Genomic DNA, 72089 nt, shown 5'->3' with positions numbered 1-72089 from the left:
TTCAGCTAGAGAAAAGTAGTGTACTTTTAGCTCTAGTGTCACTAAGAGTTCACACCGTAAGGTCCATGCAGGGCTTTGGGCCGTGCATAAGAGTGGACTTCCTTCGAAGAGTGTTTGCATGAATCAATATCAAGGTGAATAGGGGAAGTAGTTCATAGTAATTGGGTGAGGGATATGTGACAAAACATCCCACAGTCTCTTCCATTGGGTTGCATCGTGAGATTCTTATAATGTGCCTGCTTGTCTGCCTTGGAGTGACGTTCCCTTTGGGGGTCTGTATTATACAATTCAGAACACCTTAAACTCCATACATGGACAGGGTCTCTTAGATCAGTTTTTATACTATCTTTCCACTTTCAAAAACATAATGATTTTTATCTTTGAGATCTGAAAATGGAGGGTTACACTTACGAGAATAACTAAGTTGTTAGTATATTCTCGACTGAACTAGCGGTAACTAAGTGCTATGCGAATATGAGATTTTTAGAAGTTAGCATTTGGTCAAGATTGTTTTAGTTCAAAGGAGGAGTAATCGACTACCCTTCGGTACAGTTCTGAACCTTTGAAATATCGTTGCAAAACATAATAATATTGGGTACGTTATTAATATTTGCTAAATTAATTGGTTCTTAAAGGATTATATTTTTTCACTAAATAGAATATGTTTGATTTTTCAGCATGAACAACTCAATAGTACAACTCTTAGCTTCCGAAAAACTTAACGACGACAACTATGCAACTTGAAAATTAAATCTAAATAAAATACTAGTCGTAGATGATTTAAGGTTTGTCTTAACTAAGGAACGTCCTCAACCCCAGCCTCAAATACTAACTAAAATGTTTGGAAAGCATATGATCGATGGGATAAGGCTAATGAAAAGGCCCGTGTCTATATTTTTGCTAGCATGTCTGATGTTTTGGCGAAGAAACATGAATTATTAGCCACGGCCAAAGAGATCATGGATTCATTGAGGAGATATTTGGTCAACCTTCATGGACCCTTAGACATGAAGCAAATAAATACATTTACACCAAGCAAATGAAGGAATGGACCTCAGTTAGAGAACATGTCCTGGACATGATGATGCACTTCAATATTGCTGAAGTAAATGACGGTCCCATCAATGAGGTAAATCAGGTAAGCTTTATTTTACAATCTCTTCTGAAGAGTTTTGTACCATTTCAGACGAACGCATCTCTGAGCAAAATAGAGTTCACCTTGACCACTCTTCTTAATCAACTCCAGCGATTCCAGAACCTTACCCCGGTAAAGGGAAGGAAGTGGAAGCAAATGTTGCTACCACAAAGAAAAAGTTAGTAGGAGGATCGTCCTCTAAGACTAGAGTTGGACCTTGATAAATGAAGAAGAAGGGAAAAGGGAAGACTCCCAAGATTAGTAGGGGAAAGAAAGTTGCTAAAGGCCTTTATGTTTAAGTGTGATTTAAATGTTAAAAATATGAATATGGATTCATATTCGGAAGCTCGAAATTGATGGAAATGGTCAAAGTTGTCAAAATTCAAAAAAGTCAAAATGTTGACTTTTGACTTTAAAAGGTCAAACTTTGACTAGTTTTATATTCAACTGTGATTTGAATTTTAGAAAAATGAATATGGATTGATGCCCGAGAGGTCAAAATTAGTTAAGATGGATAAAATGGTAAAAAGTCAAAATGTTGACTTTTGACTTGAAAAGTTAAAGTTTGACTTTGACTAGAATGATCAAATGACAATTTTGCCCTTTGACCAAGGTTAGTGAAAAAATTCAATATTTAATTGGATAATTCCAGTAACTCTTAGTGGGCTATGTGGAAGCTCATGGTGATGACACCAAGCCTACTAAAAGAAAATGGAATGGTGAATCAATCCACTAATGGTTAGTGGATTGTGACGTGTTGGGCTTTGATGATTTAATTACATGCAAATTTTGCATGTAACTAGTCTATTTAAGGAGCAATTTTCATTTTGAAGAAGATTTTTTGTCATTTTTGTAATATTGAATTACAAAATAAACTTATTTCTCTCCCAAATCTCACACCAAAGTCCACCTCCAAATTCAATCTCTTTCTCAAATTTCCTACTTTGAACGGGTCCCACAACCCGGTTCCAAGTCTGGAGTATAGCGGGTCAACTCTAGTGGTGGTCCTAGGTTCGTGATCTTGAAAAGATTTAGAGCTTCGAAAAGCTACATAGGTAAGTATTTTATCTTAACCCTATTTAGTGTAATTAGGGTTGTGTTTAATGCGTGTTAATCACTAAATTAAGTTTAGTTGCAATTAGGGTAAAAATCTGATCCTGTTTCCATTACGTTTGTATGCTTTCCATCAATACATACATACCTCTGTGGTCCGATGAATGTAAAAGTTAAAGGAGGTTTTGAGTATTTCATCTCTTTCATAAATGATTATTCAAGGTATGGTTATTTATACTTAATGCAGCATAAGTCTAAAGTTCTTAAAAAAAGTTCGAGTATAAGGTTGAAGTCGAAAATATATTAAGTAAAAATATTAAAATATTTTGATCTGATCGAGGTGGAGAGTACATGGATTTGAGATCTCAGGACTATATGATAGAACATGGAATCCAATTCCAACTCTCAACACCTAGTACACCTCAACAAAATGGTGTATCAGAAAGGAGAAATATAACCCTGTTAGACATGATTCATTCAATGATGAGTTATGCTCAATTGCCTACCTCGTTTTAGGGGTATGCAGTAGAGACTGCAGTTCATATCTTAAATAATCCCAAGAAGTTGGAACCTTGTTCAAGGCTATGACAATTTGTTGGTTATCCTATAAAAACGAGAGGTGGTCTATTCTTCGATTCACAAGAAAACAGAGTGTTTATATCAAAAAATGCTACTTTCTTGGAAGAATACCACATGAGAGATCATAAACTACAAAGTAAATTAGTATTAAATGAAGCTACTGATGAATCAACAAGAGTTGTTGATGAAGCTGGTATACCTCATCAAGAGTTGATGAAACGAACACGTCAAGTCAGTTTCGTCCTTCTTAATCATTGAGAATGCCTTAAAGTAGTGGAAGGATTGTATCACAACCTAATCGTTACTTGGGTTTAATTAAAACTCAAGTCGTCATACCAGATGATGGCCTTGAGGATCAATTGTTCTATAAACAGCCAATGAATGATGTAGACAAGGACCAATGGGTCAAAGCCATAGACCTTGAAAATGGGTTTACGTACTTCAATTCAGTGTGGAAGCTTGTAGATCTACCTGAAGGGGTGAAACCTATAGGGTGCAAATGGATCTATAAGAGAAAGAGAGATTCAGCTAGGAAGATACTGATCTTCGAAGCTAGAATTTAGTAAAAGGGTATACCTAAAGGGAAGGAGTTGACTATGAGGAAACTTTTTACCTTCTTGTTGTGTTAAAGTCTATAAGGACTCTCTTGTCCATAGCCGCATTATGAAATATGGAAAATGAACTTCCAGACTACTTTTCTGAATGACAACCTTGAAGATAGTATCTTTTTGTCTCAGCTCGAGGGGTTCATAACCCAAGGTCAGGAGCAAAACATTTGTAAGCTAAATCGATCCATTTATGGGTTGAAACAAGCATCCATATCTTGGAACATTAGGTTTGATACTTCGATCAAATCTTACGGTTTTAATCAAAACGTTGATGAACCTTGTTTATACAAGAAAATCAACAAAGGTAAAGTAGCTTTCTTATTACTTTATGTGAACCGTATCCTCCTCATTGGAAATGATGTAAGATACCTAACTGACATTGCTGACATTAAAACTTGGCTAGCAGCCTAATTCCACATAAAAGTTTTGGGAGAGGCACATTATATTCTTGGGATCCAAATCATAAGGTATCGTAAGAATAAAATGTTAGCATTGTCTCAAGTAACCTATATCGACAAAATATTGGTTCGATATTCAATGCAGAACTCTAAGAATGATTTATTATCTTTTAGGCACGGAGTTCACTTGTCTAAGAAATAGTGTTCTAAGACACCTCAAGAAGTTAAGGATATGAGACGTATCCCCTATGCCTCAATTGTGGGTAGCTTATTAATGTATGTTATGCTCTATACTAAGCCAAACAATAGATATCAGCCCAACCCATGGTTAGACCACTGGACGACAGTTAAAATTATTCTCAAGTATCTTAAGAGAACGAAAGACTACATCTTGTGTATGGAGTTAAGAATTTGATCCTTACAGGATACACTGACTCTGATTTCCAAATTGATATGGATTCTAGAAAAAATCCACGTCAAGATCAGTGTTTACTCTAAACAGGGGAGCTGCGATATGGTATAAAATCAAGCAAGGATGCATTGTAGACTCCACCATAGAAGCTAAATACATCGTTGCTTGTGAAGCAGCAAAAGAAGCAGTTTGGCCCAAAAAGTTTCTACATGATTTGGAAATTGTTCTAAACATCATGAACTTGCTCATTACTCTATATTGTGATAATAGTGGGGCAATAGCCAACTTTACAGAAGCTCGCAGCCACAGATGAGGGAAACACGTAAAAAGGAAATATCACCTGATACGGAAGATTGTTCAACAAGAAGATGTTATTGTCACCACGATCGCTTTAGAGCACAACATTGCTAATCCATTTATGAAGACTCTCACGGTTGAAGTAGTTGAGAGTCATCTAGCAAGTCTTGGTTTTTAAGATACGTAAATTAGGTAATCTAGGACAAGTGGGAGATATGTAATGGGCATGAACATGCCTTAGTTTATTGTATTTGTATATATACATTTTATGTAATATATTTGTACATTTTACCATTTCCAATGTTTAAGGATTACTTTATTGTGTACATCCCAGAGACTAGTGTTTTAGTCGAAGTGGGAGTTTGTTGGTTTTATGTTCTAAACTCGTAATAGTAAATATAATCCATTGACCGTTATTAATAAATTATTATTGATTATATCATTAGTTTTTTCTTAATAACCTAAATCCAATAAACTAACATCCTAAGCTATTTGATGAGTCTTGAACAGTATGTAGAGACATACAGGGATCAATGTTCGAGATCAACTTAAAGGGTTTATAATATAGGGATAAGGTTAGGTACCTTATCCCGGTAACACTATAGATACGTCTCATTTTGTATTTGATACAAATGCAATGATCTAATGCGTTCGTGTAATTGACATGCAAGTAAAGGTATCATGTGCAATGAGTTTGTATAAGATCAGACCACAAAATAGTAACCACTAGATGTAACTTCGTTAACTAGTTAGGTTTCTATTTCATTTAGATGATCTAGATAACTTAGTCTTAATTCTGAGTGTATTATGAACTTTTGTTCGTGATGGATTGCCCTTTATTTTGTATGGGTGAGAGTGGCCAGATTGCCGACTCAATATACTTATCATTTTGGGGACAAAGCCGAGTAGAGAGTTGGGAACATAATCACACAAGATGGCATTCACTCATTCACGACTTTAGGATAAGTAGATGAATATTCCCTTAAATGGTGTCTTCGGGACTTGAACAAAGAGTTCTACCTTCTTTATGGTACGAGAGGAATTTTTATTTATCGCTTGGACCATAAATAGTTTGTTCATTAGAAAACCACTGATAATTAAGGACTAGAAGTAACCTAGGGGTAAAATGATAATTTAGCCGAACTAGTGAGAAGAGTTTAGTTGTGCATCTTTAGTGGAGTTTACACACAGTTAACAAATATTGATTAATGTGGTTCATGAGTTTAGCCAATTAATCTCATATCGTTGTAGTTTCTGATTTGTAAGTTCATTATGTCCATTTCCTAGCTCGTAAAGGGTAATGTGATTTATCTGTATTGATTGTAATTTGAAATGTTTAAATTTACTTGAGAAATTAATAGAATATATGGTAATATATTATAATATAAAGTTTATATTTTAATTAAACTTTATTATATAAATTTAATTTTGGATACGATTTAAAATTAATTTATGAGATAATAAAATATTTAAATGAGTTCAAATATTAATTTAATATGAATTAGATTCATATTAAAACTATAGGTTAAAATTTAATGTGTATATGATACACATTAAAACTATAGGTTATGAGAGAAATTTATATTTGAATATGACTCAAATTGGATTAAATTAAATATAAGATATTTAATTTAGAAATTAATTAATTGGAGAATAATTAATAATTTTATTTAATTAATTTGATTGAATTAATTTAATTAAATTAAAACTATAGATTATGTGAGAGATATTCATTTAACTATAGGTTATGTGAGAGATATTTATTTAAATATGATTTAAATAAAATATTAATTAAAAGGGTCTTTTCAAAAATATAAACAAGCGGCAAAATATTTACACTCTATAGAACAATTCCAAAAATGGAAAAAGCTCAAAGGCTCACTGCGTAAAATACCAAAAATGCCCCATCAACCACGCCGTCAATAACGCACGCGTAATATATTTGTGATCGTTTAGATTTGGTTATTGTTTGATACGCGATCGTTTAGATATGGCTACAATTTATACGCGATCGTTTAGATATGGTTCAATATATATGCGATCGTTTAGATATGACTATAATTTATACGAGAACGTTTAGATATGACTATAATTTATACGCGATCGTTTAGATATGGTTGCAACGGGATTGTTTAGATATGGCTACAATTTATCTTTTCAATTCCATCATTTAATTTTGTTACACGATCGTTTAGATTTGAGGACCCAAATCTAAATGATTTTTTTTAATTTGGTATACAATTTTTTTTAATTCTTTTGGTACACAATCGTTTAGATTTCTTTACACGATCGTTTAAATTTATTTACATAAGACTAGACCACGAAATAGTAACCACTAGATGTAACTTCGTTGACTAGTTAGGTTTCTATTTCAATAGCATGATCTAGGCAACTTAGTCTTAATCCTAAGTGTATAATGAACTCTTGTTTGTGATGGATTGTCCTTTAATTTGTACAAGTGAGAGTGGCCAGATTGCCAATTCAATAAGTCTATCATTTTGGGAACAAGACCAAACGAGGAGTTGGTACCATAGCCATACAAGATGGAATTCACTCCTTCACAAATTTAGGGTAAGTAGATCAGTGTTCCTTAAATGGTGTTTTCGAGACTTGAACAAAGAGCCCTACCTTCTCTATAGCACAAGCGGGATTTCTGTTTATTGATTGGACCATAAACATGCTCTTCATTAGAGGAGCATCAATATTTAAAGACTTAGAAGTGACTGAGAGGTAAAACAGTAATTTGACACAACTAGTATTACGAACATTCATGAAGGACTAACTTGTGATTATTGGTTTATTTCATGGACACATGAATATATCTATAGTGAGAATAGTCAAATGTGAGTTTTTAGTGAAATGTACGCAAAATTAACAAATATTGATTAATGTGGTTAATGAGTTTAACTAATTAATGTCATATCATAGTAGTTTCTAATTTGTAGGTCCATTAGATCCCTTTTGATATCTTGTAAAGAATATTGATGTTAATATTATATATTGATTATAATTTGAAATGTTTAAATTTACTTTGGGAATTAATATAGTGGGTGATACATAATAACATAAAGTTTATATTTTAATTAAATTTATTTTTAGATTTGATTCAAAATTAATTTATGACAGAATAAAATATTTGAATGAGTTCAAATATTGATTTACGTGAGGAGGCTCTATAGTAAATAAGGGTAAAAGGGTGGTAGATGTAGAATTTAAAGGAAAGTAAGGAAAGAAAATAGTGTAAAAACGAAGTTGTAGTTTTGTTGTTTTGTAGCATTGTATAAAGTTGTGCAAGTTAAGTAATGAAAGTAATATTTTGGAAGTTTGAAGCCTGTAGCTCTTATCTAAATTTCGAGGACGAAATTTCTAAAGAGGGAAAGAGTTGTATGACCCGTAGCTAAGATAAGAAGTAAAAATTTAACTAAGTGTCTTAAAACAGGCATTTTAGGTGGACTGCACGAGAAGAGGTTGGTTAGTTCGCGAGAAAGGTTATGCGACAAGACTTTTAAAAGGTTAGGTGATTAGAGTTCTTCGTGAAATGGAACTTAACAAAAAGAAACAAGGAAACTTCTTAGAAATTTCCTAAATTTACTAAATGGACCATGTGTAAGGTTTAAGCTAAGCATGATTAAATTAAATCTTAAGACTACATGTGCACCACTAAGAGTAGGAGCTGGAAAGCTGTTAAGAGTTTAAGCATGACTAAGCTTGTTTAAGGAGTAGTATAAATAGAGGATGAGATCAGAATGTTAAGGGTGATTATTCTGAAATGTTGAAAAGAAAAGATTAAGTGTTGAAATGCTGCCAAAGTGTCTACGCGAGAAGAAGAAGAAGTGGAGGAGCATTTTCAATTTAAGTTACTAAAGTATTGTGAGTGTGTTCTTCAAAGTATTTATATGAATTCAAGCTTCTTTTATAAAGTGTTTATTGATTTGAAATAATTATTTCAATATGCATGTTTTCAAAGAGATTTTCATGAAAAGTTTATGTTATGTTGAAAGCATGTTTTATGTGATTTTAATTATTAAAGAAATGGTGTTCAAACCATTAGTTTATTTCCTATTAATGAGCTAACTCTTATGTGCACATAAGAAGTAAAGGCAGCCATGTAGAAAAGGACTACATGGTAGAGTGAAGTTGAGCAATGTAGAAAAAGACTACATTGTGTTAAGCAGCCTAAGTAACAAGATCGAATCAGAATATTCTTGGATGTTGTTGTTACAGTAGTCTAAACGCGAAGTAATGAGACTTAGCATGGAGAATGATTCGAGATTCTTGGCGAAAGGAATTATTGTTGACTAATGTGTGTTTATGCGAAATGATGTGTTTAAATGTAAAGGTGAATTTATGCGAATTGATGTTTGATGAAATGGTGTTACAAAAGATATTTGCCAAAAAGGATTTCTTAAAACTTCACCAAGTCTGTCGACTTATATTTGAAAGTTTTGCTTCCACGTGACCAGACATTAAGGCCAAGTAAGGAAGGGTGAAAGGCTTGCTAGGCGAGAAGAACCGCTAGGCGTTTAGATCTTAAGTTTAAGTATTGATTATGTATTTTTGGCTAAGTGTTGTAATTATGTGATTTAAGTTAATAAAAGGAACGTTTACATCTTATTTTTCGTGTCAAGTTGTTTATATTGCCTAAGACATATTTTCTAAGTTAAATTTGAAAAGGCTAGGCGATTAAGCAAAGCTTAAGGACCTCAAGATTTAGTGTCTTCGTCGTTTAACGCATCAAAGTTACTCAAGTCACGTTGTGTCTCGCATGACAAGCTAGTACGTCTGCGTGGCAGGGTGTGACAAGTTAAGTGAGAGATATTTATTTAAATATTAATTAAATATGATTGAATTATTATTTATTTTTTAAAATTAATTTTATATTAATTTAATTTAAACTAAATTAAGTTAATAACTCCCTTACGTGGGAGTTATTTAGAGTAACGTGGGATGCTCTTACGTATGCACATCTCTCTCTAACTTCCTCTTCTTCATCCTGAAGAAAAGGGATGAAGTAACAAATGAATGAGGGGGGTGAGCATAGAACTGTTCTATGAATTTTTCTCCTTAAAGATTTTCTGTCATTATCTCTAAAATAATTGATTACTGAAAAAATTCCTAAATTGATTCCCATAAACCATCTAAGAACCTTAATCACTTAGAGAATAGGAAAGACTCCAAGTGCTGGTGACTCCAAATTTTATATTTTGTAGAAATCAAAGACGACATCGAGAGTAAAAGTTCTTTTCTCTGTATTTCTATTTTTATGTCAAATGCTTGCTTAGCCATAAATTTTATATAGTAGGTTTTTGAAGGGATAAGAGCCCTTACGTAGTGAAGAATTTAATAGAACCTTTTCTCTATGAGACCCTAAACACATACCACCAAAACGATAAGAGCCATTCGAAAAGAATATTGTGCGAAGAGATTACTAATAAGTAGAACGAGCTTTGCGAAAGAACTACGCGAGGAAAGTGTGTGGCGAGAAATAGGGTAAGTTTAAGGTGTGCCTAGAAACAGTGATGTGGCCCGGATGTCAGTAGGTCGACAATTGATTAGAGCCACCGTCCAATCTAAATTCAGGATAAGGTTGGACAGAGACACGTGGCATTTTGAGATTGGATCACCTCCTGCCATCGGAAAAGGTAATCATTTCGATATAGGAAAACTCACCATAAAGGACTATAAATAAAGGAATCCATACAAGTTTGAAGCTGCTTTTACCCTCAACTCACTTAAAAGAGAACTAAAAAAATTTCTGGAGATTTTTTAGACCCGAACGAGCTTGAGCCCGACGAAGTGCAAAGGAAGTTGGTCAGGGTACTAGTTGATTGTGACTCTAGTGGTTTCTCTAAAAATATTTCCAAATTTCAAAAGCTTTTGAATTGCACTTCTATTGAGACCGTAACTTATATGATTTTCCTTGTGCTTTCTAAGTCCTAAAACACATACAATTTACTAATGAATAGGATTTTTTTATACATTAGGATGATGTGATGAAATGATGTGTTTAAGGAAGGTGTGAGAACTTAATAACGATTGAATAAAATAACCTTTGTACCCTTTGCAATATAATGTCTCATCCTTGTTATGTGATCTAGGATAAGATGCTTTATTTTTGTTGTATGATTTAGAATAGAATGTTCTATTCATGTTGTGTGATCTTAGATAGAATGCCATATGCATATTGTGTGATCTTGAATAGAATGCCCCATGCCTAATGTGTGATCTAGTATGGGATACCCTTTGCTTGCTCTACGATCTTGCATTAGAAGGCACATTGTGTGCATTGTAGAATTGATGGAACTTGCTAAATGTGTTGAGACTACTCTGCATGGCTATAACTCGGTAAAAAAGTGTGGTAAACGCTTGAGCTGAGGAATGGGTACAAAGATGTAATAAGACATGCATAATGATTCTACGAGTTGATGATACGATATGCTAGTGGCATATGACATGATAAGACCTACAGTGAAGGAATAAAAGAGACGGTTTTTCTCACGATGCATAATTTACTGAAAGTGTTGAAAATGTAATGATTAATTCACATGATGCTCATATCGTGTGCTTGACAAAATATCTCTATCGCGTTAGTGCGAATTTGAATTCCCAAAAAGTATTCATAAAGACCCCACTCATAGGTGTGTCGCATTAAGCTCTAAGTGACTAACTTAGTGGGTGACTAGGATAGAGGTGTGCGATAAAAGGTGGTTCCTATCCATGCGTTGCTGATTTCCAAATAACAAACATGTAATACAAGTTTTCCTATCACTTGCCCAAGTGTAAGCGAAACGATAGGTTTCCTGGAAAGTCTAGAGTCGAACACAGGAAATTTCTATCAAACCTTAGTTATAAGGCTTACTTCTCATTTAGGCGGCTCATGATAACTATAGAATATAAAGCAAAAGTATGAAATTGTACCAAACCTAATATGTACACTAGAGATTCTGTTAAATGTGGTACAGAGCTGCAAATAGATGAAGAATGAACTAACTAGTATTAAAAAATTATGGAATGTCCCTGTGCTGCTAGACAATCAAGTCATGCGATAGCTATTGATGTGACAAGAATCAGTCAACTAACTTCTAATTAAGGCGGACACCTCTCAATGCCTTAAATGCCACACTTGCTCACCTTTCGGAATGCAAGTGATGAAGCTTAGTTAAGTGATGGTTGTCTAGAAGTGGTTACTTATAAGACTCATATCGCCTCTCTTTTAAAGGTGGTAACCTCTCAGTGCCCAAACACCACACTTTTTCTCCTTTAGAGATACAAATGATGGAGGTTTAATCATCAAGATGGTGTTTGTTTCAAAACTCCTTCTTGTGCACGAGCTATGTCCTTGCTACTTACTGTCTCGAGTAGTTTGCAACAAACGTTGGCCAAGCATTGGAATGTAGCTCAACTAACGTGATAACCCTTATAAGTTAAACTTTTTATCAAAAGCTTATCAAAGATCTAAGCTACTTATAACACTTTGATGCATGAACAGTAAAGATCCAATGGATTGAAAAGGAGTAAAGTTGCAATGTATTAAAGAATGCAGGCCTTTGGCCATTACACAATAGTCTAAACATCATACATTACAATGAAATGAAAAGTGGAAAGTAAAGAGAAGAAAGATGTTACAAGCTAGGGGGAAGAAGATGGTGGAGCCTTTCTCTAATCATCTTTAAGCTCTCGCTTGTAGCTGACTAAAGATGAGGGGGAGAACTTTTATAAAAGGTAGAAAGTCTAGTCATTTCCACCGGCTCCAATGGAGCTCTTTAGGCTTCAGTCCATGCAGACCTTCGGTCAGTCCATTCAGACATCGAGCCTCTCTTTTCTTTGTTGAAGTAGAGGCTTTATATAGGTTGTTTTTGGCGAGAAACTTTTATTCTTTTTGTGCATGTCGACGCCAATTGCAACCTTCTCATTATTCTTTTAATTGTGTCGGTGCTGACTGTCAGCGGCGCTGGCAGCCTTGTCAAGTCACATTCAACTCTAACTACCATTCTTATTTGCTAGGAAATCTTCATAATGTGATGATGTGGCTCATCGCCTAGGGATTTTATTTGCCAGACAGGGTTCATATCTCGTAGCCTTTGCACGCTCTCCTTTGTGATTCACTGTCTCCTGTTTTCTTTATAATCCTAGAATAAAGCACCAAAAAACAAGGTAAAACAAGCATGGAGACTTATGCAAGATATATCCTCTTATATCCATATATTTGAAATATAAGCTACGCGTTTTGATACATTATAATGTGTTTTGACTTCATTGTTCTACCTAAAAGGTCATAATAACTTGTATTTCTACAAGTTATCAAAATCTAGTTACTTTTATCCCTAATATTACACTACTTGCTCTAAGTCTTTCAGGTCGAAGTTTGCACTCAACATTTTACGTCATTTATGACGTGCAATTTCAATAAAAAAAAATTAACAAACAATGCTTTTGTCACTTTCATTGACTTTGAAGCCTTTAGATAAAATTAGGCTATCAAAGTTTACAACTTAGGAGCCTGTTTGAGACAATAAAGAGATTTATCTAACTTACGGACTTTTTCTCTTGACCATGCATAACAAAGCCTTCAGGTTGTTCCATATAAATCTATTCTTTAACTTCCATTAAGGAAAGCGGTCTTAACATCCATTTGATGTACTAGGAGGTTGTTTAGGGGAGCAAGAGAAAACAGTACACAGATTGAGGTTACCCTTGTGACCGAGGAGAAGGTGTCAAAAAAGCCTACGTTTTCTCTTTGTCTAAACCCTTTGGCTACTAATTTGGCTTTAAACTAGTTTGTTATTCTATCACATTTGAATTTCTTCTGTAGAATCCACTTACAACCTATGGCTTTACAACCCAAAAGTAGGTCTACTAAATGCCAAGTCCTGTTCGACTCAAGAAAGTCCATCTCATTGTTTATAGCTTCTTGCCATAAGTTAGCTTCCTTAGTTGAGATAGGATTCCTATCTAGAGTTAGACTTCTAAATCTCGAACCTCATTATTTCTTGATTTAAAGGGAAATCTCTCTTCAAAGAAATCAACGTCATTTGATTGGATGAGTACTTGGTTTACTAGGTCACACTACAAGAAATTTGGCCTTTAATGTCGGTTTAAAACCGACATTAAAGGCCTTTAATGTCACTTGGCGACCGACATCTTTGTAAGCGTTATTAAAGGCCTTTAATGTCGGTTGGGCTGATGTCTTTAATGTCGGTTATAAACCGACATTAAAGACCTTTAATGTCGGTTATAAACCGACATCTTTGAAGGTGTTATTGAAGGTCTTTAATGTCGGTTCATCTTTAATGTCGGTTTATAACCGACATTAACGCTGTCTTTAATGTCGTTTTTAAACCGACATTAATGTCGCTTAGTGCACATCTTTAATGTCGTTTTTCCACCGACATTAAAGACACATTTAATGTCGTTTTTTAAACCGACATTAAAGACACATTTAATGTCGTTTTTAAAGATTCATTTCATGTCGTATTTATAATAGTTTTTATGACGGCAGAACCGATATTATTTGAGTCGAATTACGTTCGAAAATGTTCGTCATCGTATATTGTAAAAAATAAAAAAATGGCTTGCACACTAGCTATAATGCCTACTACTCAATGCACACAATAATACCTAATTCACCTACAATGCACACAATAATACCTAAAATTCCAGCATACACTTCCATATAGAACTACAACAAATACACATCATCCAACACTTACATATAATCACATATCAATAAACACAACTATATTCAATACTATAAGTCCAACTACTCCAAATCCTCCAATATATACACTTATATATAATCACACATATCAAACAACACATCCTACCATCCATGGCAAACCAATAGTAAACACCTACAATGCATAAGATCCAACACTAAAATACAAGCACACTTTTCCACACTTCCATATAGAACTACAACAAATACACATCATCCAACACTTACATATAATCACATATCAATAAACACAACTATATTCAACACTATAAGTCCAACTACTCCAAATCCTCCAATATATACACTTATATATAATCACACATATCAAACAACAAATCCTACCATCCATGGCAAACCAATAGTAAACACCTACAATGCATAAGATCCAACACTAAAATACAAGCACACTTTTCCACACTTCCATATAGTACTACAGCAAATACGATCATCCAACACCTAAAATATCAGCACACCTTTCCACCCTTCTACATAGTATTACAACAAATAAAATCATCCAACTCCTAATCACATATTTAAATAAACAACCAACAACTGTAAGTGAAAACTAAAAAATATAAAGATAATATATAAGATCGTGATTTATAAACACAATAGAAAGTTCCTTCACTAACTAAAGTATAGGTACAAACTATCTAACAAACAACAATTAGTACGAGACCACCTGCCCTTCAAAAAACTATAGGACTGCCCGTCCCCTACAAAAACTTAACTCGACCAACTACTAACCTAACTACAAAAGTCAACTACTAACCTAACTACAAAAATCAACTACTAACCTAACTACAAAAATCAACTACTAACCTAACTACAAAAAGCAACTACTTACACAAATCTGCTAACAAAAGCTGCCCATTCAGTTCGAATCTCATCAATCTCCTCTTGCCTATATGCATTTTTGGTATTGAACTACACACAAAGAGAAAGATATGGAAAGTATGAGTTTGGATCATAAATTGTAATATGTAAAAAGTTAAAGTAGAAACTTACAAGGTTAGTAATAGAAGTACTAGAATTATGCACTATCTCATGTATGTACTTTTGCACGTAGTACCCGCACCCTACAGAATCCAATTGACGAGGGCACTGCATGTATATCAATTGAATACAAATTAATCTTATGTTTCATAAAAAATAATTACCTGTAAATGCAAATTACCTTTACAGGTCTCCATTTTGGAGTTGATCGATAGCGTTGTAGATCGTGTTTCACTTGCCATGTCTTCAACCCTCTAAATATTTTGAAACATTAGAAAACAAGAAAGTTAAATAAGAAGTAATAAAGTAAATACACTTACACATTTATGATTCCATGAATGTCTTCATTGACTTTACTCCGAAGAGAGTCCAAAACATAAACGCAATTTTCACGAAGATCGATAACATGCAACATCCAATGAAAACTACAATAAACAACATCTTCAATGTGAGTACACATTTAAGCTCAATGGAAATATATTAATGTGTTTCTCTTCTTTATTTACCCGGTATTATATGGAATTAGCACTTTCTGTTCCAAGTTAACTGCTTCTAGCTGGTTGGCTAAATTTCTGGATCGAAGATCACGATCTTTGATATGTGACGATATTTTTTATTGGTCAATGACAAAAAAATTCTTTGCACAGTCACATTTATCCCAAAGACATCTAAGTAAAAGCAACCATAGTTAAAATATCAACAAACTAACTACAAAAGTGGTATTGGAGATAAAGATGAGTATAAGTTGTCTACTTACGTAATATACGCTAGTATACACATATAGCCGATTTCAACCATGCCGCAGTAATGCAACAAATCTTCACGAGCTAAATAAACAAATTTGTCACTTCCAAATATTAGCTCGTTCATTGGGATGCGAATCATGTCTACATCCTCCATGTTGTTCATGGCATGTCTATTTAAAAGCTTAATAATCCCGTTAACGTCAGTATAATTTGAAGGGTATACGACATCCTTCCTAGTTGAATGCTCCTATTACAACCAAGGTTCTAAATTCAAAATACATATACAAATAAAATGTAACGCCCAACAAATTCGAATTTTTTTGTTCATTGTCATTAATATTTAAGTGTGGTTATGGAAAATTCAAATTTATTGGAAGAACCTTATCATTTTGAATTTCGATTAATTAAGGTTTGGAATCTTTATTTTGTTTAAGATAATAAGTATTATTATTTGGAAATAATTGGGGAAGTTATTATTAAACTAAAGTTGGTTGGTTAAGGGAGAAATGTGGGGACCTAGTTGGGGTTAATAAGGAAAATTTCAAGAGATTTGGAGACATAGGAGGTGGTTGGTTTTCAAATTAATTAAAAGAAATAGAAAAAAAGATAAGATAATTTTTCTTATATAAAGCAGCTTTGGGACCCGTGCATAAGAAAAACAAAAAAAAAAGGAGAGAGGAGTAACTAAAGTCCTTCTTGAAACCCTAGCCGCCGAAACCCTAGCCGCCGACCCACGCCACACGCCCAGCCGCGCCGGAGTTTTCAAACCGAGTCAAGCCACCGCACGCCTAGGAATAGCTGCGCACGCCGCGCCGTGTCTGCAGCCGGAACTCGTCGCGCCGCTTCGATCTGAGGTAGAGCAGCCGAGCCGCGTCGCGTCGCTCCGATCAAGCGCTGAGGAGCCGCAGTCGATCCGTCAGCCAGCCGTGTCCGCAACGCCGTCGTTCACACGCCCAGCCACGTCGTGCCGCTTAGATCCGACGCAGCGCAGCCAGGACGTCCGTCAGCCAGCCGTCGCGTCGTCGCGTCGACTGAAATCCAGCAGCCAACGCCTCGCGCGCCTCCAGCCGTCGAACCCGAACCCAGAACCGCTCCACGCCCGCTCGCCCGAACCCGAAACCGAACCCGCGTCCGTGCCCACACGTGCCCAGCCCTCTCCGCGTGCAAGCCGCGCCGCGCCGCCTGCACTGCAAGCCGAGCCGCACGCGCAAGATCCCTGCGCCAAGCCGAGCCGAGCCGATCCCTATTCTCTTTCCAGCCGAGCCGCCAAGCCTAATTTGGCTCCTTCCACCTAATTTTTGGTAATTAAATTAATTATTTTGGCATTACTCAGTAAGACTCAATGTTTTGGACACTAATTAATTTAATTTGGAACTAAATTAAATTATTTTCCTTAAGGGACGTCTTGGACCAAGTAACTGCTGCAGCGTGGGATTTCTTCAGTAGGGGCTCGAGCACTGCAACCTCTTTCTAGGGTAAGTCATTTCAAATGAGTTTTGAACCGTTTGTCGTTGGTGACCTAATTACGAATTTTTGGCGTATTAAACAGTTAGGACCTCGTCGCTTGGAAAGCATACTGCCTCGTGGTTAGGACTCGTCAAGTAAATCTCCAGGTAAGAGATTCTACTACTAGCTCCACGTTTAGAATTATGAGATCACGTACACCTTCAAATGTGCATGTTAAGGACTAGACTGTACGATGCATGAAATCAATGATAGTATGATGCAAATGATGATATGGTTATATTATAGCATGTTGGTGTGATGACGAGAACTGTTATGGCTGTACGACGGGTGTCGAGATGGAGAGTGTAATGATGATTTATCTGTTATGTTATATGATGACGCCATGTGTATGTATACTGCGATTAGGGTACCTGTTAGCTTAACCTGTTAGAGTCGTACCTACATGGGTGTCCTTCGGGATCACCACCTATTTAGGACTGTGCGGTCCGACGGGACACCAGTCTAGCATGGATATAGATATGACTCGAGTGACTCGACGGGGTCCTCGCATCCCGATTGTTCTAGGTGTCCCCCGGGGCACCGAAGACCAGAGTTACGTTCCTACGGGAGCGCATGTTGCACGTGTTCGGGAACGTGCCAGAGATTGGGTACCAGTTACAGGACTCTGACAGGAAGTTAACAGGCACCTAGTAGGACTAGTAGTGGGTCCCTTGCTGAGTATTTTATACTCACTCTCTTCATGTCATGTTTTCAGGTAGAGGACGAGGCAAGGGCAAAGGCAAGCTGGCGAGCGACCCAAAGTGACCGTGGCGAGCCATAGGGACTTCTACTTTCGCTTATTCTTGTTTTTGACTTCAGTACCTGAGTTTGAGTATTCTTCATTATTTACCATCTTTTATGTAGATAGGGCCCGAGTAGGACTTTAGAACGCATTTCATTTTTGCATAACTACCTTGTTTGGATTTTCATAAATAAAATTTCTCAAACCATAGGCGTTTTACTAAATTTTATGACTGAAACCACTTGTTCTATATTTAGTAGTGACTTCGATTCAGTATAAGGAGTCGGGTCGTTACATAAAATCAAAACTTAAATAGTAAAAAAAGATACACACTTGTTTGTCATTGATCGTAGAAACAAGCCGACGAGGCCATTCTATAATGTTACCCAATGCTTGATTTAAAGTCTCTATCTTTCCCTTCACTGGATTGGGTATAGTCAAATTTTCTCCCGTAACCACGTCTACTAGAACTTTAACATTGGGACATCCAATGTTATCCTCAACTATCGTGGCTACTGCAACAATATTACTAATGGATCCTATAGACAATTGGCATGGTGTTCCCTTTACAAATATTAAAAGCATAGTTAAGAACAATTGATCCTATATAGTTAAAAAACTAAAAGTGACAACAAAGTCAATTACCTCCACTCCTTTGTTGGTAGGTGTGTCCTCATCGGCATCAAGATCTATATTAATACTTCCAATGGATGACCTCGAGTGATTACTTCTCTTCTTGTCACTTTTGCATATCGAGTCATCCTCCTCTTTATGACACATTTTCTCCTTCCCTTTTACTGTGTTGAAATATTGTGATTGAGAGACGAAAGCACCCACGCCTCTTACACGTCCACCGTGCTCCTTGGAACCCAATGCGTCAGTCAAGATGTCCTCATTTTTATTTGTTGCAACTAATTCATCCTATAAAACAATACAAGTATAAAACAATTCATCATCAGTTAGGTTAACAAAAGATTATATATTGTAATCATAAGTATACTTACAATCCGAGAGGCACAATCTCGAGTAGCATCATCAAAATAATCATTATTTTTTCCTTTCCGTGCTTCTTTCCAAAGAGTTGAATGATAGGAAACATCATGCGTTATTTTCTACAACAAAAGATAGATATTTAATTAACAACAACATATTAAGATAAATTCTTCAATTTAATTAGAAATACTCACTAGTTCATCGGCAAGATTAGCATATCCCTTACGTGACATGTGGTGATTGTATACGCATTTCGACCTTCTTTCCCTTTGAATACGACTATAATCCTGTACAACGTATTAGTTTGTAGGTAGATATCAAAACAATTCTAATTCCATTGAAAATTTAAACTTATTTACCTCTCATTCTTCACTTAGTCTAGCATCCACAAACGATTCCCAATCTTCTTGATTTATATGAGAATAGATTTTGGGAGGAAACTGCAAGAGTGATGGTTGATCCTTAGACGGAAGTATATACTTCTGAGTTAACGTGGTCTTGAACGTTCGAAACTTTCTTGATGCAGACATAAGTATAGAATGTTTAGCATTGGGTTGTAAATCGAACGACATCTACACAAAAAAAAGAAAAGCTTAGTTAAACTTAGAGTGTAAAGCAAACTACATTATATGAAAAACATAACAATAGAACTCATACCGATATACAATCATATATTTTATCTTTTAGCTCATTCGGAACTTCTTTCCAAGAGTTGTATGTGATAGGAATCTGTTGTCGAACGCACACACCAATGTAACTTTGCATTTTCTTAGACGTGGCTCCAACAGGTTGTCCGTGTTCATTAAATTGAATGGGCAACTTTTGCCCAGAATTTCTCACTAAGGCCAACTCAGACATAGTAGTTGGCCCACGTGGAACAAATGATTTCTTTCTTACTTCTGGAAGCATTTCTCTTTCATCCTCACTGCTATCCTCCATCTATGAATCTGCAAAAAATGGAAATACATTAATAAGCAAAGTCAACATACATAAGCATAACAATTATGTTACGAACTTAAACATAAATACATTATAAAGCAAAGTAATGACATACCATAAATATAGCAGTTATATTACGAACTTTAAACATAAATACATTATAAAGATACCATAAACATATCAATTATATTACGAACTCTAAAATTAAATACATTATAAAGCAAAGTAATGACATACCCTTCTCTACCCATCTACCCTCACAATCATGTCTAATATAAGTTGAATTTGTATCATCAGTCTCATTAGGTGTATCAACATTGGGCATCCTTTTAATGGTTTCGTAACCACACTCTTGAAGCATATCTCCTATTTCATCTTCAAAGAAATCTTCTTCAATAGTTCTTTGTGGAGATGTTAAAACCACCGACCATTCAGGATTTGTAGAATCTTGGACATAGAATACTTGTTTTGCTTGAGTGGCTAAAATAAATGAGTCTGATTTATGTCCAATACGTTTGAGATCAACGATGGTAAACCCAAGCTCGTCCACTTTGACTCCACTTCTATTGTCAACCCAATCACACTTAAATAAAATAAAAGATAATTGATGGTAATCAATCTCCCATATCTCTCGTATTACACCATAAAATGTCATATCTGACATGACAGGGTTTTTGTCCTTAGAACTAGAGACTTGCATCGTAGTAGCGGTTATACTAACTCCACTATTTTGAACTCTCCTAATATCATCACGCCTTTTTGTGTGATAGTGATATCCATTAATTATGTAACCAGAATAAGTGGCCACATCTGGAGAAGGTCCGTGAGCTATCCATCTTAAAGAAGGCGTGATAGAATTTTTAGGTACTTCGAGAGCAAGTGCAACCTACACAGTATATTGGATTTAGTTAGATCCAAAACAAACATAAAAGAGTATGATTGTAGTGATTACCCGTGTGGACAGCCAGCGACTGAATGAGCGATTATGCTCTTCTTGAATCCACTTTTTACTTCGAGCTTTACCAGAGTTAAGCTTACGCAAACTCTCCATATGTTGTCTGTCGTAAATAACAAGTTATTAAGTAATTACATAAACAACTTATATAGAATGAGAATAGATAGGATTTAGCACGTACTCGACGTATGGTAGAACATCATTTACATTCTGAATGACATAAAGATGAGCTTGATCTAACTGCTCCTTACTCGGTCTGATAAAAGAAGAAGCTGATAATGCTCTATCCATGTTTGAATTCTTTTTTATTACAGATGAGTTAAGTCCAATAGAACTAACTCCAGCAATAAATTCAGAACAGAACTCTATAGCCTCTTCAACAATATAATTTTCTACCATACATCCTTCTGGTCGATTTCTATTTCGCACGTAAGTTTTTAGGACTTTCATATATCGTTCAAAAGGATACATCCACCTTAGATGAACAGGTCCACAAAACTCAATTTCTCTTACGAGATGCACTACAAGGTGTACCATTATAGTGAAAAATGATGGTGGAAAATACTTCTCCAATAGACATAAAGTGACAACTACATCTTCTTGCATTCCTTTCAATTCTGATGTATCAATTGTCTTCTTACATATAGCATTAAAGAAGAAGCATAACCGAATAATTGCAAGTCTTACATGTTTCGGTAGAATACCACGAATTGCCACAGGTAGCAATTGTTGCATAAGAACGTGATGGTCATGCGACTTAAGTCCATACAGTTTCAAATCTGTGAGTGACACTAAACTTTGAATGTTCGATGAATAGCCTTCTGGTACTTTCAATTCAGATAGTGTCTTACAAAAACTCAACTTCTCTGCTCGAGATAATGTATAACATGCCGGGGGTAAAAAGATCTTTTTCTCCCCTACTTGAGGGGCTAGCTCTGATCTAATGTTCAATTCAACCAAATCTAATCGACTTTTTACTCCATCTTTGGTTTTACCGGGAATATCAAGCAATGTGCCAATGAGATTTGCACAGACATTCTTTTCAATGTACATCACGTCTAAACAATGTCGCACATCAAGAAACTTCCAATATTCTAATTCAAAAAAAATAGATTTTTTCTTCCAATAAGTTCCTGAAGAACTCATTTCACTGTTCTTTTCGTTCATAGTTCTCTTACCAAATGAGTGTTTGTACTTACTTGTTTGTATGAAAATTTCTTCCCCACTCAATGGTTCTGGAGCCAATTCTAATTCTTGTGCACCATTGAAAACATTCTTTTGTTTCCTATATGGATGATGACGTGGTAGAAACTTGCGATGCCCAATATATGCCATCTTCCTTCCTTTTGGCAAATAAATTGATGAAGTTTTCTCCCCACAAATTGGACATGCATGATATCCTTTGACTGTACAACCACACAAGTTACCATACGCAGGAAAATCATTAATGGTCCATAATAAAATAGCCTTTAGCCTGAAACATTGATCTTGATATGCATCGTAACATTCCACCCCATCATGCCAAAGTATTTTCAAATCATCACTAACGGAGCTAAATAAACATCTATTTCATTTCCCGGTTGTTTGGGACCAGATATTAGTGCAGTCAACATCAAAAATTTTCGCTTCATACACAACCATGGAGGTAAGTTGTATGTCACTAACATAACTGGCCAACAACTATATCTACTGCTAAGATCTCCATGCGGATTTACCCCATCTGTGGAAAGAGCAAGACGTAGATTTCTAGGTTCTGACCCAAACTCTGGCCATAAATTGTCTATTTTTTTCCATGATAATGCATCTTTTGGATGTTGTAATAGATCATTCACTTCTCTTTTTCTGCCATGCCACGTCAATAATTTTGATGTTTCTTTGCTTCGAAACATTCTTTCAAATCTTGGAATTGGAGAGAAATACCACATGACTTTCACCGGAACATTCTTAACCTCCTTCTTTGAATTTTTAGGAATCTTCCATCTTGACATACCACAAGAGGGGCATACATTTGCATCAGACAGTTCTTTCCTAAACAAGCAACAATCATTCCTACAGGCATGAATCTTCTCGTACTTCATTCCAAGAGTACACAAAATTTTTTTTGCTTCATAAGTGGAAGTAGGGCATTCGTTGGGGGTAGGTAAGATGTCAGAAATTAATTGTAATAACTCAGTGAAACTCTTATCACTCCATCCAAATTTAGCTTTCAAATTATATAACTTTATCAACGTAGATATTTTGGTAAAATTCGTACAATTAAGATATAATGGTTTCTTGGCATCATCTACTACTTCCTCAAAATTTTCTGACTTGTCATTAAAATAATTATGTGCAGCCTCAAACATTCCAATTATGTCATCAACATCATCCTCGTCAATTTCTTCTTTTACACTACTAAAGACACTTTCATTGTTTCTCTTTATTGGTAGTGATTCACCATGAAAAATCCATTCTTGATAACTCTGATCGATGCCGTTAAAAAACAAGTGATCTCTAATTATATTCACATCTAAAGTTTTTGCATTCACACACTTTAAACAAGGACAGGCCATAACATTTTGACGTCTTTGAATGCTTCAACCCATTTTTAATAAACATCTCAACCCCATAAGCATACTCAGATGACGTTCTATTCTTTTGCATCCACGACTTCTCCATATTATATAAGATGCAGTTTAATCTAAAAAAAATCAACAAAACAACGAAATTAAGTAAAGTTAAACTGAATCCATATTCCAAAAACTAACAAGTTCTATATAACCCTAAACCTTATTCTCTGTATTCCAATCAGGTTTCGAACTATAATCATGTAAAATGAAAAGACAAAAAATAATAACAAAAGATATATCTCTTAGAAGCAAATTTAGTTCTACATATCCTCAGGCATACTTAAGTTCTACATACTTCCACAAGAAAGAGTGGTAACTAAAATTAATGTTAGAGCATACATGAAAATTTTCAAATAATACATAATGCCATGTCAAAAGGGGGTATGATGGTCTAAGTATGGAACTAAAGTTTTTAATGATTATAAAAAACTTTACTTATTAAAAATGTTATTATTGCATGTTATGAAATGAAAGCCCATGTATATATTATAGCATAAGGAAAGACGAAATAGATGATCACAGAAAGGATAGAAGTTGAAATAATTTCGGAATGACAAAAAAGGGCCCATAGCTAGGCATCTAAATCTTTTATGTTGAAGAAGAATAAATGAGGAGCCATGTGCCTAAAAGCCACAAATCTTTACCCTCTAAAAAAAAGAAAAAAGAAACAAATGCCAAAATGAGAAAAAAAGACAATAGAATTTGAAAGAAGCTGAGCTCATTATATAGCCCATTATTATAATGATAAGTCTTGTCCAAAGTTTGAGTTTGAGCTCTTACATCTAAACTACTAACACACATTATATACATTATTTATGACATTTTGCTTTCATTATATCTTTTGTCTTTTTTTTTCTTGTTTTTTTCTTTCTCTTTTCTTTTAAGATTGATCCTCACAATCACCATGTTCAATGATTTGTGGATATAAAAGATAATATTCTTTAAGAGAAAACTCTTAAAGTTGTTTCAAGTAACAATAATTGTTGGAAGAAGAGCAAGCTAACCATGCAAAAATGTTTGGTTGGAGATAGAGAAGCTTGTTAAGACACTTATCATCTAACATGAACAAAAGTGATGTGAGAGTCAGATAGGAGAGGAAAAGAAAACTACAAAGAAAAAACTTTGGACGTAAATAAAAATAGTTTACTGAAAGAGCTCCATAGTTTGGATAAAAATAGACACAAGTTAATTTTATTTGGTGTTTTCGTTTTTCATCTTAGTAATACCATAGATGTGCATGCTTTTGGTTTGGTTAGATTTAGGCAAAATCATTAATTAAATTGAATCAACTAGTTTCGAAAATTTGTGTGTGAAGAAACCAATTTGAAGCACGAAAAGGACAACAATGTCATCACCAACAATAAGGAGTGGCTCATCTTTGACGATAAGAGAAAATAGGTGAGAATAGACATGGATCATAAAAGATTGTCACTAACGGAGAAGAACACAAAATGAAAATCGATCACTTTAGAATTTAGGACATTTCAAACTCATACAAAACCTAATTATTCTTATGAAGAGAGTAAATGAAGAAATCCATAATCTTACCCACGTTAATAACTTTATTCTCAGTTTTACACCAAGCTTTCACGATACATTACAACAAACAATACTTTGTGAGAGGGAGAATAAAGCTTTCACAGCTACAATACACTCGGTTCATGAGATCAAAAAGTACAACTACGATACGATACACTCAGTTCACAGCTACGATTTCATCCTAATTTCGAAAGTTTTACACCAAGCCATTTCATCCTATTCACAGCTACCATAAACTCAGTTCAAGAGATCAAAAAATACAACATCATTCACAGCTATCATAAACTCAGTTCAAGAGATCAAAAAATACAACATCATTCACAGCTACCATAAACCCAGTTCAAGAGATCAAAAAATACAACATCATCCTATTCACAGCTACCATAAACTCAGTTCAAGAGATCAAAAAATACAACATCATCCTATTCACAGCTACCATAAACTCAGTTCAATAGATCAAAAAATACAACATCATCCTATTCACAGCTACCATAAACTCAGTTCAAGAGATCAAAAAATACAACAAACAATAATAACAATAAAGTACAAAAGAATGATTTAAAGAACAGCCATTTCATCCTTATTTACAGCAATCTAAATCGAAATCAAAAAACATGCTAAAAACCCGAAATTACAAAAATCGCGACCACTTGAAAGAAGATGGAAAGTTTACCGTCGTTGCTGTGAATGTGAGAGGGAGAATGAGAATGTGAGAGGAAGACGCGGACGACCAGACGAGTTTCTTTAGAAGGAGAGAAATGCGGCCGAATTTGATTCCAAGGGTGGGCGAACAGAACAACAATCGATCGGAATGGTGGCGGCGATAGAAATGGTGGTGGCGATAAAATGGCGGCGTCGATTAAAATTGTGGCGTCGATCGGAGAAGAAATGAAGGAGATTCGGAGAAGAAATGAAGGAGAATCGTTCGTTCGGAGAAGACGAGTCGAATGAATCGAATAATAGCAGACGGTCGAAAAGGTAAAGTAAGAGAGAGAAAGTTATTTTCACAAAAAAAATTAAATGGACCTTTAATGTCGGTGGAAAACCGACATTAAAGTGTCTATTTTTTCACAAAATAAAAATATTAAAATTTAAATTTAAATGGACCTTTAATGTCGGTTCTCAAAATGGCGGACCTTTCATGTCGTTTTAAAACCGACATTAAAGCTTAGTCTTTAATGTCGGTGGAAAACCGACATTAAAGATCCGCCTTTTCAAAACCGACATTAATGTTCTTTTTTCATTTTTCCCAAGCGACATTAAAGCCTATATTTCTTCTAGTGTCAAAAAACCTATAGGCTTTGACTATTTAAAGACATAACCTATAAAGACACATTCATAGGCTTTACTAGCAAGTTTTCTTCTTCTACTACTTGTTATGATTAGATACATTTGAGGCTACAAAATTTTAAATCAGGAAGTGATTACAATTCTAAACTATTCAGAATTAGTTCAAAATTGGCACACCCTATTCTAGGTTTTCCCTTCTAACCTAGATCGTGACATGATAACACTTTTTGAACACGACCTTTTTCAACCTAAAGGCAAGCGAATAGGTTTTATAAAATTCTATAGAAAATTCAACAACATCTCCCATAAAATATATGGGTTAGCCAAACTTGAAAAGGGAGGAAAATTACCCCACACACACATATTCAAACTCAAATTAACATTGAGTATGTCCCACCACACACTCATCTAAACTAGTCTAGAACCTTAATCAAAGTTTATATCCAAACTAGAAATTTAGTTACAAAAGAATTATAGTCTATTAAGAGATCTCTTAAAATACATGTCCATAGCGTGACTCTTGCTACTTCTAACCACCCCATGATGTAAAATAAAATTTAGGTACAAACAAATACAAAAGAAAAAAAAATCTACAATCTCTGTCAATGAGCTCAATGAATGCTTGGACATTGACTGTTTCTGTGGGAGGGAGGGGGGAAGAAAACATTAAAAACATTAGCACTAAAACTTAGTGAGTGGCAAGTTTTTAGACGTAAAAAATTTGTCCATTGAAAACTTGTTTACTAAATGTGAAGAAAGATATATTTCAACCTCAAAATAATAACGAAGAACTTCTTGGTCCAAAAGTACCATATGTTAATGCAATTGAAGCACTTATACATTAATAATACAAGGCCAAATATTGGTCTTTTAGTAAATTTATTAGCTAAATACAGTTCATCTCCAACAAAAAAACATCGAAAAGGAATTAAGCATATACTATGATATTTTCGAGGAACAATTGATATGAGTGCATTTTATTCAAATAAATCAAACCTTGACTTAGATGATTTTGTAGATTCTAGATATTTATTTGATCTACACAAACTTAGATCTCAAACAGATTATCTATTCACATGTGGAGGAATTGTTAGATCATGACGATTAGTGAAACAGACAATAACAACTACTTTCTGAAATAATGTTGAAATTATTACAATGCACGAGGCAGGTCAAGAATATGTATGGCTAAGATCAATGGCTCAGCATATTTGGGGAATATGTGGCTTATCTTCTAGTAAAAATCTACAAAAAATACTATAAGAAGACAACACGACATGTATAACTCAAATCAAATGAGGTTATATTAAAGGAAATAGAATGAAGCATATATCACCAAAGCAAAAGTTTGAAAGGTTAGACAAAAATATCTAGTGAATGGGGTCTTTTATCTTTTATTATGAACAAATCAAGCTGCTGAATGGCCTCATAATGGAACATGAGAAAATCAGCTATATCAAAAGTAACTTCATCATTTCACAATTCTTCATATCGCATGTCTTAAGCATGATGAATATTCATCATTCTACGCATTTGGTTTACACACATGTACCCTTTTCCTTGGCTCAAGCGTTTACTACACTCTTTTACCCAATTACGACCATGCAGAATAAACTCGGCACATTAGCAATGTCCATCAATTCCACTACGCATTACGCGTCTTCTAATGCCAGTATGAGACATTATATTCAAGATCACACAACATGAATAGAACATTCTATTCTAAATCACACAGCAATAATAAGGCATTCTATTATAGATCACACAGCAAGAATAGAGCATTTTACCCCATATCACACAACAAGGTAATGCATCTTATCCTAGATCATACAATAAGGATAAGGCATCACGTCATCAAGGTTGCAAGGTTAGCTTACCTCAAAACATGACATTAGATCTCCAGCCAAGGTCCCTATACCAGTTCCGGAATCCTGATCGGGATGAGCTTGCCCCCACCTCAAATCTTTAAGCACCTTCTAATTCTCTCTCTCTTAACAAGATCAGTGTAAGAAGTATTTTCAGATGACTCGTGCTCTTTATTTATAGATCTTTACATGCGGGTCTCCCTATACTGAAATGATTTCTCTAACCGACGATGAAAAGTGGCCCAATCTAAAAATGCCACGTGTCTCTGACGCACCTTAATTTGAACTCAGGTTGGGCGGCCAGGTCCCATCAATTGCCGACCTATATCTTTTGCATCACATCACTGTCCTTAGGTGAAGTAGACTGACTTTACTCATCCAATCGCCACACCCCCTTCTAGCATTACGGTTCTTATCGCAATTTAGCCCTAGCTAACACTTCTACGATTAGAAAATCTCCTGCGTATCATTCTTATCGCAAGGCTTTTCGTTGCATTGGCTACACGGGATCGGAGCCTTACATGCCCATCCCTAGTCACTCCCTCCACATCCCATCTACATTGCCAAATGTCTTAAAGATACACACTCTTAGTGAACATGTAATCCACCTCACGCTTGTCAAATTGCCTATAAATAGTGGCTTTTGGTGGATTTATAAGACATACAAAAATTGGTTGAAGTTCCAAAAGTCTTACAGATAGTGGAAGTTTTTGAAAAATTTTAAGAAATTAATTTAGTAATTATTTATTATTATTATTACTGTTGTTATTGTTATTATTATTATTTCGTATTCCCGTTGTGCCTCGGCCGTGTGTCCATCATGCTCCTAATTTTTACATCATAAACTTTATAAATTTATATTAAATTATAATTAAAAATAAAGTGTAAAAGTTTTAGAATGTTAATAGTTTTGCAAATACCTTTTACAAGGGTATTCGATATTTTGTTTGTTATAAGGAAACAATAATTTGTACCTTCCCTTAATTTGTATTTCTTCCTTTTTGGACAAAAACCAAAGTTGATTTAGACCTGAAGTAGAGAATTTAAAAATAGAAATTCGAAACAAGATGGTTCAATAAAAATAGAGTTGTATTTTATGTTTTTAGATATGTGTTTGGTGGGGATTAAAAAAATGGATTCTAGTTTAAAAAATGTTTAAATGTATCTCGTGCTATGTATTTATAAATCATTAAATTATATTTACTTATCTACTAAGATTTAGTTGACAATAAGCTGTTATTAATTTATTTATGAAAATAATTTATATTTAAAAAATTGGTTAAATTGTAATTTTAGTCTCATTCTTAAAAAAAAGTTAAAGTTTAGCCTATAGTTTGATAAAACCTCATACAGCCTTGTGATTTAACAATCTTCATAAATAGTTCCTATGAGCAAGACTCTTTTATATTATTTTATCAAACCAAAAAGACTATTATAAAACATGGAGACTAAACTCTATTCTTTTCAAAAGCATAGGGACAAATTTTGTAATTTAAGCTAAAAGTTTATATATTTATTATTTTGTATTATTACATAATTCTGAATCACAAAATTTACGTATATGCTTTTGGATCGTAAAATTTGAAGAGAGTTTTAGAATCTGAATTCGAATTGTCTACCAAACGCATATATGCTAAATTGAATAAAAAAACATAAAGCAAGATTTTTTTTCTTTTTCTAAAGATATGTTTTGTTTTTCTAATACAAATTGGGGGTGGAGATATGAAGTCGAAACTAAACAAACAGGTGAGAATTAAGTTGTAACTTATGTTAGAATAAAAAATTATATATTACTACCATTGAAATTAAATTTTAAAAAGAACCACGTGCAAAGAAAATCTAGCAAGTATATATATAAGTCCACAATTATAAAAGTTTTTTTTAGGCAAAAAATAAAATAAAATAAAATAAAATAAAAAATAAAACTATAAAAGTTGAAAGAGTTGTAAGCTTCCCGGTCAATCTTCTCATGTTACTAGGGTTTCCTATCAAACTCTCGAAACCTTATCGTCGGGCTTCACTTTCTTGGCTGTTCTAATATCTCATTTCTCCAGTAAGGATCAATTCATCTCCATCCTTCCTCCTCCTTTTCGTAATTCATTTCCTATTTTTTCAATTTTTAATCTCGGTCTTACAATGTTCATGGGGCTCTCTATTACGTTGTGATAATCACTGAATCATTCTAACGCCAATTTCTAATTTGTAGCTTCCAGGGTTCTTCCTTTATCGTTGAAACGTCAAACAATATGTATTCATCTAGAGGCACTGGTAACTATGGACAGCAGTCATCATATACTGCGCAGACTGGATATGGCCAAAATGTACGCTCTCCGCTTCATTTTCAATTTCTGCATGTTTTTTGCGTATTAAAAGTATCTTGATATTTTATTTCGCACACATTCGTCGATTCTTGATGTTTTGATACGCTCTCCAAGTTATAATTTGATTTCGTACCCAATAATCTTGGTTAGAATTTTATACAAGAAGTGTAATACGTGATATATCTAGTTCTCTTATGAGCTGAAAGATTGTTTTGGTTTGGGTTTATCAAACGCTGTTGACTCAATACTGTTTCTCCATATTCTTTTTTCTGGTAGCCGATCTCCTACCCATTATTTTGACCTTTTATTTACCTTTTGAAAATCTATTATCGATGAATATCGTGGTTATGAATTTTTTCTTTCTTTTATTTCAGCACTCAATAGTTTTATGGATGTTTAAAACTAAGTAACTGTAAACATAAGAAATGATTATTGCCAACATGAGCATAGTTCTGTGATAAAAAAGTTCAGATGCCCATACCCCATATTTGTTGCAATACAAAAAATAAATGATGATTCCTTTGTTTTTGTAGGTTCAAAACCTTTATTACTACCTTCATCCTTTTTATTGTACTATGACCAATTGACCATTTTCTGGTGCTTTTGTAGTTGGGAAATGTCTACCCTGGGAATTCTGTTGGGGGACCTGACTCCCAACAACACTCCATTGCGACTAGGCACTCCTCAATGTTGGGAGCTTCACAGGAAGCTGATACTGCTGCATATAGGTCACATCCATCTAGCACCACTTATGGAGGACAGTATAGTTCTGTTTATAGCTCAGCTGCATTGAGTAGCAAACCACAGGTCAGGTTCTCCCTTGGACTATTATGTTATTTTGGGTCATGTCTTATATATGCCAATGAGTTTCTTTGCCAATTCACTGGGATATGGGAAAGTGGGTTCCTTAATGTGAGAAAATTTACAAACGTTCTGTTCAGAATTCCAAGAGTAGCAAAACATCATGTCTTATTTTGGGTCATGTTCAAACGTTCTGTTCATGTTTTGCTGGAGGTTTATTGCTGTTTTCCTCGACCATGCACTTTATCCAATGTTGTATTCTTGTGCTACTTTTTAGAGTAATTTATCAAGATTCATTCCATTTGGTTTCAAATATCCTGACCTTATTACAAAGAGGGAAGTTGGCTACAAGTTAGTGTCTGTCAAAAAATTGGAATGCCTCATAACTACCATTGGTAAAAGATAGTTCCTGTCATAACTACCATTGGTAAAAGATAGTTCCTGTCATAACTACCATTGGTAAAAGATAGTGCCTGAATCCTGACTAACTTAACAATATAGCAACCTGCACAATAAATAAGGAATGCACCAATTATATTGTTTGGTATAAATTGGTGATTGCGGAGTATATGATTCTAATGTTTTGTATGCATTCTACTTTCATTTTTTTTCTGTTACAAGAAGTGAAACTTTTTTTCGATGATCAATAAGATAGGAGTACAGAATTTCATAATCTACAAAGTGTAAATTAAGACTTGCGAAAAAAAAAAAGACCGTTGACTGAGAAAGATTAAAAGAAAAAAAGAAAAAAAAGAAAAGGATTTCTTAGGGTACTCTTTGGAATTAAATCATAGGTAAGTGCTATCCTTGTTTGAATCCATTCCATTTAAAGCTCATTGATTTTTACACTAGCACCAATTGACAGCTTGGCCATCTATTGCAGTTGATGTTTAGACGAATTTGAAATGTTAAATATATTGGATATGTTGAGAATTTTTGGTAGCTTGATCATGGAAACATTGGGTCCTATTGTTTCTACAACTTCCTTGAAGCATGAAATTCACTTTTAATTTTTTTTGTGGAAAGTAGAAATTTACACCCTGAAGTTCATAATCCAGATAGAGACCAAAAAAATTGCTGCTCTTGTATTCTTTCAAATTTTTTTCCTAATGTAAGGTGATTGTTCATGTAAACCAAAAGGGCCTCAAGTGTAGCTTTCATAAGAAAACTATTCGAGTTTGAATTAGTTTCTAGAGTAAACAATTTCTTAAGCTTAAAGACCATACATACTAAACTATTGATTGAGGGGCACCACCTCTTGTGGTTGGGGTCGAGGAAACTCCCTCCTAAAAGACCATTGTCAAGGGGCACCATATAAGTTGATTGGTTAAAGAAGGGGTGTTATTTCCAAAAATGAAAAAGAAAGTTGTCCATAATGGATGACACTGTTAAAACTATTCTGACTTAAATCTGTAGTAAGAGAGCAACATCCTGAGTTTCTTTCTAAAGAAAGAAGGTGGGTTTGAGTATTTTCTTTTGATGGAAAGGCGAGGAGTAAGCATTTAGTGCCTTATTTTTAATGGGAATAAAATCATGAATTGAAAAAAATAATTCTTTTTAATAAAATGAATTAAAAAGAATCGGATTCCTAATTCTGTAGTATTCTTATTGTAAAACCACATCAGCATCTAAAATTATAATTGAAAACAAGACCTAACAGATTATGGAAATTGACAAAGAGACGACTAAACAATATTGAGAAAAGATGAAAGAAACATTTGGGAAATATGAATTAGAAGAAAGGATGCTAGAACCCATTATTCTCACGCGTTTCTTTATTGCATGCTTTGTTTTTGTGCATCGTGAGCTTGACTGATTAACTGCTTAACTAGAGCTCTTAAAAATAACTTGGTAAAACTGTAGACACTTTTGAAACTATTTACATAACCGAGGTCATTTTTCTCTCTCTTTGCCCCTTTATTTATTAATATTTTATTATTTAGGTATCGAAATGATCTCTGGATTGATCAGAAGATCCTTTCAATTGGCTAGAATCCGTTACTTGAACGAAACTAGATCGTGTGGAATCATATTGAATCTTTGACAAGACATTCCGTACCTTGCTAAAAAACCAATCCTTGTTTACCAACCACACATTGTCTAACCAAATCCAATTCTCTCGATATGTTCCTCTGTTCCTCGAAAAATCCCAATTGAAGAAGAGATCTTGGTAGAATTGCCACATATGAAATTGAGCACAATTTTGCAAAGAAATAGCCCACTTGTTTCTCGAGAAGTGATGGGAAACATGCTCAATATCATTTGATTGAATAGTTGACCTAGCTCCTTGTTGTTTGAAGAAGCCCTCCACTTCAATTGGTAATTTTTCACGAAAAGCAAACATGAAAAATGCAGCAAACATAGGGTTGCAAAGAGATGCAGCACAACGACAAGGAAATTGCATATAATGAAGATGCATATATGATTTATGAAAAACTTTTGTCTATATCTATATAAAAACCAAAAGTTAATCTAAATTGAAAAAAATACATATTCTAAACCATTTTTATTATAAAATCTAAATTATAAAGAACATATACTTCTATCTATAACATTATTAATGTTTATTTTCTAATTGTTTGGACGGTTATGACTTTTGGTTCTGTAGAACCCAACAGTTGATGGAACAATGGCATTTCCTTATTGTTGGTGTGCTGCCATTTCCTCAGGAGGTGCAACACTATATTTGTTGTGTTTTTTTCTTTTTTCTTTTTCCAAAGAGATGCAACCCAATAAAGACAAAAAAGGCCATAATTTCCAAATATCCAAATTGTTACCAAGTTTTTTAAGAGCTTTAGTTGAGCACTTAATTCAGAGCTTGACTTGATTTGCATGTTACCAAAGGCATGGCAAACTGGCTTATTTGGGTTGAGAATTTTGTACTAGAAGCATGAATATTGTTCTAATGCATTACCTTCTTTGAATGGTTGGTGACCTTGATCCTAACATTATTAATGACTATCTGAATATGAGTTTTGAGGACATTAACTTTTCTTTGTAGAGGGTTGACTTGTTGCATCTCCGAGTTATCGATTAGTGTTTTCTTTCCATATATAAAGATATATGATGTTCAGTATTGGAATTCCCTATTACATCAGAGGTTTCTTTGTCATCTTAACTATATTTCTCCTTCCATTACTATTGCCAGTTTTTGTCTTCAGAGCCAAAGTTAGTTGCAATGCGGCTTTGTGGGCCATCCTTAAATCTCAGCAATTTAAAATTATTGATGAATAATTGTGGTCTCATTTTTGTCAAACATCGATGCTAAATTGTTAACCTTTTTTACTGAATACAGGTCACTCAACTAACTGCCAAAGGGAGCAGTGTTCCATCAGCTTTGGAAGGTCGGGGAGGCTATGCCTCAGCCATTGCCGATTCCCCCAAGTATCTGTCAAGTGACTATATATCATCTTCAAGCCATGGCTATGGACATAGAACTGATCAGTTGTTCACTGAAAAGGTCACCGAATATCCTACTCTTGATAGGCGACAATACAATGAACGTCAGAGTGCTTACTTAGGAAGGGATTTGAACACTGATGCAGCTGGGCGATTTTCCGAATCTTCTGTTGGTTTTGGCCATCAACGTCATGTATGGTTTCTGGAGGATTATCTTTTGGGTCATATGTTTTTTCTTTCTCAATTTTTCCGTTCAAGATAACTATGAGCTTTGGATGATCTGTTTGGGAGTATCCTCTTGATTGTATTCTCTCTATTGTGTTCCAACAGGCTGACTCGTATGACCGTGTTGATCAGATGTCCCTGCTTCGTCAAGAGCAGTTGCTAAAAGCTCAATCTCTACAATCAGATGCCCTTGATGGGAGCTCAAGGTACAGTACTTTGGTCAGCACATTTCTATGTTACAATTAGTCAAGGTTGGTTTATTTTTTCTATGGAAAATTGGAAGTTTGATATGACTCTTCCAATAGTCGAAATGATATAACAGCTGAATTTCTCAGGTTTTTGATTCTGCTTTTATTGGTGTTAGTCTATAGAATGAATAAGATGATTGTCTGTTTCTTACCACACTAAGTAGCGGGACATTTCTGGCAGACAAAATGATTATCTTGCAGCAAAAGCTGCTACTAGTCGTCACTCAACTCAAGAACTTCTCTCTTATGGAGTAAGAGTAGATGCTGATCCTCGCAACGTGCCAGTGCTTAGTTCTTCTTACAGTGGGCAACATTCAACATCAATTTTAGGAGCTGCTCCACGTAGAAATGTGGATGAACTTATCTACTCCCAGAGTTCATCAAATCCAGGTTATGGGGTGAGCTTGCCACCAGGCAGAGACTATGCTGCAGGGAAAGGGCTTCATGGAGCTTCTCTTGAGTCAGATTATTCAGGCAGTATGTTGACACATAGTAGCCATCCAAGGATTGATGAACACAAAGATGATAGAGCTGGTTATCTTCGAGAATTTGAGCTTAGAGAGGAGGAACGTCGGAGGGAGCGTTTTCGCATTAGAGAAAAAGAACGAGAAAGGGAGAAGGTACGAGAACGTGAACGAGAACGGGAACGGGAACGGGAACGAGAGCGGGATCGAGAACGGCGAGAACGTGAACGAGAAAGAGAAAGAGAAAGAGAACGAGAACGAGAAAGAGAACGGGAAAGAGAGCGCATCTTGGAAAGGCAGAAAGAAAGAGACAGAGAATTCAAACGTGGGCTCGAAATTAGGCGTGAACGCACTCCACCAAGAGTTTCCAAGGACAGACGTGGTTCCTCTTTGACTAAGGAGGGGAGATCACTACACCGAGATTCTCCACATTATGAAGCTTTGCATAGGTGGATCTTGATGTTTATTTTTGACCCTCCTATAGTTCCCCATGCAGAATCTTTTATTGGTCCGTTATAACTAACTCGGTGTTCTTTAATGCTGAAGGCATCACTCACCCGTTAAAGAAAAAAGGAGAGAATATGTCAGCAAGGTAAAAAGATCTGGAGCTCAGTCATTCAATGATTCTGGCGTGATATATCCCATTAAATATCTGGTTCCTACCTGTTCAAGTGTGTAGTTTAGGGACTGGACTAGACTTTATCGGATTTAATTCGCACTTGCTTCAGATTTTCTCCAACTTATTCTCTCAATTGCTTCTTGGCCTGGAACTAGTGTTGAATCCTAATTATCTAAACCTTGGTTCTTCTCCATGTTTTTTATAATGTTGGGTCTGATTCAGTGTTCCTTCACTTACCAGAATTTGTATTTCTCCATTGGTTTTCATATTCTTTTTCATTGATGACTTGGATTCCTTTTGTTCATTACCTTGGCAAAAAACGAGGGTTTTCTAATCATAAGTCCAGTTTCTTATCCTTCCTTCCATATGTCCTTACACCTAATTATATGTTTCTTCACTTTCCAAAAGTTACTCTTGCATTCATTTTCTTTTTCTGCAAGCCATTTGCTCCTCCAAAATTTTATTTGTTCATTGCCTATCTTGACTTTCCCACTCTTCTGGAACAAATTACTCTGATACTTCTTTTCTCCTCTTTTTCTATTTTATATTTTTGCAATCGTGATATATTACCTACCTTGAAGCGTTTTCGTGTTCTTCATCGGTTCCACTTGGATTCCACTGCTCATTTCCTTCCTTGGATCTTCATTTTTCTGGAACAAGCTGCTCTTAAGGCATATTGTTCGTTTTGCAATTGTGATATAATCACGCATTGTTTCTGGGAGCAGTGTGGCCAATCTTCTGAGCTCCTGGAATACATTAGGAGTTGATTTTTATCTTGTAATTCCTTGTTTATCTAAAAAATCAGGAATGATATTTCTTTTTGCTTTTAATTTGACTCGAATGATTGTTAATTTTTCTTGTATGCATAATAAGAACATGTTAGGATGCTAATAATCTTATGGAAGCAAATTGTTGTTGCCGCACCATGGAAATCATTTGTCTATTATTTGTAGCTTTCTTCTTGCTTTTGCATCTTTTTTCTGTTGCAACCAATAATTTTCTGTTGTGATTCTTGGCTCCCCCTCCCTTTTGTGGGTATTAATTATCATTACTTGCAGGTCTACACGCACAGTTTAGTAGATACACAACGGGATTATTTGTCATTAGAGAAGCGATATCCCAGACTCTTTGTATCCCCTGAGTTTTCAAAGGTGCATACTTTGTGTTATATGTGTTTAGATGATTTCATTAATTGATTGATTGTAGATCTTTGGACCTGATGTTTTCAATTAATCTAGGTTATTGTGAATTGGCCAAAGGAGAAACTCAACCTTTCTATACACACTCCTGTCAGGTATTTATTTTTTCCGTGTGTACTTTGAACCTTTTCTTGTAACTTCTTGGAAACTGCACTGTAATAGAGTTCATGCACTTTTTTGTCTGCCCCCTTTTTTTGTCGAAGTTGAGGGCTGGAAATTGTATTACATGGGCCCATTTGGGTTGAGCATTTTATATCTGCTTATTTTGTTCAAGTTTGGGTCGATGTTCTGCATCAAGCACAAGCTGCAGTTTGATTTTTTATTTTCCTCTTTTTCTGTTTCTGCCACGGATGGAGCCTCTGGGTATATGAAAGAGAACCTTAAGCATAGCCCAAAGGTTATATTCAATTCATTGAGGGCTAGGTGGCATGGCAAAAACAGAAATTCAACCTTTCTCCTGTTTTTCCAGCGCTATATAATAAACAGTATCTTGACCATCTATTTCCTTTTTGCATACTTATTACTTGTGGATGTTATGCTTGTGAGTTCTGAATGATTGGTTGTTGATCACAGAGTGTTTTAGGGAAAGAATAAGTGGCAATCTAACAGTAATGCCATATTGTTGCTGCAGTTTTGAGCATGATTTTATTGAAGAAGGGACTGTATCTGGCTCAAAAGAGCATTCCGATGAGCTTATGGCAAAAGAACTGGAGAAACCAAATCATGTGAATACAGTATGGAATGTGAAGGTAGGTTGCTTGGAAAATGTCGCTGATGCTCACTACAATCAATCTGTTTCTCATGGATTCCCTAAGTTCTCGTGCCTTCTGGAAAATGTGCTTTGATTTTTGCTTGTTATTCAAGGAAGTATGATCCGCTGGTCAATGATACCTTTGCCTTCTTTAATGATCCTTTTCTTCTTGTAACATTTCCTTGAAATTTAAGGTTTTTTTCCTAATGAAGATATCATTGCAACTTTTAGAATACAAATTTATTTCCCTGAACGATGCATATTGAAGATGTCCCATGTGTAAGGAAACGTGATATTATTGCTGTTTTCTGTTGCAATGAATGGAGGAGAAATGATGTTTTATGGAACAAATATTACTGATGAGAACAGGTCCTAGTTAATTACACTTGATCTTAGCTAGAAGTCTGAGAAAGGTATTTTTGTGGACCTAATTTTGGGAACCCTGCCCTGAGCCTTGAAGATTGACTATGCTACTAGTCGCCACTCACCTGTTCTGCTATTATGGATGCAGAATAAGGAAGTTGAAGTGAATACTCATGCATCATAGTAGATAGATGCATTAATTCACAAAATTTGGTGGACCATTGTACATGAACGGCTTTATAATTGGTGGAAAATGCATTTCTGTATCTGTCTATTTGTGCATATTTTTTCTCACTACGATTGATTATTTTAATTTTATTCCAGTCGCTCTTTCATTTTGGATTTAAAGTAGATGAAGACATTTATAGCTGATCATTTATCTATCTTATCTCCTGATTCAGATTATACTGATGAGTGGCATCAGTAAAAATGCTCTTGAGGAGTTATCTTCTGAGAGAAGTTTGGACGACCGCATACCTCACTTTTGCAATATCCTTAGATTTGCAATTCTTAAGAAAGACCGCAGTTTCATGGCAATTGGTGGTCCATGGCAATCATCTGACGGTGGTGATCCTTCAGTCGATGATGATGCTTTAGTCCGAACGGCCCTTAGGTTTGTGCTATGTGCTCTCTGTGTTTGTACGTCAGACCAATCTTTTGAAAAGCCCTCCTGGGTGCCTAGGCTTATGTATAGTGCACGGGCTTGAAAAAGCAGGCTCACGAAATAAGCCACGTGTTTTTTGTGAAGGCCCCAGGTTAACCTTGGGCCTTGGGACTTCTTCATTATTTTTAAAAAAGAGTAATAATTAGGTCTTTTCTTCTTAATTAATTAAAAAGTAAATCTAATTTATAAGTGCAAAATTCCTTGTGTTTAGAGGTCTTTTTCTCATATTTCCCCTTCAACTATGCTTTTACTTCTTTATGTACTTCTATATATAATGTATCTCGTAAAAAGAAGCCATGTTCTTGAGCTTAAGCTCTAGAAGACTATTGCACTTTGCTGTGGCTTGAGCTTTATAAAACACTTTGCGTGTAAGAGCATTGCTGGTTTGTCTTACTTATGCCTTCTTTGTATATCCAGATATGCAAAGGATGTTACACAACTAGACTTGCAAAACTGCCAGCACTGGAATCGTTTCTTAGAGGTCATATGTACACTGCTGTTAAACCTGATTTGTCTGTCACCTGCATATTGAGTATCTTACTTCGTTTATTTTTTGTAGCTAAAGAGCTGACACTTGAGGGTATTTGTTTGTCTCATCAGATACATTATGATAGATATGGCAAGGATGGGGTTTTCAGTCACAAAGAAGTCTCCGTATTATTTGTTCCAGGTTTATCTGATTGTCTCCCTTCATTAAATGCGTGGAAGGAACAATGGCTTGCACATAAAAAGGCTATTGCTGATAGAGAGCGCCACACTGCACTAAAAAAGGAGGTTTGCATTTCAATTGTTTCGTTCTAAGTAGAAGCTTTCATGAACTCTGAGGCATATTATTTTTCTTCTGCTTTTTATTACAAGAACTCATTGCTGTTAGCTGCTACCTGTTAAAGAAAAACAAAGCTTTTAAATGCTGCTATGCTTAATGCAACTTGGACTGGAACATTCCAAATGATAAGGATGATATTCCAGCTTTTGTGGCATTACTGATATAAAGTGTTGATTGGAAGAAAAGATTGCCAAAGATTGATTAATGTTATGAATTTCTTTTATATATGATTTACCGAAATCTTTATATACGATGTAGCTTCTCTGTCATTGACATTCATCGATTCCCTTCAAGTTACATTGTTCAAAGATTGGTATGTATATTTATTTGGTATCGTGTGCCTTTTCAAAACAAAGTTGTTTATTTATGTCACGTGCTGAACTTTATGCTGCATCTTTTAAGAAAATATTCATCATTGGGGTGGCTTGCTACTTCCAATTTAAAAGTTTCATGCGGGGCCACATTTTGTTCAGTCATTTGCAACTTCGTTTTCCTTGTCCTTGGAAGCCTTTTTTAGCATGGTTGCCTTGTCTCATATTAAGTTTTAGACCCATGATTTCTTTCTCTTTTGAATTTTGGCACTAATATTAACAAGTTGAAATCTCAGATATCCAAGGAAGCAAAGGAAGGGATGGAAGGTACATTTTCTCCTGCTGATGTACTTGAAAGACACTATTGACCTTATTCTTTATTACCAAAATATTAACATCCCCTTGCTATAATTTGTGTAGTCAAAGAAGCAGAATCAACAAAAGATACTAAGAGCGTTGATAAATTTGAAAAAGAGCAACACACTGTGTCAACCAGACAAGCAGACATAGATCAAAAGGAAAAAAGTGACAAAGGGGAGAAAGGGAATACAACCGAGGGAAGGGGTAATGGAAGTAGCTCAAAACTTGAAAGCAAGGATGCAGATGAAAGAGGCAAGGAAGCTCAGAATGTTGAGAAACCAGATCAAGAAGTTGCTGGTAGTACCCTGAAAAGTGGCGCTGCGAAATCTGGAAAAAAGAAGATTGTCAAGAAAATTATCAAACAAAAAACCAAAACAGTTGGTGATGCAGCCAGCAAGAAAAGTGACCAAGTGGATGAAAAGGTTGATGGAGAGCAGAAGTCTGACTTTCCTTCGGATCAACCTTCAAATGATTCTGCTACTGTCAAGGCTCCTGGAAAGAAAAAAGTAATTAAACGGGTGGGAAAAAGTCTTCAGAATGAAAAGAATAAAGATACACTTCCAAAAGTAGAAAATGAAATGAACTGCTCTGAGGATAAGTCAAAGGATAATTCAGATCTCAATGCAGCAGTAGGTCAAGATCCTGTTGTGAAAACAACTGTGAAAAAGAAAGTAATTAAGAGGGTACCTAAAAAGAAGGTTCCTGTTGAGGAAGTTTCTAAAAAAGGTGAAGGTGGTGATGCAAATGAGAAGAAGGTTACAACAGATGAAACACATAATGTAGATAAGTCCACTGCAGATGATAAACAAGCCACTGCAGATGATAAACAAGGAAATAAGTCACCTACAGATGATAAACAAGAAAAGAAAATTCCTAAATCAAATTCTACGTCGCCTGCTGTGTTAAAACGGCGTGATTCTGTAAATTTGAAGAAGAGTGAGAAAGAGCCTGCTGTGAAGAATGACGATGAAACTGGCAAGGCAGCCAATCCTGTGACCAATTCTATTGACAAACAAAAAGTTGGTGAGAAAGATAGTAGTGATGGAAAGAAAGAAAGATCTAGAGATGGTGAACAATCAAAAGATGAGAAAGAGAAAATGGGTAAAGATGAGTCTAGAAGCAAACCAAACAAAGATTTGAAAGAAAAGAGAAAGTCTGAAGAACCTCCTCGACATCCTGGGCTGATACTACAAACAAGATGGAGCAAGGATTCCAAAGTAGGTTGATTCTAGCTAGATGCGTTTACATGACCTAAAGTGCATTCCATAACAACATATCTTAATTGTAACCTTTTTTATTTACACAATACAGTGTCGGTCATTGTCGCTTTCCCTTGACTCGCTCTTGGAGTACACAGACAAAGACATTGAAGAACCAACATTTGAGGTACCCTTACTGCTGCAAGGAAAATTTTCACTGCCGTCTCTCTTCCTAACGTTCTTAAAATTGAAGTTCTCGATTTACTGATTGAAGGCAATATTTACTGGTTTCTTCATTATTGCCTACTTGACATTTTCCTTTTTCTTTACAGCTTTCACTCTTTGCTGAGTCATTTTATGAAATGCTTCAGTATCAGATGGGGTCCCGAATTTTAACTTTCCTCCAGGTCTGCATGAGCCTTCGAAGCAGTTAAATTATTGTTCTGATGGTAATATAAAGCTTTATATATTTATTCCTATCTTTTATTTTGGCATAGAAATTGCGTGTCAAGTTTGTGGCAAAGAGAAATCAGCGAAAACGGCAACGGGAGGAAATCCACAAGGAAGATAATAAAAAATCATCACCAAAACGGCCAAAGACTACAGACATTCCTATTGAAAATAAATCTATGGAACCAGAATCATCAACTCTGTCGCAAGCAGATGCTGAAACACCTGCAGTGGAGGGAAATGACTTGGCTACTCATGTGGATGAGACAAAGATGGACACTGAAACAGATTATGGTGATGAGCCTGAAGAAGACCCTGAGGAAGAACCTGAGGAAGATCCTGAAGAATATGAGGAAATGGACGACACTAGCTCTCAACACAATTCATCTAATGAGGCATCTCTCTTCTCTCTCTCACCCCACCCACCACAGAATCACTAGGAAGGAAATGCTTGCTTATTTGAATTTTTTAAAATTAAAATTTAATTTTATAAGAAACATTGCATCGATAAAATGAAATATAGTAGGAGGGTATAGACCTATAAGAGAACACCCAATAAGCTTAGTAGGATTTTTTTTTAATGTTAAAAGGTTAAAAATAAGTTTATGATTCCAGTAGGGACAATCTCTCAGAAAGCGTGTCCAGACTCTGAAATGTGCGGTGTCCTTGTGCTCTTCTTTATATTTTTTAATTATTAGTTTTTTCATTCTTTTAATACTAGAACGATTTGGAGGGGAGTATAGTTATTTATAGGGCAAATAATCTCTTCGTCAAAAAGTCCTTTTGAAAGATATTGTATTTTTTTATATCTCCTGACATTATTTTGGAATAATGTTATGCTTTGGTTGTGGTAATAGAATGAAGCGGATGGTACAGTTGAAACCAACGATGAAGAGGATGCTACAATGGTAACCAATGAAGAGGATGCTAAAACTGAATTGAACGAAGAGGCAAAGACTGCCAATGTTGTGCCCGAAAAGGTTGCAGGCAGTAAACCTGAAGAAGAAGAAACCAAGGGGTCGAACCAGGAGAGTGTTAGCAAGAAAGCAACGGAGTCTGATAAAAGAGGGGTGGAGGTGGAGATGAAGAAGAAAGAAGTGTCACCTCCCAAGGAGGCAGTGGTAGATAAGGAGCTACTGCAGGTGCTTTACCAAACTTCCAAACTAACTCTTCAATACTCCAAATTGATCTGTGGAAACCTTGCCTTAATAATTTCTAATTTTGATGTTCTGAAAAACAGGCCTTCAGGTTCTTCGATCGGAACTTGGTTGGCTATATTCGGGTAAGTCTAATTGTTGTTTGGATTCGTTTCTTGTTGGTTGTATTGTATTGCTGTCTCACACAAACAAGGAAAGGAATGGAAGAAGTACAAAATTTTCACATGAATGAAAATGAAAACATTAGATTGAGGATTTTTTGTGTTGTTATCAGGTTGAAGATATGAGAATGGTTATCCACAATATGGGGAAGTTCCTTTCTCACAGGGATGTAAAGGTGGGTAGGAAAATGAAAGGCCAATTTGATGATTCAACTTTACTTCTGATTTCAAACTTTGTTAAGTAAAATGGTTTCTTTTTTTTTCTCATATCAGGAACTGGTTCACAGTGCACTGTTAGAAAGCAATACTGGAAGAGATGATCGAATCCTCTATGGCAAACTTGTACGAATGTCTGACATTTGAAATTGTGTAGTATATGGAGCACAATGTCTGACCCAGTTTTTTCTTTTTATTTTATTTAATATTTTTTGTTTTCTTGCCTGAAACTTTGAAGATTTGGGCAGTTTTGAATTTTTTTTTTTATTGTTTTTTATTTTTTATGGTTATGTTCATATTTAGATTGAAACTTTCAAGGGTTGAAGATGAAGATAAATGTGATCGGTGCCTATTTACAACCACAATTCTTCCAATTTCTTTTTATTGCATGGCTGTCGGAGATTTAATTAACTTTCTGGAAAGAAAAAGCATTCCGAAAGGGGGGAAGGGCACAACCATTGGTGACATCAAAACTCAAACAACAACCCCTTTACCCTTCCAAAGTTGAAAACAGACAAAAAATTTCATTCGTCTTTTTTGTACCCATCTTATTATTATTATTATAATTATTATTATTATTATTATTATAATAATAATAATAATTATTATTATTATTATTATTATTATTATTATTATTATTATTATTATTATTATTATTAAAAGATAAGGGAGCCATGACAAGTGTTTTGTTTATTTATACCCCTGTTAACGTGTCTTTTTTTTTTCTTTTTTTTTTTTTTATCTTTTGGGACAATGGTATACGTGTATTCACAACCATATCATTCAACTGAAAATTTGATATATTATTCTTTTTGCAAATATGTGATTTTCTATTCCATCATCTTTTACTACCTTCTCTGTGATATATTTATTTACTAAAACATTGCCTCTTTCCTTTTAATTTATTCCCCCTACGTTAAGTCATTTTCAAAATATCTTTATTTATTAAAAGTAATTATTTAAACCTTAAACGCAAAGATTTATGAGGTCACACCACGACAATTGGATATCTATTTTTCTTATATATATTGACCATATTCCAAACTTCGTCACAAATCTCAATCAACTCTACGATTAAATTGACATATCAAATAAACCAAAACCTTACTTGTATTTCGGTTTCAATCCTATTTCAAATTGAAGTTTGGACATATTTCAAGTTTTATTCCAAATTCAATTCTAGATTCTTATCCTCAAATCAATATTTGTATTTGGATAAAACCTCAAGTTCATCTCAAATTAAAATTTACCCATATATTAAATTTTATCAAAACACTAGTTTTCCAAGCTTTAGCTTTTATCCTCGAAATCAAAGTAGATTGTGGGTAAGGTTCAAAATTTATTTCAAATTATAAACCTCAAGCTCATTTCAAATTATATTCAACCACATTCCAAAATTTATTTCAAATTCAAAAGGTTTTTATCTCAAATTAAATTAAATTAAGAGTAGAACTATAAGTCTATCTCAAATGAAAATTTTGCCATATTCCAAAATTTATCTCAATCCAAAAGGTTTTTATCCTCAAGTCAAATTAGATTGATTAGATTTCAAGTTCATTTCAAATTAAAATTTGGCCCAATTTTTTCTCAAATTCGAATCTTCAAATTTGGGATTTTCTCTCAACAACAAATTAAGTTGCTGATAACACCTCAAATTTATCTCAATTTAAAGTTTGGGTGTAATCCAAGTTTATATTCAGTTTGGGTGTAATTCAAGTTTTATTCCTATGTGAAATTGAGTAAAGTTCAAACCTCATTCTATTCCAAATTCAAGTCAACATCTTGGGTAGAAGTCAATTTTACGCCAAATTCAACTTTGAATTAAGTAGTACAAATTATTTTTTTTAAGATTCTTTGTAAGTACAACTTGAGATGAGAGAATTTGAATCCGAGATCTCTTGTCCTCAGAAACATACAGATGTCAGTTTAACTAAGCTTATGTTGGTTAAGTAATACAAGTTCTACTACATTTCAAATCGAAGTTTATGTCAAAAAGGAAAATGAAAACTTTGACACAAATTCATGTTTTGATAAGTTAACATGGAAACGTGAATGACATAAATTTCAAATCAAGCTTATGCACCAAATTTATAGTTTGATTAAGTTGATACATCAATTAAGGTCAAAGTCAAGAACATATAATTTGCACCTTGATTTAAAATTTTATCTTTTTCGAGATTCACTCACCCGTATACTTACATAAATATCAAAAAGAGATATTTGATGAATGAGAAATTTGGAACCGGTAACAAATTCTCATAGCTTTGTTTTTCAAAGGTATTAACTTCTAAACTTTGTTTTTCAAGTCATACAAAACATATTTAATCCTTTATTTTAATGCATTTAGAATGATTTTTAGATTCTTTAACCCTACAAAAATGTGAGATTTTTATGTCTTAGAGATAGGACACTAAAATTACAACTCAATTAGTTTATAAGTTAATATCAACTATCCATTAATAGTAATTTTAATTAATTATTAAATATAAATATATTAATTGGATTTTAATGAATTTCAACCAACATCTTTTATCATTAATATTTTATGTCATCTTAACTATGAATATAAATTGTTATTGTTCATTATCAATATTCTAATTAGTTTATATTAATTTAATTATTTTTAGTAACTAATTTAATTATGTTTGGTTAAAAAGTATTTCTTTATTTTATTAACTAAATAATTAATTAATATAACAGCAAATTAATTTAGGTTAAATAAGTGGAATTCTGACGTTTAGTTATGTAATTATTTAATTTTATTTTGTATAAATTATTAAATTGAACACAAATATTTAAATTATAGACATTAATTATCATACAAATTCAAATACAAACATTAACTATCATGTAAATTTAAATACAAGCATTAATTATCTCACACATGTAAAACCCAGACATTCAAATGTTTGAAAGTTGATAACTATACCGATGAAACAATATTTATGATTCTAACCATTTATGGGTTGACTTGGTGGTAAAAGAGAAATATAGTCTCATTAACTAACTAAGAGGTCATGGGTTCTGGCCACCTACCTAGGACCAAATGTAACTCGCGAGATTAGTTGAGGTGTGCGGAAGCTGACATGAACACTTACAGATATTAAAAAAGAAAAAACGCCTGGTCAACACATTCCAACTTGTCTCATTCATGGCTTTTAGAGACTTTAACAACTCGTTGCAACGGAAATACTTAACCTTTGGATGGTACTCTATTGCCTAGATTTCAAAACTTAACTCGAATTCAACTATAAGCAACAAGGACAAATAATAATGTAGCAGAACGTACATAACTTCTATGGTACAAAAGTAAAGCCTGAATTCCAAACCACATGCCTTCATCCACCAGGGATGCTACTCATTACGTCAAGATATGGAGTATAAGAACCTCTTTCTTATCCTTCTCCTTGATCGCCCCGCAACCCAACTCAATGACAGTTTTAGGCTCTTCACCCTTTGCTCAGCTCTTCCACTCATCGTCTTTGGCCACACAAAATTGTGCTGCTACTCTCGACTTCTCTTCACGACTAAGCTGTTGTCATTGATGTTAAGGAGTGAAGTTCTTGCCTGTCGACTCCTTAAACACAAGATGGAAAGACATGACTTGTGCATCACACAAGTTTACATAACAACCCACCTTTTCCTCCTTTACTTGGCTTCTATGCTTGAGAACCATTCTTTACTTAGCTTCAACGCTTGACAACTTGGGAAGGAGAAAGCTTAAAACGTAAGTCAAAGACTTAGTGAGTGATGGATTTAGAAAATACTTTTTTGGGGAATACAACAGGTTTAATAATAACAACCTTAATTTCATCAACACAAGTATTCATCGCATCAACACAAATTTTCAATACAATTTACAACACAACAAACACAACAATTCTACCCATTCAACTCATCAAACATTCACCATTCGCCACCGAGACATGGGATTCTCTCTTCCATATCTAATCACCTAGACCTAAAATTCGCTTCACCAACATTTACCCACCAAGATCTGGGATTCACATCACCAGTGTCACGCGTTAAACTTGAGATTTTCACTAGTGTTTTACAATAGACGCGTTAAACTTGAGATTTTCACTAGTGTTTTACAATAGACTTAGAATTTCTACCAGCATTTCGTAGCACTCATTCTCATCTTAGACTTGGGATTCGCTTTCACTAGCGTCTCATCACCTAGACCTAGGATTCACTTCACCAGCGTCACCCGATAGACCTGGGATTCACTTTTCACCAATGTCTCACAAATTCATTCGACGCTTAGATTTGGGATTCACTTCACCAACATCTAACTTTCAAGCACACAACTCATTCTCGCACAGACCTGGGATTCACTTTGCCAGCATTTACCCGCCTAGACCAGGGATTCATTTCCTACCAGTGTCTTGCATTAAACCTGAGATTTCCACTAGTGTCTTGCGATAGGTCAACAAGATCACACACCACACAATTAGTAAAATCAACAAAATAAGAAGCATTAGCTCAACAACTTACTTTCAATGCATAAACTCATAGTAATAACAATGCCATACAATAACATCACACATGGTTACAAAAGAATGCTTTTCATACCGTCTTTGTAAAATACACTTTTCATTTACAAGGATTACAAGTGCAAATATTTATATTAAAAAAATAGTTCCTTCGTATCAAATCACCTGTTTTACTTATGAAATCATTTAAAAGACCACTCACAAAATACTTAACCTCAACTATTCCTCCCTTTTTGCTTTCGACTTCCTTTTCTTGCCTACTGGTTTCTTCGACTGGCCCTTCAACACTCAAAGCTTTCACTTAACAACTTTTCAAAGTGTCTAGCATCTCATGCAATTTCTTCCAGCCTTTGGTCCTATTTATAGTGACCTTTCACATCCATGGGTCATCTCCATGCTGTACACATGTCACTTTCTTTTTGTTGCACTATATGCAACCAACCCAAACTCGACACGTAAACCAACTATCACTTTGAGATTAGACATTTTTTCTCGAGATGTCAACCTTATTTCTTTGGAATGCTCATTCTGCCTAACTCTCTTCTTGAGAAACGACAGACATTTACTTCTCCTCAGAGGGTCGTCTAGTCTTATCAACAAAACCCTACTTCATCACAACATACCTAGGCGTAGGTACTTCTCCCCGCCTTACCATTCCATCACTTAATTCTTAGCATTAAGCTTACTTCTTCTTCGCCAGATATTCTCATCGCGCTGCTTGCTCCATCGTAATATCACTTAGACAAAATTCCTATTCGTGTCATCTTTTCTCCCATCACATCCTTTGTCCGCAGAATGCCTCCTATATTTAGTCAAATAATCTCATCCAATGATGCTCTTCCTGAATAGGACTCCCTTTTCGAATTAGGGCCTCACAAACTTTAAATTTACACGATCGTGTTGACAATGATAAATGATTGTGTTGATTTTGTAAGCGATCGTGTACTCAAATGTAAATGACAGTTAAAATTTTTAAATCTATCGATCGTGTCGACCATGCTAAATGATTGTGTTGATTATGGTAAGCTATCGTTTAGATCATGATACATGATTGTGCAGTTTTTTTTAAACGATAGAGAAAAAGTCTTCAAATTTAAACGATCATTAACCATGGTAAACAATTGTGTTAATAATTTAAAACGATATTTATACGATCTTGATATTTTCGAATATGAATATGGAAAGGAATATCGAAGCAATCAAGAAATAGCTTAAAATTTTTTTGCTCGAAATAAAAGAAGATAAAATAGGAGATTCATGGCATAGGAGATGAATAAATAGACATTTGTGTAATATTTAAGGACAGATATGAAAATTTTGAAAACGATTTTAACTTTTATTTATTTATTTTTGTTAGTTTTTACATTTGTATAGATTATCCTAAGTTTAATTTATGGGTCAATTCCATTTCACACTCTAATCTTAGAAATTTCATGAATTAAAAAATAAAGCTTTCATTCAATTCAAACTTCTTTTCAATTCAATACACAAATTTTCCTCAAGATCCTTCGTCCTCCATTTGACGGCGATACCATTTTTGTTCTTCTCCAATGGCGGTGAATTTCAACTGAAGCCACAGCTTCATCGTTCATCTTTCCATTCCATCCAATTTTTCCTCCATTCACAGCTTCCTCTCAACAACTATGATTGGATCTCCATTGGAAGCTTCAGATCTGTGTACGGATCTTATGTAACCGGCCGTGTTTTGCCCCTTCCTTTTCATTAGCTCTACTCATGGCGGCCAACCCCAACTCCGTTTCCTTCAAGGTTCCCTACAGGAACCTCCACGATGCAGAAGTGGAGATGGTGGCTGTCGATGAACACCAGCTTCATGGGATCGATCTCAATTCTCCTTCTTCTGATGGATGTCCCAATGGAAGCCAAACTGAACACAGTTTTTCCTCTTCGCCCCATCTTAGATCTAAGCCCAATAGTTTGACTATCTTAATTCTCAGTTGTACTATCGCTGCCGGTGTTCAATTTGGTTGGGCATTACAGCTTTCCCTTCTAACTCCCTATATTCAGGTATTCTTTCTTCCTTCTCCTCTGATTTTGTTTTCACCTTTGGATGTATGACTCAGTTTCTTTTCATCATTCCTTAGTTACCACGTTGTTTTAGTATTTGCCGTATTATCTTCAGTTGCATAGCGTATTACTTGTGCGTTGTGTTAGTATTAGTTATTTCTAGCTCATATCATTCGACGTTTATATGTGTTTATAGTTTACTATTTCTAGTTTTACACTTTACTTCATTGCTAATTTCTTCGATTCTTTTGTCTCATTCTGCAGACGCTTGGAATTGAGCATGCATTTTCTTCCTTTATTTGGCTATGTGGTCCCATCACTGGGCTCGTGGTACGTGATGATAATCGTTTCATATCAATTCTTCCCTAATTTTACCTGCTGATGATGATATCGGCAATAAATTTATCCATGATTGATAGAAAATGCATCCATTTTTCACTTAACGTTTGGTGTAAACGATTCAAATATTATGCATTGTAACCGTATCTTACCATGTTTGTGTATTAATAGGTTCATTTTTCTTTATTATGCTGTCGACCACCATGGATTAGAATCTTCTAGCTAGGTGATTGTCTAGTGGGGTTAATCGCAACTGTTAGGTATAATGTATATATAGTTATGGATTGGTCGCTTTTTATTAATATTATTCCCATATGGTTCGTTTTTGTATGGTTTTCTTATCTCTACATTTTGAGGCAAAGAAAATCAGGACATGGTATCATTTTAGTACTCTGTTGCCTGGCTTGTATCTGCATGCACTCTTCAGAGAAAGCCATGTTAATAATATCCAGGTTGGCGTGAATTATAAGAAGAGATGTTAAGTTTTAAAGGGAGATAGATCTTGATCAATGAAGATCAACAAGATATGCGTTCTTTTTTTTTTTTGCATGACGTTTCTTAAAGTTTCTTTTCTTTTTTTTTCCTAGAATATTTTTGACTTATATCTGCTCTCCATTATCAGTAACATAGGGATTGGCTATTTCAATCTCTTTCCTTGGACTGGATGACAATTCTTTATCTATCCAAATATTTTTGTACTTTGGCTACTCTTCTGCTGACCCTTGACTTTTAATTATAGTCATGTACATAGTATTTACTTTACTTCGGATTCTTTCTTTTTGGTCTGATGGATTTCTGCTGAAGCAATTGAAATTTTCGTCTGTGTTGATTTTGGTATTATTCTATTTTATTTAATATTTGGTCGTTTTTAGGTTCAACCATGTGTCGGTATATGGAGTGATAAGTGTTCTTCAAAATATGGAAGGAGGCGTCCCTTTATTCTTGCTGGGTCCTTAATGATAGCAGTTGCTGTAAGCTGTGTTCTTCTGGGTACTTGTTTTGTTTCCTTTTTGATTAGCAATTATCACCTTAAGTATCAGAAACTAAATGGTTATTTATTATTTTAAATAGGTGGTGTTGATTGGATTTTCTGCTGACATTGGATATATACTAGGAGATACAAAGGAGCATTGCAGGTTTGTTGGCGCATCTTTATAGATTTATTCCTTTTATTATCTTGCTTGACCGTCTTTTGTATTTGTTTTTGTGAACAAGCATGAAATCTTAAGTTTTGAATTGCTCGGTCATGCTCATGCAGAGTATATAAGGGTACACGAACAAGGGCAGCTATTATCTTTGTAATAGGCTTTTGGATGCTTGATCTTGCAAACAATACGGTGCAGGTATTTCTTAAAAAGACTAGGTGCTTGTATTTTCTGTCTCTTCGGTATTAAAAGTATTTGTATGAGTAAAATAAGATTTCTTGTGACCATATTTCAGGGTCCTGCTCGTGCTCTTCTAGCTGATTTATCAGGTTACTCTCCTCCCCTCAAAAAAAAAAAAAAATAAAAATAAAAAAAAAAGAAAAGAAAAAAAAATAAGATGATAATTTGACAGTAAGGGTAATGCATTTAGTTTCTGTGGGCATAAATATTTATGACTTCTTGAATATTATATGCTCGGTAAACACTCAGCATTATCTTGTTTGCTTTATTCTAGGTCCTGATCAACACAATGTTGCAAATGCGGTATTTTGTTCGTGGATGGCTGTTGGTAACATTCTAGGTTTTTCAGCAGGAGCTAGTGGAAATTGGCACAAGTAATATTTTGAACCAGATCTCAAACAATTACATGTTCCCATACCTTTTTTTGTACGACATGTTCCCATACCTTTATTTTTTATACGAATTTGTGCTATTTATTTGACCATTCTTTTGTTAGATCAGTTCATATGTTGAATCTTCCTTTGTGGTTCTTTTCTATTCATCTTTGTGCAGATGGTTTCCTTTCCTTTTAAGTAATGCTTGCTGTGAAGCCTGTGGAAACCTTAAAGCTGCATTTCTTATTGCTGTGGTGAGTAACAGATATTCATATAGTTAAATATCCATGATATAGAATTTCGTTTATGGTGATTTCTGTGAGAAGAATGAAGCAATATTGCACTACCATTCTTCACCCATTATGTAAAAGACAGATGCTCTATCATGTTTAATTCTTATGCTCATGTATTTCGTAAATGGAGATAACAGTGTCATCTTTTGGCTTGTGACTAAACCTTGGTCTCCAACTGGAGTTCTAACATCTGCATTTCACGTCTGCAGCTTTTTCTAACCATATGTACTCTTGTTACAATATATTTTGCCGATGAAGTTCCACTTACTGCTGTAGATCAACCACCACGCTTATCAGATTCTGCTCCCCTGTTGAATGGGAATGAACAAAATAGTCTTGATATTTTAAAACCAGAACTTAATGGCCTGAATGGGAGCAATGTTGACTATGGCCATCGTGAAAATAGTAATTTGAAAAATTCAAAAGCAGAAAGTGAGGAAAATCACAACGAAGGTTATTATGATGGTCCTGCAACAGTATTAGTTAAATTGTTGACCAGTTTAAGACATTTACCACCTGCCATGCATTCAGTGCTTCTTGTGATGGCTCTTAGCTGGGTAGGTTCTTCATCTCTTAATTAAAATCTTATTTCCGCTCTGATATTTTCCTCTTAGCTTTGCATCACTCCATAAGAATCTATCCGTAGCAATTTCCTAGTGGATATAGTTATTAAAATCTTATTTCCGCTCTGTATCCATATATAAACAGCTTTTGAATATTGCCTTTGGTGCTTGCATTTTACGTGCAGTTATCTTGGTTTCCCTTCTTCTTATTTGACACGGATTGGATGGGAAGGGAAGTGTATCATGGGGACCCAAAGGGCAGTTTGACTGACGAACGGGTTTATGATCAGGGTGTCAGAGAAGGCGCATTTGGTTTGCTATTGAATTCTGTAAGAACCAAAATTTGATTGCATTACTAGTTTGAGGTTCCCATATGTTTTGTGTTATAATTTTAGTTTGGTTCTAGTGAGTTGTCTTTATTACATTTTAGATGTTATGATGTTTTTTGATTACAGAAGTGTCTCAGATTTTAATCTTTTGTTTGTTTTTATTTATTTTGTTGTAGGTTGTTCTTGGTATCAGTTCTTTCTTTATAGAGCCCATGTGTCAGCGCATGGGAGCAAGGCTTGTCTGGGCAATGAGCAACTTTATTGTGTTTGCATGCATGGCGGGAACTACTATTATCAGTTTAATATCCGTCAGTCATTACTCTGAAGGAATTGAACATATTATTGGGGGAAACTCAACAATAAAAAATGCTGCCTTGGCTGTTTTTGCACTTCTTGGTTTTCCTCTTGCTGTAAATATATCGACGCTTCTTTTAATCCTTCTCTTTCTATCACATCCGTGTAGTTAAATGTTCCTCATTGTTTCTGTTGCAGATAACATATAGTGTACCCTTCTCTTTGACGGCAGAATTGACTGCTGATTCTGGTGGAGGCCAAGGTTCGGTTGGAGTTGGTCTAGCATTGTTTTTCTTGGTGTTTACAGACTAAATGGATTCTGATACCATAGAGACTGATTTTTGCAGGATTGGCTATAGGAGTTCTCAATCTTGCTGTTGTTATTCCCCAGGTATTGCACTATTTTGAAGATGTTTGAAAACATCTTAAGGAACACCGGATTTTCTATACCTTCAAGTACATAAGATATTGTTTTTGTTAGTATCTGATTAATTTTCCTTTTGGCTTCAACAATTCTGGGTTTAGGATAATGCACTAGTGTTTGACATCGTTTTTGGAGCAAAATTTTTACGCTGCTTTTATGTAAATACCTAATTACTTTTTCCTTAAGAGTATTTTTTTTTAGAACTGTTCAATTCTTAATCATCTGATGGCGTTTGTTAGTAAGTCTTTTGTTTCTTTTCTTTTATATCTACTTTTAAGTGAAAAACTTCAGCTTTGGATTTGAATTTCAAGCATCAATAGAAAATCATTCTGGACTTCTCAATATTGATCTTGTTTATTCTCTACTCTTTCGTTAATTCTTTTATGTAGCTTAGGATTTTTATCATGCATTCAAGTGATAACTATTCCCACTTCTCCCCTTTTGCTTCATTAAAAGAATGCATTTTTCTTACATTTGTTCATTACAACACTAACTAACATGGATCATACATTTCGATTTGTTAAGATGATTGTATCCCTGGGAGCTGGGCCATGGGATGCATTATTCAGTGGAGGAAACATTCCTGCATTTGCTTTGGCCTCTATATGTGCTCTTGCGGCTGGAGTCGTTGCAGTTCTTAGATTGCCTAATCAAACAAACAGTTCTTTCAAATCCACGGGTTTTCATTTTGGTTAAAAGAAAGAAGAAAACGGCCGTCGTATTTTTGAATATGCAAATGATTTGTTGGCAGCGAAGGAAAAAAAAAAATTCCTGGAGTTGCTCCCGTAGAAAGAAGGCTGCTGGGTTTCAAGTGCAATCAATACAACAGTACGGTATTCCTTTCTTTAAAAGAAACTAATATATGCATTCAGTATTCTCATTCATTAATTTTTTTTCTTCCCAATTATGTGGGTGTCTGTACCATAGATCAGTGTATATTTTGGTCTGCTAAGATGAATAATGGTGAGATATATAATGATAATGAGAATGTCTCGCTCCCACGTTTATGTTTATTAATTTGGTCTTGTAGAAAAAAATATATGATACAACATGATTTGTTTCTCTGGGTGGACTAATGTCGGGTAGAGTGTTGTATAATGTGGATAATGGAACGAGCATGTTTATGGTAGATCCATCGGTTTCTCACAAACTCTTTTGTTTTCCTAATTATATAAACATATATCTTAATCATTAGTGGCTCTTCAAACCAAAGTAACGAAACACCGCTGCTCTTTTATTAGCTGTTACAAGTATTCCATCTCAATTCTCCCAAATTCATTCATTAATGGTTTCAGGAAATTGCTTAATGCTTTGTCCCCCTTTATCTTCTTTTTCTCTACAATCCATAATATAGAGTTAGTTAATGCTTCTAAAATAATGTTGCGCAGGGGTATGGATTTTATCTAAAACTAAGAAAACTATTAATAATTGACTTTTTATTTTTTATTTTTTTATTATTAATTCTTATTTCTCTTTTAACTTTGAACCTCCAGGAAGATTTATTGAAACGTATCATAGTTAAAAGAAGAAATTTACTTACTAGAGCTATGAAAAAATTTCAGCCGCATACTGAACATATTGAACGGCAAGAACATCAAGAAGTGAAAGAAGAAGGGAAGTGGTGGGAGAGAGAAAGTGAAACAAATTAACAAAAATAAACTAATTTGATAAAGAATTGTCACTTTAACATGCTTCCACAATTTTTTGTTACTTAACTAACGGTGAAACTGACCTAGGGATCATATAGAGTTATTTTGCTAACCTCGAATACCAAAGTGTTGTTTTTCTAAATTTTAGTAACCAAATGGGCTTCAAATTCAGAAATGTGTAATTTCCCAATTATTTTAAATCGTCTTTCCCATATAAGAGTGCTTGGAATGCATTTTCACAAGTGATAACCACACAAAAATATTTTTTTCTTTTTAAAAAGAGTAAAAAAACTTGTTTTATTCGACACTTAAGACTTGGACACTTGAAATCCATTTCTAGGAAAATAAATGAGTGTTTAATGGTTAATTTTTCTCAAATTTGTATGAGAAACATTGATTTCAACCTCCGATGATCGTCATCGATTAACTTTGATCACCACTTCTAGTGATTGTCGCGGGTCACCTTGACCACCACCTTCAAAGACTCCTACTAACCAACATTCAACCTCCTCTTCGACAATAGTTGTTGGCCAACATTTGATGACCACCTTTGGCAACAGTTGCCGCTAACATCCAACCACTGTTGCTAGCCTTCGACCACCACTTTCAGGAACTATCACCAGCTAATCTTTGGCCATCATCTTTGTTGATCTTTACCAACAAACCTCCAACCACCACATCTAGTGACACTTTATAATAAACCAAATAAAATTGTAAAGAAAACTTTACAATATAATGAGATAATAATTAGAAAGAATGGGTGTTATTATATTTCTTTATGCTAGTACCCTTATTATTTGCTAAAAATATTTTTTAAGCTCACTAGCCTTTATGCTTGAGTTGTTCCGTGGTTGTCTCAGAAGTTTTCTCCGGATGAACTTGTTCGGCTATTGTCCCAAAGGTTGCGGATCTTGCAGATTATTTCTATCTATGTTTACTATATTTTGCAGGTTGACTTTGCGTGAATTATTTTCTTTTCTTCTACGTGCCAATTTCTTCTTAGGATTCTTTCCTTGAATTAGTTGTGCTATTTAAGATTTTCATATGTTTGTTTTGTTATTCATCTTTGAGATAAAGAAAAGTTGGTGATCAAACATTTGTTGTCATTTGTATACGTGGTTATTTATGTGAATGGTTTGTCGAAGATTTCTATGAAACCAACATATCTGCATTGTTTTAGGGGACCTAGAGCCTATTCTATAGAGAGTTCTCATTAACTTAGAGGAATCCTAAGTCATGTTCGTAAAGGGAGTTCACAAGAGGGAAGGAAATATACGTTGAGATAGAAAAAGTTATATTCACTTAGGTGGAGCCTAAGTGCATATTCACTATAGCATCTACTTAGGGGAACCTAAGTCTTGAAGAAAAGAGGTCTCACGTTTAGAGGAAGCCTAGGTGTCTAGTGAGTTAACTTTACGACAATTGATCTGTAATCTTGAGAGTCTACAGATTATGTGACATTTTACATTGAACAAGAGAGCATCTTTACATAATTTCAATTGGTATTAAAGCAGCTCACCTTCATTTCAAGTGTTTTAATCATGGACTTATTCAAAGAAGACAGTTCTACTACATGTCCTCCTGTATTAGATGAGACTAATTATGAGTGCTAGAAGGTAAAGACGACAACTTTCATAAAGTCTCTTGATAGTAAGTCTTAGAAGCCTATTATCATTAGATGGAGTCACCCCACCGTCACTAATAAGGATGAGAAGGTACCCCCAATAGCATCATAAAAGTGCTAGGTTTTCTAGGTTAAATGTCACGCACCACTCCGCATGAGTTCTAAACCTTACGATGCGGCACAAGATGTGACTTGAGCAGTCATGGCGCCTCAATTGAAATGCCTGATTGCTCAATTAAGTTCTTAAACTTAACTTAGACTTTATCACGCACCATAAAATTAATAAACTGCAAAGATAACTGATAAACAAACTATCTCTTATTACTTGAACCAATCGTTTTACATTTACACTTTCCTTATTTCTTTAGGGTAAGAGTTAAAACAACTAAACTTAAACGCTTTGCCTAGTTCTCACAAAATTGAGATGCAACTCTTTTAGTACAAGATTTTTATATACAAAATAATTTCTTATCTACATGAATTACAAATTAAAAGAACTTGGATCATTTGCTCAGCTTCCACGCGTAGCAACCCATCATATCCTTCCTTACTTGGCCGAAACGCTTGATCACCTGGGAAGGAAAAACTTAAAATGTAAATCCAAGACTTAGCGAGTCATACTTTTAGAAAACCTTTTGAACATGCAAAACGTTTAAAACTTTCATTAAATAAGCTTTAATGCCTCTTTTACAAATCATGACCACATATTAGCCTTTCACATTACTTTCATCGACAACATGAACCATTCCTACGCATAGACTACTGTGACGTCCTGTTCATTAATAGCATCCCTTGGAGAACACCTGATTCATTCCTCGTTTCTCAGACTGCTAAGCTCAATACGCTCCTGTCACGTCCCATCCTAAATGTCGCTCCCAACAACTAGATGAGGGCGTGCCGCCTAAACATCTATTACACGTCTCTTTAGCAAAGCTTTTCCATTGAGCCTTAGAGACCTACATAACTTTCTACAGCAGAAAACTATTCTCCAACTTGACTTCATCGCCTAACTCTTATTACTTAACTCAAAAACTTGTAGGCGACGAGCACAAAGATAACACATTGGGTAATACTTTATAGCTTTTGAACTTTACTTTGACCGCCTAGCACTTTTACATAGCACTACTAAAGACTTAGACTCCTTAAGGAATATCTCAAGGAGATAACAATAAAACAATGGAATGATTGAACTTCTTCTCTTTATTAACTTAACACTCACACAGTTCATACATTACAAATTACAATCCTTAAACTTTACCAGCTTGCATAAAATAAAACCTAGTTTATTTTTCTCGCGTCCTTCTTTAAACCAAGGTGCAACTCTTCCTTCCTCATCAACTGCCTAATGCTGCTCTCTATAGTGAGGCTTTGAGGCGTATAAGAACTCTGAATTCTCCTTTATCCTTGGGCCACCGACAGCCCAACTCAAGGACAACCTTCAGGCTCTTCCTTTTCTTTCTTCGCCACTAAACGTTGCTTCTTGAGATAGTCCTTAGAGGTGTGAAGGCACACTTCGTCCTCTGCCTCGCATGCTCATCCACCATCAACCTTGCGACAGCGTTTAGGGCTTCCTTTCCTTGACTCAGCCTTTCGGCTCTCTGGCTCACTGGGTTAGACTTCACCAACCTGGATATTGCACTTGCCTTCCTTCTGAGCCGATCCATCTGCACTAAGGAGCAATGCATTTACTAACTAGCTCTTTAGGCGTAAGATGAGATGCCATGGTTAACACGTCATGTAGGATTATAGAATAACTTTGCCTTCCCTTCTTAACTAAGCTACGACGCATGAGATCCATCCTTTGGTAGACTCCAACACCTAACAACCTGGAGAGAGGAAACTTAAAACATAAGTCGAATGGACTTAGTAAGTGACAAGTTTGAGAAAAACCTTTATGGAGAGAAAACACAGCAGGATTAATAATAATAAGGTCAAATCATAACGTATAAATTTCATCGCGTCAATCTATATAAATCAATCATCAGTAAAGTGGCGTCATAAGTACCCCGTGCTCAGAGCCTTTTGCAATTCACGATCATCACTGAGACCTGAAATTCTCCCTTGCCTGACTAAGGGATCGACTCGCGACCAGCGTCACATAAGCTACCTGAGGATTCTACTAGTGTCTCGACACATTCACTCCTCAGATCGAGAATTCTATCCCTGCAGATATCTGGGATTCACAATCAACCAACATCATGCGAGTTACTTGGAATTTCCACCCGTGTTTCACTATAGATCCCACCTCCTTGTGTCATTCCGTTGCTACAATCAAAGAGTTAGCTTTTTGACTACTCTTCCTTGCATTACGTCGTAGTAACGATAATATTATGAAATACGTACCACTAATAGACTACCCTCATATTAATTAAAAATCACATAACAAGCTTACATGCACAACAACAATTGTTTATAATGGATTACACATAGAACATTTATTCGTAATTTAAATTCAAGCATAGAAAACATTTGATCATAATTAAAAAAAATTAGAAAATCACATGGAGAATGCATTTTTCACTCACCACATTCTTGTATTCATAAGGATCACCCATCCAATTACTTGACTTTAACTCCTTCCCTTCGTGCTATTGGATGCCTCTTTTTGCCAAGCGGTTCTCTCGATCGACCATTCAGCATTTGGGGTTCCTCCTTGACATTTGTCTGGGAAATTTAATACTTCCGAATAATCATTTTTTCTTTTAGACTTCAGTCCTAGTTATAGTGATCTCCTATACTCAAGGATTACTTCCACGCTTTACACGTGCCACCCTACTTTATTCATTGTGCCATGCAGCCAATCCAAACTCGACATGTAGGCTATCCATCAACGATGGTTTGACTTTCTCTCGAGATGCAGACCTTATCTCCTTGGGAAGCCAAACTCTTTAATCACCTAACCCTTCTATCTTCTCGGGAAGCAATAGATATTTACTTTTGCCCAGTGAGTTGTCAAGTCATCTTCATAAGACACTTCCTCACCTCTATTTCTTTAGACGTAGACACTTCTTCTCGCATTACTAAAAGCCTAACTCTTGGTGTTCACTAGAGGGTTCTTCCTTGCTGACTTACTCCTATCGCGTCGCTCACCTTCTCACGACAGAACTTAGACATAAGCATTCTCTTTTCACGTCCTTTCCTCGTGGAGTGTCATACTTGTCTAGGATAATTTCATTTCTCCGGATTAGGACCTGACAGCTCCTTTTACGCATTGACCAACTTCACTCCAACATGCAGTCCTTTTCTACATGGTTGCCTTTATTTCTTATGTGCACATAATAGTTAGGTTATTGATAGGAATAAGACTAATGGTTTACCCAAAAACATATCATATAATAAACTTTATTTAAACATAAAAGCTTTCTTTAGAAAATCATTTCATTCATAAACATTATAATAAGAATTATACTACAATCAGAAGCAAGCTTTTAAAAACTTTAACAACATTTGAAAATCATTCACAATCCTAAGTCTCCTCTTTCTGAATGCCTAGCTTCAGATCTCTTCACCTCGCTTAGTATTTTTTTCTTTCAGTAGAATAACACTAACGAGTTTTGTATAAAACTCTTTTTCCTATCCCTTCTCCTTTATTTATACTAATTTTCAAAATAGATTAGTCATCTTTAAGTCCTTAATAACTTGCTAGCTTTTACTTGGAACTCTATACGTGTATGTTTAATACTTCTCATGACCATGTATAGCTTAAGCTCTTATACTGTGGCCCATTAAGTATACTTAGGGAATTTCCTAGAAATTTCCTAATTCTTCATCGCATACTTCAGCTCGCCTGACTAGACTTGTGACTTGCTCGCCTTCTCTTCACCTCGCATTGCTTAATCTCAAAGCCAAGCATTCAAAACCTATCTTCCTTCTTTGCATTGTCTAGCTTTAGCAAAACACTTAGCTTCTCAAACACTTCCTTTTCAAAACCTACTTCAAAATCGATACTAAAATAGTTAGTTTCCAAAATTGAGTTTCCAAAATTGACCCTTCTACGTCTACAACCCTTTTCCCTTTATCTATCGTAGAACCTCTCCACGTACGTTGTTGGACCGAGTGGGACGCTACCCTTGTTTGAGTTAGTCTTTCTTCATCTACCTTAGCTTTGCTTTGACATTTACTCTTGTAATGCCCCATCTCGTTGCATTGGAAACAAATAATGTTTCTTCGCATACAAACTCCCGAATGTCTCTTGCCACCATTATTGCACTTTTGCTTTTGATCTTTGCTCCAATGCGATCCCTGGCTAAACGCAGGTTTAGACTGTTTAGTATACCTTCCACTACTTTTCTTCTCTTCTTCTTCTTCTTCTTCCTTGCTATAACCTGAAACTTAGCCTTTTTCAATCCTCCAAAACTTTTCTCGACGCATGACTCATCGTTCACCAATTTTGCGTAATCGCATTGTACTGATATTTGCGATCTCAGACCTCGTTCAAACCACCTATATCTTTTTCTCTCTGATGCCACTAACATCATAGAGTATTTCGATAATTCTGTGAACACTTTTTTTCATATTATCCTGCGACAGAGAGTTTTCCCTTGCTTTAGATGAAGAAATTCTTTTCGTTTCTCATACGGTTAAAAAAAAACAAAATATTTATTGTTTCTTAAAGTTTATTAATGAAATATTTTGATACTTTCGAAAAACAATTAAATAATAAAACAAAGAAAACAAATTAAATCTTCAATTTGGTAAAACAAAGTTTTTAGATTAATGAAAAAACGTAATGTGGAAAACCAAATCTATACTTTCTTTTAGTAATGTGGAAAAACCATATTTATATGAAGGTTAAATATGACATTATTGAAAATATCAGGCATGCATATGATTTGCCATAAAACTTACTAACCACGTTTTTTTTGGCCGAAAATCAAGAACTCCCACGAATTTGTCATTTCATCCAATTTTCCTTATTTATCCCTACTTTCCAACTCTTACTTCTAAACTTCTTGGGCCAAACATACCTGAGATTAATTTAAGCAACTACAAATCCGACTTTAAAAAAAGTATATATAATCACATGATAAAGAAAATTATAATGATTAAAGTGAATTAAGGAATTACAGAAATAGATTAAACAAAATTTAATCAATATTTGTTATTTAAAAATGTTTATATATTTGAGAAGTATTTTGGGTGAACTCTACTATTTGGACACTTTTATTCTAAGGTTTAAAGGTGAGTTATGACAATAAAGGCGGGTTTTATAGTTAGTTTAGCTTAAAAAGTTTGGATAAGAGCTTACCTAACTCATAAATGATATGACATTCTTCTCTCAACTAAACCTTCCTCCATAGTCCATAATCATAATTATTGTGTTAAAAAAGAAATAAAAAGTTAAAAGATTGTTTTTCCTATTTTCTCCATATTTAAATAATTTAGGACACCTTTAATTTGTTTTTTTGTTCGCATTCACCGTGCATTTATTTTCTTAACTTCTTTATACAACATATCACTTATCATCCATTTTGATGGACTAAATACTTCAAAAAATACATTTAAACAAAAAATTTCAAACGATTATTTGGTTCATTTAAAGATAGGGTATTAAATATAAAAAATCTATTTTTTTTTCAAATTTTTCAAGATCGTGTACTAAACGATCGTGTACAAAAAATAGTCAAATCTAAATAATCTTGTACAAAAAATAGTCAAATTTAAACGATTGGGTATAAAAAATCCTAAAAAAATGTTTAAATTAGGGTAGCCAAATCTAATGAATTTTGTACAAAAGAAATAAACGAACGTGTAAAAAAAAAAAAAAAAAAAAATCTTATAGACAAATCTAAACAATCGTGTATCAAAAGAATCCTAATAAAATCGTTTAGCCAAATCTAAATCGTTTATAGGAAGTAAAGGAGTTGAATGGTATAATATGCTTTAATCCAACTAAGATTTTTAGAATCCAACTAAAGACTTTTAGGTATATATATATAAATCTACACTGATCAAAAAGAAAAAGAAAGAAAAAGAAAAAAAGAAGAAGAAGAAGATTAATGTGTTTCTTCACGGAAGAAGAAGTTGGTAAAATTCACATACGTCAGGGACAGAAATAGACCCAAAACTGAGTCCACAGTCCAGAGGGGAAAACGAGTATACTTGAGAGATCCTTTTGCATGAACAACCAAACTCTTTGTGCTTGATAGCTCAAATCAAGAAAAAACAACAATGGATCAAGTGTAATTACAAATTCATATTCCTTTCTCCTTTTAATACCTCCAATTATACATTTTCTTTCCTGCACAACATCAAATTTAATTTACTTCTAAAAACCTTTGTTTCGCACCCTATTATAATTATATCAAATAAATTAAAAGTTCCTAAAATTTGTACCTCTTTGGTAAAAATAATCTCCTTATTTTCATTAGAAAACTTGGCTTCTGAATCTGATAAAATAACATAAACTGTGACAATGGAGAGAGACAATCAAACTTAATTTATAATTACAAATAAAATAAAATGAAATAATATATAGTTACCAAATAATTACCTGAAGAATGAGCACTTATTTCCAAAACAACACGTTTGAAGTCTTTTGAATCAATTGATACAAAAGCTTTATAATCAATACGCAATTGTTGGTCCACTTTGTAAGGTAACATATCCAATTGGCGCGTCGTAATTCTTGGTTTTTGACCTGTTATTATTATTAATTTAAGTCAAAAGTTTAGGGTTCTCGATCACCATTATCTAAAAATGAAGATGAAGTATGCATAAATTTAATAAACTAGAACATGTAAATCCAAATTGTTATCAAAGTAATGAAAACCACGTTAAAAATGTTTTTATTTTTAAAATGCAATGCATTATCAAATGAAAAATATATATGGTAAAAAATTAAAATAGTTATATCAAAAACATAATGGAGTCCAAGAGATGATCCTTCATTCTTTAATAGGAAAACAAGATTATCAACACTCCTAAAAGAAAAACAAGCCAAGCTTCTTGATTCTTTGAAACCAAAAGAAAAAAAACAAGATTGGACACAAAAATTACAATAATTATTAAACTTAGGTTATTTTCAAAAGCTTTTTTTTTTTTTTTTTTTTTTTTTTTACAACCGTTGTAAAAAAATTGAAATGAAATAGACATAAAATTTAAAAATGAAAGCCTTACGAGATGAGAGTCTAAGAAAAGCCAATGGTTACGAAGTCATAAGAATTCAAACAAAAACAAAATTTCAAAAATCAAAAGTAAAAAACGAAATGAGAATCATATTCAGGTACGACTAATTCTTGGAAAAAGAAAACTTACCTGAATTATAATCTTCAAATGTAAGGAAGACAGCGTGTAATTCTGGGAGAAGAGTGAAGTGCATTAAAGAATAAGCTTGGAGTTCCATTTGGTACATAAGAACATAAAATTTTTCAAGGGAAAATCTTAAATGGAGAGTCTCATCACAGTAAAAGAGGTTGAAAAATTCATTGGACATTTGGAGAGCAGCAACGAAACGAGGGGAATGGTGTGTGAGCATTAGAGTCAAGGTCTTGGGTGTGCTTTTGATATCAACAGTTAGACCAACTTGACAAAGAACAGGGGTTGATTTCAAAAGAAGAGCAAATTCATCAAGCCTAAACATTAGCATGGTTTAGTTCCTGGGATAAATGGGATTGTGATTCAATTTGCTTCTCATTCTATACTTACCACCCTCACACACTACTTTTTTTTTTTTTTTTTTTCTTTTCTTGAGATTGCTTTCAAATTAGATCCTCAACAACTTGCGTAACACTTTGAGAAATACATGTATTTCTCTAAGTTTTTAAAACTATAAACATTTACATTGTGTTTGGATTATATTTTTAGATGTTTAACTTAAAAAATAAATTATTTTGAAAAAAATTAAAGTGTTTGGAAGCTACTAAAAACTATTCTTTTTAAGTACATTTTAAACAACTTTCAAGAAAATGAATTTAAATAAAAATGAGTTTTTTGAAAAACATTTTTTCTTTAAGCCAATCTAAATGGATCCTTAATCACATTATATCATAAACGGACACTATTAATAAGTTTTGAGATATAAATTCATATTTTTCCCGCGATGCATATTTAAAACATACAATTTTATTTTGAGTGAATTTCAATTAATACATTCGTGTTTTCAACATTTTGTCAAGTTTCAACAATAAAAGCTATAAGAACCGGAAGGCTTTATTCGTGCTTGCATGTGTGGGATAATATCATTTCCTGAGCTGTCCTATGGAAGTTTCAAATCTAATATTCCTTAGTTATGATATATCTGACATCTCTTTTTAACTACAAAGCCTTCTTCTGGTCCTCTTTGTTTTTCTCGAGCTAGTCTCTAGCTCCCTTTATATACAACTTTTTCTTTTTCTATTTTACGATGAGAGTGCTAAAAAAGATATCCTAATTTTGATGTTCTAGTGTATCTCATCATCTGGCTTTCTAGTTTTATTTTTTTATAAAAGTTTCGGTACTAAAAACAAGGTTATATACTTTAGAAGGTAAATCCTACCTAATTGCTTAGTCACAAAAATAAAATAGATGTCTTTTTTTTCTTCCTAATATTGTTTATTCATGCTACTATTTTGCTATTGAGTGGAGTTCTAAATCGATTTTGGGTTAACCATAATGTTTAGGCCTAGTCCAAATACAAGCCTATTTTCTAGAAGTATTAATATAATATTCTAGAAAAATCAATTGTATGAGATATTTAAAGAGGCTTAAAAAAATATCTAGAAAATAGGAGAAAGAAGTGTAATTGTAAAAAATATTATATAGAGGCATTTGTAACCCTTAGATGAAAAATATGTTGGTAAAATTCTAACTACCATACATTTAGGGGTGCTTACTAGTATAAATAGGAGGGATGTTTTACCACGTGTATCAAGCCAAAAAACTAATGTGTAATAACACAAGTGATCTTTTTCCTCAATTCTCTCTTCCAAATTTCCTCCAACTTCAAAAATTCCTTTCCAACAAAGTGATATAAGAGCTTAAAGATCATATATTTTTAAGGAGATGACAAGCAATAGCATGGTTCCACTCCAAGTCCCAATGCTCAATAAAAGAAACTATGATAATTGGAGTATCAAGATGAAAGTTATTTTTGGCTCACAAGATGTGTGAGAGATTATAGAGAAAGGATACGTCGAACCAAAGAATGATGGTGGTCTTTCTCAAGCACAAAAAGATACTTTGAGAGATTCAAGAAAAAGACACAAGAAGACTCTCTATCTAATCTATCAAGATTTAGATGACGACGCATTTGAGAAAGTTTCAGAAGCAAAGACGATGCAAATAGCATGAGAAAAGCTTCAAACATCGAACAAGGGAGCGGATCCTGTCAAAAGGTATGTCTTCAAACTCTAAGTTTTGAGTTTTAAACTTTGCACACAAGAAGAGGAAGCCATCTCAGACTATTTTCTAGAGTTTTAATTGTCACCAGTCAACCTAAAAAAAATGGTGAAAAGATTGATGATGTTAAAACCATGAAGAAAATATTAAAATCATTAGATTCAAAGTTTGATCATATTGTTGCCACAATCAAATAAAAAAAAGACTTGGAGGTCATGACTATTGAGCAGCTCATGTGTTCGTTACAAGCATATGAAGAAAAGAAAAACAAAAAAGGAATCAACGATAAGTTACTTAAGTTACGAATTGATTCTACTAGTGGAGGAGTTAGTTCCAACAATAGAAGTGAACAAAGACGAGATCGAACATTGTGAACATCGAGGACAAGGCAGAAGACAAAGACAAGGACGTGGTTGGAGGTCCAATGAAGACAACAATAATAACTACCAAAGAGGATCAGATAACTAAAAAGAAGGTCGTGAACAAGGCAACTCAAGATCAAGGTACACTACAAGAAATTGAAGCTATCCTGATGCACCAAAACGCGTTGGGATAGACAAAGTTGGGAAACAAAGCTTACCTTGAGTCGTAAAGCCTGTGTCACCGTGGTCTTCTATCCCGACGTAGTGTTGTAGATGTCGGGAAAACCTAAGGTTTCCCAAATGCCATGCATGTAAACGTCGGGAAAACCTTTAATTTAAATAATAATTTTTATTTTCTTCGACGTAAAGAAAGTACACGTTGGATGTTGTTGGAGCATCCCCGACGTGTACTTTCATGGTGTCGAAGAAAATAAAAATTATTATTTAAATTAAAGTTTTCTCCGACGTTTATGTGCAAGGCGTCGAGGAAGTGTCAAACAATGTCGACGTCAACATTGATTAAGTAAGGGAAAACTGGACATTTAAATAATTATTTCAAATTTTTCCTGACGCCATAAGGAGACATCGAGAATGGTCCGTCTTTGACCGACGTAAAGGTTGACCGACGTAAAGATTGACCGACGTTTTCACTTTAGATGTCGGGATTAGGAGGTTCTCGCGACGTTTTTGGGTTGTGTCGGGAGAACCCCTATCAATAAGTGTTCTGTGCTCATAAAACACAGAACACACGAAAGAGAAAAGAGAAAGAGTTAGCGAACAAGAGAGATAAAGAGTCGTTGCTGTGTTGTAGTCGTCCGTTGTCGCCGATCACCGCCTCCTTGCCTGTACCGTTGTGTTTCGTCACTCACCGTCCTCCTTTCGTCATCGTATTACGCCACCATCTCTACATTCCAGTAAAGATACGTTTTTATTTTTATTTTTTAAAAATAAATGTATGTTTTATATTTAATTTTTTGCATGAATAAAATATAGATTGTATGTATAGATTGTAGATTGTAGATTGTAGATTGTATATTATATCTATATTGTATGGTAGATTCTATATTGTATGTATTATTGATATTAAATTTGTTGCATGAATAAATAAATGTATGATTGATATTAAATTGTATGTATAGATTGTATATTGAACTTGTTGGAAGTTTATGATTTAAAAGGTATATGAATTGTTTATGAATTAAATTGTATGTATAAATGGAATATTGAAATTAGTAACAGGTTAGAGTTTAAATTATTGAAATTGTGATTGTTATAGGGGGGCCCAGTTGAAATTATATTTAAATATATTGAAATTGTTGAATTGATGAAATTGAAAATTTTTAAATTGTTGAAATACTTTAAATACTTGAAACTTTTTATTGATTTGTTGTTGCTATCATGCAGTTATGGTAGCCTGTAATTTTTTATTTTTGACTATGCTTTGTTTGTTGGAATTAAGTGTTAGTTAGAATTATGGTAGCCTTTGGCGGTTTATAATTTGTTGGAAGTGTTATAGGTAGCTTTTAAAGCTTGTTAGGTTGGAAGTGTTAGGTAGCTTTGAAAGATCGAAGTAATTATATGTGCTTAGGTTGTTCTGACTATCTTGCAACTACGGTAGCTTTTTTATTTTAAACTTAAATGTAGTTAAAGTGGGATATTAGATACTTGTGAGGTGTAGCTTATTCATGGAGTAAGTTTGAGCATTTGGGAGGAGAAATATAAGACTAATGAAACCTATTTATGTTCTACGTCTTTAACGATGGAAAAAGGTTGTATGAAACTTAAGAATAAGTTCTTAATTCAGTATAGAGAGGGAGTGCCCCAATTTTTAGAGGTTGCAAAAGTATCACGTCGATTAGTACGGGCGGATTAGGTGTCCATGTAAGAGATATATGAACTCAAATTGAGACTCATTAGAGGGTGTGGAGGGAAATCTATTAACGATTGGAATATCCCCCTCCTATACAGATTTGGTGTATCATGGAGAGCTGATAACTTGTAGAAATACAACTTATTGTAGCCTCCTTCATAGAATAATGAGGCCAAAATGTATAAGAAGTGTATTAAAACACCTTAATTATGTTGAAAAAGCATAAGTATTCAAAAATACACTTTACATAAGCATCTATGCCTATTTTACTGCGTTTCGGTGTCGTAATGTAGGAATAAAAGCAAAAGAAGAGATTAGTGAATCACAGAGGATATCGCATAAGAGCTACGCAAGAAGAGCCCGTTTGGTGAAAACAAATGCTAGGCAAGAAGCTTTATCATTACATGAAGACGGTTCACTAGAAGACAAGAATGGTAGCTGGGGATGATGTGATTTGACAATGGTGGCTTTTGACACTAACATGATCAGAAGAATAAAAGTTTTCCACTGAAAATTGCCTATATAAAGGACCCCATCACCATCAAGCAAAAGAGGCCTAGAGAGGCCAAAGTGGTCGACTGTGTGAAAAAGCCATATGATTGTGTCCGACCGAGGTCCAAAGAGGTAAAAAACCTAGAGAGTGGCTTTTCCGTCGTTTGTAAAAGTCATCTTCTTCTTCTTCAACCAAGCCGTATGTGATAGCTTAGAGTTTGAAGGAAAGGAAGTCCATTTCCCACTTCCTCTAACTTGTAAACATTTTTCATTCTCTTTTCTTCCCGTTTTTGTATTCTTTGTAATATATGTTGTTCATATTGTACAATAACCAAAGGCCCTATATTTATTAATATATATTATTACATGTTTATATCTCTTCAATCCATTCATCTCTTTACTGTTTATCTGTCAATGTGTTATTTGTAGTTTAGTCTTGTGATAAGTTCTTGATAAGTAGCTTTACTTATAGCTCTTATCACATTAGTTGAGTTATTTTCATCATCTGACCAGTGCTTATCACCAACTATCCGAGAGGAAAAGTAGTAAGGATATGGTTAATGCGCGATAGGAAGAGTTTGGAGATAAATTCCACCATGGCGAGATAACTTCCATTATTTGTACCTCGAAAGAAGGAAAAGTGTAGGCAATAGGCACGAGAGGTTGCTGTCCTTAATTGCGAAGCTCTATACATTCTATAAGTGAATGCTTTTAGATATATCTTGACTAACTAAGTTGAGTCATTTGTACCCCGAAAGGAAGGCAAGTGTGGCGTATAAAGACTGTGAGAGGAGCTCGCCTTAATCATAGACTAGTTATGAGAGTAATATATCGCATTAAGACTTTCAAGGTCTAATCACCTAGTCATGCATAGACATTTCTTCACCCCTTCTTCATACAAGTTAGTTCACATCTTCATTTCGTATCCATCTAATTCCCCTTTGTAGAATCTCTAGAGGACATAAGTAGTTTTAATTCTACGTACATTCATTTATTTATTATTCATTATTCTTTTATACTGCCTAATTGATGAGTAAATCCTAGAACTAATTGTTGACATTAGTTCCATGTGTTCGACTCTGGATCATATGTGGATAAACCATTTGTTTCCCTTATACTTGGGCAAGTAATAGGAAAACTTGTACACAACAATAATTTAGCTTTAATATGATGAATAGAGACATTGGGGGCACGTCGCATGCAATGACATGTTTGAACGCATAATGAAGATATTTACAAGGAATATTTTGTATGCAATGATCTTGAATCAATAACACAATATGAAATATAGTTTACCTCACTAAGTCCGAATGCACTCAACATGAGTCCAATCCACGTTTTTAAGAATAATGAAGCTACAATAACTTGTATTTCTACAAGTTATCAAGAGTTGTGAACTTGCATAGAGATATAGAAAGATTTGATGAAGGAACTAGCAGTGACCCCTTTCATGAAGGAACTAGCAGTAACCTTTTTCCTGAAGACAATGAAATGTTGGGTATGCTTCTTGATTTATAAGTTTCGATTCAGCACGAAGAAGAAACGGAGAAAGGTTTGGAGAATGATATGTCGTTTAATAGTGGTGTAGAACAAGAGACGATAAACATATTTCAGGAGTTATTAAACCAAACACGTAGTGAGCTATACCCCAGCTCTTCAGAATTTCATCCCTGAACTTTTTGGTTACGTTGATGTTCTTGAAAAGATATTATTAGACTCAGACTCAGGGTTGTTTATATGCATAATTAATTCTATGTGATAAGTCATTGGTCACTACGTATCTCTTTATCACATAAGAGCTAAGTCCTTATTGAGTACAAGTTTTTCTATTGCTTACCTAAGTATAAGCGAAATAATAGGTTTATCTGGATGATCAAGAGTCGAACATAGGGAATTGATATCAAATATTAGTTCATATTATCTGGATTCACTCATCATTCAGGCAGTATAAAAGAATTATCTATACAGTATGACAAAATATAAGATTAACTATATCTACTTATCTATACCAGAGGATTTGTAAAAGGTGATAAATATGAAGGTGAGATGGAATTGCAAAATAACTTGATAGAAAGTGGAGGAATTCTCCGCATTACTAGGAATTTAAGAGCCTTGATGCGATGTATTTCAAATAACTAGCT

The 72089-nt window shown here is 34.5% G+C and overlaps 2 protein-coding genes and 1 long non-coding RNA gene across 3 annotated transcripts; 2 read left to right on the top strand and 1 right to left on the bottom strand.

Annotated features, from left to right (window-relative positions):
• Nucleotides 1-30278: 30278 nt before the first annotated feature.
• Nucleotides 30279-44476, top strand: LOC103503353 (protein SHORT ROOT IN SALT MEDIUM 1). The gene is made up of 22 exons (XM_008467522.3): nt 30279-30430; nt 30584-30698; nt 31308-31505; nt 34795-35091; nt 35229-35329; nt 35553-36284; nt 36382-36427; nt 37513-37605; nt 37693-37748; nt 38285-38402; nt 39169-39380; nt 39849-39912; nt 40032-40205; nt 40865-40895; nt 40989-42145; nt 42240-42314; nt 42460-42534; nt 42625-42972; nt 43435-43719; nt 43818-43859; nt 44009-44071; nt 44169-44476. The coding sequence occupies exons 2-22, from the start codon at nt 30624-30626 to the stop codon at nt 44256-44258; spliced, it is 4332 nt and encodes a 1443-aa protein (XP_008465744.1). The 5' UTR covers nt 30279-30430; nt 30584-30623; the 3' UTR covers nt 44259-44476.
• Nucleotides 44477-47015: 2539 nt separating this feature from the next.
• On the bottom strand, nt 47016-48923 carry LOC127150916 (uncharacterized). The gene is made up of 2 exons (XR_007823497.1): nt 47749-48923; nt 47016-47643 (listed from the first exon to the last, which is right to left on the bottom strand). It is a non-coding gene; the product is annotated as an uncharacterized LOC127150916 (long non-coding RNA).
• Nucleotides 48924-50023: 1100 nt separating this feature from the next.
• LOC103503352 (sucrose transport protein SUC3) lies at nt 50024-55762 on the top strand. The gene is made up of 14 exons (XM_008467521.3): nt 50024-50632; nt 50897-50962; nt 51844-51942; nt 52043-52107; nt 52230-52314; nt 52412-52445; nt 52631-52730; nt 52909-52984; nt 53233-53580; nt 53772-53915; nt 54092-54325; nt 54408-54471; nt 54557-54600; nt 55159-55762. The coding sequence occupies exons 1-14, from the start codon at nt 50342-50344 to the stop codon at nt 55327-55329; spliced, it is 1821 nt and encodes a 606-aa protein (XP_008465743.1). The 5' UTR covers nt 50024-50341; the 3' UTR covers nt 55330-55762.
• Nucleotides 55763-72089: the final 16327 nt, after the last annotated feature.

The sequence above is a fragment of the Cucumis melo genome, chromosome 9 (genome assembly GCF_025177605.1).
Source record: "Cucumis melo cultivar AY chromosome 9, USDA_Cmelo_AY_1.0, whole genome shotgun sequence".
NCBI classification, from domain to species: Eukaryota; Viridiplantae; Streptophyta; class Magnoliopsida; order Cucurbitales; family Cucurbitaceae; genus Cucumis; species Cucumis melo.
The sequence above is the reverse complement of the archived record's forward strand: the minus strand, read 5'-3'. Positions and strand labels throughout refer to the sequence as shown.

What these genes read in the sequence shown, in the direction of transcription:
- LOC103503353 (XM_008467522.3), top strand. Translation starts at nt 30,624, where the DNA reads ATGTATTCATCTAGAGGCACTGGTAACTATGGACAGCAGTCATCATAT. An exon ending in ACACTGCACTAAAAAAGGAG is followed by an intron (nt 40,206 to 40,864) that starts GTTTGCATTTCA and finishes TTGAAATCTCAG; the next exon opens with ATATCCAAGGAAGCAAAGGA. An exon ending in AACACAATTCATCTAATGAG is followed by an intron (nt 42,973 to 43,434) that starts GCATCTCTCTTC and finishes TTGTGGTAATAG; the next exon opens with AATGAAGCGGATGGTACAGT.
- LOC103503352 (XM_008467521.3), top strand. Translation starts at nt 50,342, where the DNA reads ATGGCGGCCAACCCCAACTCCGTTTCCTTCAAGGTTCCCTACAGGAAC. An exon ending in CCTTAATGATAGCAGTTGCT is followed by an intron (nt 51,943 to 52,042) that starts GTAAGCTGTGTT and finishes TATTTTAAATAG; the next exon opens with GTGGTGTTGATTGGATTTTC. An exon ending in TTCTTGGTTTTCCTCTTGCT is followed by an intron (nt 54,326 to 54,407) that starts GTAAATATATCG and finishes TTTCTGTTGCAG; the next exon opens with ATAACATATAGTGTACCCTT.